Below are 70,583 nucleotides of genomic sequence, written 5' to 3'. Positions count from 1 at the left end.
GTCTCCTGAAACAGCAGCTGAAAGATGGGGACAAGGTCAGTGACTCCTGCCGGCAGGTTTATTGCTGAGGAGGGGTGAGAGCTCGTCTCCAGGCTTAGCTGTCAGTACTGGTGGGGATGCTCGCTGAGATGCTACAAGCGCACACAGAAGTGTGCCTGCATCTCCCCAGCTTGTGGGGTTCTGGTGGGGCAAGGGGAAGCAGCGTTTCATTGCAAGATGATGGGGGTGGTTTGGGATGGAGGGCTGGATAAGTGCTTACTCCCCTCCATCCTTCCATATGTTTGTGTTTTTCTCCACCCTCAGTGGCCGTTGTCAGGATCATGGTGGTAGGGACATGGAGGACCCATCAGAGAGGTGGGACACTGTGGCAATGGCAAGCAGCATCCTTTGCCTGCTTCAGGTCAATGTGGGCTCTGTGGGGTGGTGCAGTAGGTACAGCCTGATCTGTGACCTGCCCCTGTGGGTCTGTCCCCATCCCTCTTCCTTTGCTTCCTTTCCCATTATGTCAAAGTAATCTCAGTCCTTCCTTCCTCCCCTGTGGGCATGTGTGGTGTCTGCAGCATGATGGCCACAGTGAATAATCTTACCAGCTTTTACGTGGAAGTGGGAATTGTGTCAGCCCTGCCAGGATGGGAGCTGGGGTGGTGGAGCCAGCACCAGCAAGCACCAGGATGGTGATTCAGAGGGTGGTGGTTGCTTGCACTAAGCCAGGGCTGATTCAGTGGTGCTGGGGGTGCTGCCCTGCTGCGGGCAGGGCATTTTTAGCCATTCCCTTTATGTTGGAAATAAAGGGGGTTATTTTTGTAATTGCATTCGGTTAAAGCAAACTGATTGTTTTACATTAGAGGGAGTGCAGATCCCCAGCCAGGCATCCAGAGCATCCTGCTGGGTAGCTCCCCTCACCAATGCTGCATCCCCGCTGAGCATCACCCAGGGATCCCTGAGGAGCCAGCACCGTGTGAGGCCTCAGGCAGAGCAAAGGTCTCGTCCTCACAGTGATGCTGTCACTGGCATGCACCCCCAGGTACCATCACATGCCCTCTGTTTGGCACAATGTGGGAATGCCCCCTGTGGAACCTTCCCTCCCTATCGCCCACAACCAGATATGGACATTCCATGATGGGGCCTCAGGGACAAATACCTTGTTTGCAATAAAATCCCTCTTCAAAGAGTTATCACAGCTCCCATGATAGGAAAAGAACTTGACTGCCTGTAACAGTTTTAAATCCATCACCGGGAGATTAAATTCTAAAGGGATTTTAGCTTTCAATATAAACAGCAGATTCTTAAGTACCTCTTCATTTTCTCTGGTTAGGAAAGACACAAGAAAGGCCTAAAATCCTCTGAAATCCCTTAGCATCATTGCAGCCTTGAGCAGAGACAGGCTAGGCACTGAGTAGTGGTCTTGCGCCTGTGGCAGAGCACTCCCTGGGGAGCTGGTTTGTGACTCCACTTGAGGCCCTGATGACAGGGCTGTGTTTCCTGACTAACTGCACCGGGAACAGGAGAACTGGAAGGTCCCCAGCTCGCTTGGGGCAAAGACACATCAGAAATACCAGAAATACTACGGCTGCATCAGGGAGCTGCCTGTCTGGAGCCAGGGAGAGGGGAAAGGTGTTGGGAAAAGCTGCTGGTGAGGAGGGTCTGGGGGTGCAGAGCTAGCACGGAGCATCCTGGGGGATTAGGGAGGTGTGGGGCAGCTGTTGCCTGGGTGGAAGGTGTGGGGTGCTGGGTGATCTGGCTGGAAGTTTCCCATGAGCCACACACACCCCAGACGAGGCTGGTATGACAACGGCTTGACGAGACACCAGCCCGCAGTCAAATTCCTGCTCGGGCTCTTTGTCTTCACCTGGGTGCGGACCCAAGTCGGAAACCAAGCCACCGGGCGTGTCGGCATCCCGCTGTCTGTGGGTGCCTTTCACTGCCCCACTTTCATCACTCCCACCCCCAGCTCCGCTCTCATGGCTGCGGTTGGTGGGTTGCTGGGCTCAACACCTCCCGCTGCAGCAGCTTTGGAGGAGGTGAGATGCCAGACATTCCCCCCCAGGCCAAGGTGAGCCCGCTTGTCTCACGTTGCCTGAGTCACCCCAGGCTCACACGCTGACACCCCCAGGACTGGCAGAAGTGAGGGCAGGGCTGGCACTGCCACCACTGCACCAGCACTGGCTTGTCCTGCCAACCGGGAAGTAGCAGATGTGGAATCGAGGGCTGCTGTGCTGTGCCTGGGCAATGGCAGAGGTTTCCTTCCTGGCCACCAGTTCTCTTGATTCCTTGCCTGGCTTCCCAAAAGTCTCCTTTTCGAATATGTTTGATTAAAAAAAAACACAACAGAACTTTGCAAGTTTTTTTTTTGTTGGTTTTGTTTGTTTCTTTTTTTCAAAACTGAGCACTAAAAATAGAATCACAGAATAGTTTGGGTTGGAAAGGACCTTAAGATCATCCAGTTCCAACCCCCTGCCATGGGCAGGGACACGTCACACTAAACCATCTCACCTAAGGCTTCATCCAACCTGGCCTTGAACACAGCCAGGGATGGAGCATTCACAACTTCCCTGGGCAACCCATTCCAGTGCCTCACCACCATCACAGGAAAGAACTTCTTCCTTATATCCAATCTAAACTTCCCCTGTTTAAGTTTTAACCCGTTACCCCTTGTCCTATCACCATAGTCCCTAATGAAGAGTCCCTCTCCAGTGTCCCTGTAGCCCCCTTCAGATACTGGAAGGCTGCTCCGAGGTCTCCACGCAGCCTTCTCTTCTCCAGGCTGAACAGCCCCAACTTCCTCAGCCTGTCTTCATACAGGAGGTGCTCCAGTCCCTGATCATCCTCGTGGCCTCCTCTGGACTTGTTCCAACAGTTCCATGTCCTTTTTATGTTGAGGACACCAGAACTGCACACAATGCTCCAGGTGAGGTCTCACAGGAGCAGAGTAGAGGGGCAGGATCACCTCCTTTGACCTGCTGGTCATGCTCCTTTTGATGCAGCCCAGGATACAGGCAGACCCATGGTGCTCATCTCACCCTGTATGGGCAAGACTCTCCCTGTCCATACCTTGGATGATCTAGCTGTCCTGTGGCAGCAGAAGCCAGAGTGGAGGCTTGAACTTTGGGGGACTTATGGTCTCTGGTGTCCTCCCTCATCTTTGCCTGCCAAAGCCACTGCTGCTGCCCTGCTGCATTATTGCATGCTAGAACTACCTGCAGTGCTGGGACTCATGGACAGCGAGGGGTTAATGGAAATGCTGCCTTGAAGGTGATTTCTCCTTTATTAAAAAAAAGCCAAACAAGCAATGTAGTTCTGTATGAAAATAACCCAACAAATGAAAGAGGAACCACCTGAATGCTAAAAGCTTGCTCTGAATTCCCTTTCTTTCCCCTTCCCAGAGTAGCTTGTTCTGCATTTTTGCCATGAACCCAGCCGCAGAGAAGAATTGTTGGATCATGTAAGATCCTGCACCAGTGGCTGGAGCCCAAGTCTGAGATGGCCCTGAGCAACGTTACCCCAGACACCTTGGCTTCCCAGGGCACAACCCAGACTGGACCCGCCTCAGTTTTGTAGCTGGAGCAGCCTGGAGCTCTCAGGGGGATGGAGGAGCTGGACCTCATTGCTTGTACTCCTTTGACCTCCTGGCTTTTGGGCAAGTGGACATGTCCATGGAGGCCAGTGAAAATGCTTCTCCTCGTGGAGAAGCTGAACTTAATGCAGCTGCAGCAGGGATTTGTGACTGGAGCCGGGTCCTTGGCCATCACAGTGGAGCCCTGTCCTCCCTCCAGTGTGTTCAGGCTGCTGTGTGAACCCACACGTTTGTTCCTTTGTGTGGCATCGGGGCAAAACATGGCCAAAGCAGCAATCCCAAGGCTGGAAGGAACAAAAATAGCAACTGGATATTATGGAAGCTGTTTGTAATCAGCCCGTGTGCTGGAGTTGATGCACATGAAACATATTTTGAGCAATTAGGAAGAGTGAACGAATTAGCAAAGAATCAGAGTCTGTTCATGAACAATTCACAAGCAGGAAGAAAGGAAAAAAAGGGCAAAATGCTTTGAATAAGTTGTTTGCTATAAATAGTTTGCCCAGTTTGAAGAGCTAGTGACAAACACAGTCAAGGGAAGGCAAGGATAATGCATCACGAAAAGTACTTTGTTCATTTATTTGACAAGTGTAGCTAAGTTTTAATTATTTATGATTATACTTCATAATGTGCTAGCGCATGTTCTGAAGAATAATTCAGTCTTAGTAATCTGAGACCTTGCTCCAGCACTGTCCGGGCTATTAAATCCCAGCGGCTCAGCAGGGAGCGGAGGACCTTCCATGCACGTGGAGCCTGGAGCGTGGGAATTAGCGAGGAGCTGATAAAGTCCCACTGTGTTTGTAACCCAGGTAAGGAACTGCATTATTTGAAAATACAGAATTGTGAACCTGACAATATGCCTTTAATCTTTGTCACTTCACATGCCAAATCCCAGAAGTGCTGAATTATTAAGTCTAAAGTTCCAAAATAAACTCTCACTCAGAAGATTATTTCCATATAATTTGAAATTTCCTGCTCTAATAACTCCTGCGCTCGGTCTGTCTCTTGCCCTAATCCTGTTTCGAAAGGCTGAGCCCAGCCCTGGGCCGGAGCAGAGCCCCTGGGGTGGGCTCACCTTCCCCTTCCCTCCCCAGATAAACCTCTATCCCCCAAACTGCTGACGGCTTAATTATTGCATGGGATAATTAGCACGAGGAACCAGACTGAGTCCTCTCCAAACTCATTTCACTGAGGAAATCAATCTGATCCCTCCCAAAGGGCTCCACTGCCAAACTTAATTCCAAATAATTTAAAGGAAAAGTTCTTTAATGTTTCAGAGGGGTAGATGCAATGAGATGGAGACCGGCCTGTGGCACTTTGCTGGTGCCACTGGCCGGATGCCTGCACACACCTGACTTGGGCAGCCCTGCACAGGGACCACACTCTCTATGGGCAGTGGGTGCTTGTACCAGTGTGAACACCTGGCTGTCCCTGCTTTGGTAACCCAAATCCCAGGCAGGGATGGCCCAAAGGCCATGGTGCTGTTGTGGGACCAAGGTGCCCCAGCTGGGGAGGTGCCAGTGGAGATTGGGAGCAGGAACGGGAGCGCTGATTGCAGGCAGGGAGCAGGCAGGAGGTGGGTGGGCGCAGGGAAGGACTGGACCCAGACAAAGATATTTTTTGTCATGAAAACTATGCCTTTGCTCCCTGGATTATATATATGTATGTTTTTCCCCCTGCAGTAACTGGAGAATAGAAATAAAATACGGAATTATTAACTCTAATTACCCCCAGAATTACTTCAATAACAGTGCAATTTCACAGACGGCTGCTGTGAAGACTATATGCAGGGATAAAAGGAGGGAGAGAATCCACTTCCACCACAGGAATGTTTGCAATTTATTATTTTCACATTAGCCCTTGCTTTTTTTTTTCAGTTTCCTCATCTTTTCCTTAGTGGTGGTCAAATTTCAAACAATCTGGAGCATCATCCTGATGTGTGGCTGCACCTCAGGAGTATCCTGATTCTTCTGAGCTGCAGAGCTGGCCTTGGAGATTGCACAGGACCCGGCTCACTTGAGAGCGGCAACAGTGGAGCATCAGGGGTGGAGCATCAGGGATGGAGCGGCAGAGATGCTCCTCAGCTGCATCCTTCCCCACTTGGCTGCCTGTCCATCCTGGCAGCCCTGGTGAGTCCAGGGCCTCCAGAGCCTCCCTGGTTTTTGCAGGCTAGCTGCAGCGCCTGTGAGGTGGAGGACACACTTAGAGCAGCATTCCTGAGCCTGACACTTCAGCTTTCCTGGGTTTCATTACAAATACAGAACCCAGCCTGTTTAATACCATTCTGTGTATATTATAAAGGAACTTGTGTTAAGGTTATATGGTAGTCCTCTCCTCCCTCCGGGCAGGTGTAGCTGATTTTATTTTTATTGGCTTTCTGTATTTGCATGGGCTCCGTGAAGTTTTCCAACAAGGGGAAAACTTCGGGAACTTGAAAAGATTTGATGTGAAACTGGGGAAAATGTCCCCTAATGCTTGTGGTCCAGCCTCAACGGCAATGCAAGGGCTGGATAACCCCTCCTCGCCCAGTTCAGGGTGCCCTGGCACAGCCTTTGCCAATGCCTTTGCCTACACCACTCACCAGCACGTCTCAGCTGGCACTTGAGGTGTCTGATCCCTGCCTGGGGGTTTGAAGCCCAGCCAAGCATGCTGTTAGGTACCAGAGTACAAAGCAATACTTGGCATCGCAGGGATGCTCGGGCCCCATTTGCACAGGCAGGTTAATCCAGAGCAATTTGTGCTCTGCTCTGCTGCTCTGTACCTGAACTGCAGCTCGGGGCCTCGTCCTGCAGCATTTCACAAGCACTAAATCAAAGGGGGCGGCTGGAAGGGGGATGGGGTTGGAAAGGGGAAGAGGGGGAAAAAACGCACTTTACACTGGAATGTGACCAGCCGGGGTAACTCAAACCAGAAGGCAGCCAGTGGCAAGAAGGCAGCTGGCAAGCGGCTCGGCGGGCTGGCATGGCCGTGGAACTGACCTGCCAAAACCTCTCAGTACTGGATGAAAGCTGAAAAGGAAACCCAGACCAAAAACTATGCTGCATTGCTCCCTTCTTTCTGCTCCAGGCCAGATTCCACCTGCATGCCCACCTCAAGCTGCTGAAGAGCTCTCTGGTGTCCTGGTGCTGTCTCAGTCCCTGCAGACTGGATGGTGATGGCAGTGCTGCTGCATCCAAAGCAGCTCATACTGCTCCTGCCATCTAATCATTGTGTGTCCCCCCACCTTGGGAACAGCCTGGCACTGGGCATCCTCTTCTCCTTTTCTCCCCTCCCTTCGGCCTGTTTTACCTCTTCAGCTCCCATTCTGGCCCCCAGCAGGTCCAAGGGCCTCCAGAATGAGCCATTGTGTCCCTGCCAGACACTGCACATGTGCAGGTGCCGGCAGCTCTGATGGCTCCATCCTTGGCTCCCTCCTCTGTGTGCTGCTGGTCCCAGCAATGAGAGGGAAGAAAGCCCTCCACGTGTGCTGTCCTAGCTGTGCTGTGCATTCCTCTTGCCAACAAGCACTTAAGTGGAGTACATCCAGCTTTCCCCAGGGAGCAGACGTTTCGGCAGGGATCAGCTATTTGAGTAGCTGGCTTTGAAATGGGAAGGGAAATCCCCAGACTCTGGCAGGCTGCTGCGGATGCTGTCAAAATGCTCTGAACTCTGCACTCCAGGGCTTTCATATAGTTTTCTTTTCTTTCCATGTTTTCCCCTTCATCTGCTGGTGAGCAGCCTCTGCTCCAGAGGACACAGCTGGCTCTGGGAACCCTTCTGCATTAAGAGGAAGGCTATTCAATTTCTATGAGAAGAGTAGTTCTCCCTCCCTGCCCATGTCTCCCCCTTTCCAAGCAGAAAAGTTCATTTACTCCACTGACTCCTGCTGTTTCCTTCCCAAAAGCTGGCTCAGTCCTGCCCTGTAGCACCCATTCCCACAGGTATTCCCAAAGCAGCTCCCAGCACCCCGGGGCTGCTTCCACAGCTTCGGCCACATTGCTGCCTCTGCAAGGGATGCTGCATGCTGCCTTCCCGCAAGCCCTGACGGCTTCACTCCATCATCCTTTTGCCACTAGGAAATAATTTTGCTTGATAATGCATTAAAGTGATTGTTATTTTAGCGATCGTGCTCATATTTCCTCCTCTTTGTTTTCCTGCCAGGCTTTAGGGGAAACTTACACAGATAAATCAGTGCTGCGAGCAGGTGTGGGAGATAGCTTTTCCCCTGCTGGGAGCTAGCTGGGTGCTTTGAAGCATGGATCACTGGCTCCAGCAACAGACGCGTGGAGGGACAGGCATTCCCTCTGCCCAGCAGCCACCTTGGTCACCCGGAGAGCTGTTTTCCTGCAGCTTTACCCCCCAACACGATGGCAAGCTTGTCTTCTGAGCTGCCACACCGTGTTCCACCACCACATCCAGCCTATGTGGGGCAGCGAATGGCACTGAGCTCCTGCTGTGGGGCTGGACAAGAGTCCTGTCTGCCTCTCTCTGGGGTCCACAGCAGGAATGGGTGCTCCTGTGGTGGGTGGGAGCAGTGGTGTGTGAGATGCTACATGGTCTGGATGGGAAAACACAGCTGGTTTGGGTGGCAGGCAGCCCTCCAGCCCGGGAAGGAGCCAGCCTGGGGACCACAGGGCAGGGGCCTGCACAAAGCACCCAGATGTGCCGGTGCTTCTCCATGGCCAAGCACTACTTGTCAGCCTGCTCAATGGGAGCTTTCAGTTCTTCCTTCCCCATCCCTGCTCGCCGTGCCCCGCAGCCAAGTCAGAGCCCTGCCTTTGTTCGTGTTTTTTAAAATAAATCATTTTTGGGGTGAATTCGATGTGAACAATGCCAGCGGTTCCGTGGCAGGACTATAAGGGCTCTGTTATTCACTGAATGCCAGCCGCAGGCGAAGCAGCTCCCTGGGATGCTGAGCACCCTGCCCTGCCCTGCCCCGGTGGTGGGGACAGGCTTGTCCCCTCCTGGGGGCTGCTGTCCCCTCCCCTGTGCTGCTGGGGGACCCTGGAAGTGCTCCCTGTGCCTGGGGCTCTGCTTTGCAGCAGCTCCTTCCAGCCAGCGCCTGACATTGCTGGGGCTTTACTGGGAAGGACTGGGGGAAGAGCTGGCACTGCAAGGCAGGGTGGAGGCAGGGAAGGGGCCTAGGAGTGGGGCCCATTCCCAAAACACAGATAGCTTTGATAATTAGCCAGGACTGTGAAGGGAAATGATGAAAGGTAGAAAGGATTTGTTTAAGCACGGTGTGTTTTATTGCCTTCCTCTCTCAAAGTCTCTCTTTAAAGTGGTTGGAAGATTTTTGCTGTTGTTTTGCCTCAGATGTCGAACTTTAATTACAGCCAATGCACCAAAATACCTGTAACATGAATAAATCATGTAAAAGATTTTCCCAGGGACTCCTGCTGTCCCTGAGCTCACCGCCAGACATGGGGTTCCTGGTGGGGACCCCAGCTCAGCCCTGTGGATGCCTGCACCCATAAGGCAGAGGTGAAGCCGGGCAGATCCTGGCAGTGAGGTGCTGCCTGTGGTGCTATTAGGGTGCCGTTGCCTGCAGGGTGCTGGGCTGTTAGCGAGGACCCGGGGGAAAACCTGCCCCCCTTTGCCAGCCCAGAAACGCCGCTGTGTGATGCTTCACCTTCCTTTGCCTCTCGGCTGTGCCCGGAGGCAGCAGCAAGACTGAACACAAACCATGTTTTGTGGAAGCCAGCGCTCTTCTTCCCAGCCTGCCGTCCCTGCTGGCTGCTGCGGCACAGGGCTGAGGGGACAAACCCCTCTGGCACAGGCAGCCCCCGGCCCGGTGCTCTCAGCACCCACCTGCACGCAGCTCATCCCCACCCACGGTTATTACAAGGGATCGTTACAGTCCACGTGTGCTAATTGCTGCAATAGCTCCGTTCCCGGGAGGAAATCCGAGCAACGGCTCATGGTTTGTTTCTCTTCCCCTCGCGGTCAGCGTGGATGAGGTTGAGCTTTCCGGGTCAGGGCCAAGGAGCCAGGGTAGCGATGATGCTCGCTGGGCTCAGGTTGTGTGCTCCCACCGTGGGTGGTGTCCCAGGGATGGCTTCTGTGTGCCAGGCTGCTGAGAGGATTCTCAGCTCACCCTGTCCCAGCTGGGACCCTGTGGTATGAGGGGGTCTGGAAAGGGGGTGCTGCAAACAGATGCAGGGTGGCAGGGCAGTGCCAGGTCTGCCATGGACGGGGTTATGTCCTCCCTTGGCACGATGCTGCCTCATGCCCCCTGCAGCCCTGACCGAGCTATTCTGCTGTTATTGATTGGTCTTCTGTATTTATTATTTATACTGCGCTCTAAGTGCTTAGGGGTTTTATAGGCAAATAAAGGCCCAAGGTGCAGTGCTCTCATAAATGACTCTGGTAGCTCCCAGAGCTTTCCAGGGCTGCCCCCCCTCAGCACTCACATTGGGGTGAGCACAGACAGGGCATGGGTGAGCCCAGCAGTGAGGGGACCATGGCTCAGCACTGCTCACTCAAAACAAGGGAGATGCTGTAGAAGGCTGGATAGGAAAGAGCCCAATTAAGATAAAATCACAGGGAACTGATTAATAATTAGTGGGTAATTAGTTATCTCTCTGCCATCTGGAGGGCTGAATGTGCTTGTGTGGCAAGAGGCTGTCTGGTGGGTGTCCCCCACCACCCGGGCTGCCCTGTGACATCCCTGCAACTCTCCTGCCCTACGCTGCACTCACCAGAGCTCACACCTCCTCTGGTATCTCCGCTTCAGGCACCTCTTGCTCTCCAGGTTGCAGGAAGAGGCATGTGGGCACATATTTGCTGCTTCTCATTTTCTGGGTTTATTCTGACAGGGAATAAATGCAGAGGAGGGAGAGCTCTTTCATGGACCCGTCCCTGGGGCAAGATGGCCTGAATTATCAAACAGCACATGTGCATTTTCTGCTTGAAGCTGGAAGAGACGAGCTCGGACTCTTCCCCAAAGAAGCGTTTGTCTGTGCTGGAGCCAGCACTTTGAATTTTTAGCTTCCTCTGTTTGAACCAGCAAGTTTATTTATTAGATGGGCTAACTGGGGAGGAAAGAAAAGATGCCAAAGCCAGAGCTTCCCGTTTGCTGCCCAGTGTTTGCAAGGGGTCTCAGCCCAGTGAATGCCCCTTGCCTGGGAGGTGGTGTGGCCAGGAGCAGCCATGCTGGTTCCTCTGCTGTTATGCCATGTCCTTTGAATGTGATCATTTCTACATGGCTGGCTCGTTATCCTGCCTGCACTCCAGAAATGCTGTCAGGCATGTGACTTGCCTGGCCCCAGCCCTTCCATCCCCTCTCCTGGTGCTGGGAGAGCATCCCATCTCCCTGCAGCCTCCTGAAAGTGCTTGGGGAGATGGGCTCACCTCTGATGTGGGCTGTGTTGTTTCCACACACATGAGCAATTGATGGCACGCCTGAGCGCACCCAGGCAGCAGGGAGGTGAGGTAGTGAGGAGAGAGCCTGATTTCCCTTAGAAGACTTCTCTGGAGGGGGTTTGTCTGACAAACATCACCAGTATAAAAAACGGAAAGCTTTCCATTTAGGAGGAGGAACAAAAGGGCTTTGAAGACACAATGAAGACAAACACGATCTGCAAGCATCCAGGGGGTTTGCGAGTTACAGGGTGCAGCCTGTATCCCATTCTCCATCAGTGGGGCTGGAGATGTGACCCATGAACAAGGGCACATGTGAGGATGGTGGGGCAGGAGGGGTCACCCTGGTGAGTGCCTCAAGAAGTCTGTCATCTCTCTGTCTGTCTTTCAGAGACTGGATACTGAGAGCATCATTTCATCCTTCCCCAGCCCTGGTAGGTGTTGCGGAGGTTTTGCTACGTGTGGCTCATCCTCCATGGGTGCCTTGCCTGCAGGGCAGGACTTGGTGTTGGCAGAACTGCATATTTCTGCAGCACTGGGGATCTCTGGCCCACCCTGCCCTGTTTCAAGCGACAGAGGCAATCCTGAATTGGAGCCAAGGGGCTTTCTTTGGCTCTCCCTGTGGCAAGAGCATGCTGGAGAACTTGAGGGCTTTTCAAGACCCTCCTGGGGCTTTGCTAATGAACCCCTCCCTGTGCCACATATTTCATCACAAACCCAGAATGAAACCACAGAAGTCCACGGAGAGGCATTTCTGCTGCTTCAGAGACAGCAAAAATGTTCACATGCAAATGTGCCTGGTTTCTGCTTCCATTTTGGAGCCCAAAGTAGCTTCGTGCCTCCTGTTTTCTGGTTAACAGAGCCCTGGGCAGAGGCTTGAAATCTGAAGATGTGTATTGTCTTTCTTCTGGGAAGAAAACTGAAGGAGAGCAGTGGACTTGTAATTTGGAGGAAATCAAAGCCATACCCAAAGGGAACTGTACCCAAAGGGTGAGCTGTGCTGTCTTACTATCAATCTCTGCATTATCTCTGCATCTCTCATTCTCTGGATCAGGCCCTGTGGACATCCCCAGAAGAGACACGGGATTTTCCACCACTACTGCCAGTCTGCCCACAACGAAGCACACGTTGGCCAGCTGAATTGTATATCCATGTCCTTGGAGATCTGGTGCCCCAGTTTGAGAGAGTGCCTTTCAGTGTAACTTAAGTGGCATAATGCAGCATGTCCTCAGGCAGCTAGAGCCTTCCCAGGTCCTCCTGCTGACAGATACTCTGGCAGATTCACGTCAGCCTTCCCAGCCTTCCCAGGCCCTTCGGTATCCTGTCACTGTGAATACATGGGATCCCTCTCTGAAACTTTTCATTTTGCAGTGTGCCACGGTACCCTGACTGACCCTGCCTGAGGTCCCCTTGCAATGTCTCTCACAAGGTGAGGGTGCCTAGAGGATGCTCAGGGAGTCACCTGCATCTTCTCCCATGCTTGTGCTAAAGGAGTAATGGAAACCTTACATCTTATTGAATGATGATTTAACATTCTGTATCAATTACTACTCCTCTCAGTTCCTCCTCCTTTACTCTCTGTCTAGTTGGTGTTTTGCTAATTATTCAGAACCTTTTTCCCCTACGCTGGAGATGGGACATTCTTTGAGATGAAGTTCAAGGATGTGAAGACACACACGGCAGTAGCTCCTGGATTCCAGAGGCAGAGCAAGGCAGCCGTTTCCTGTCACTTTCTGGTTCCTGGGCTCAGGAAGCTCAGCTCCTTGCTGCCCATTTGTCAGCCTCTGGCAAGGGGCTGAATGAAGGTCACAGAAGAGAAGAGGCAAAGGCTGGCTCTCGGTTCCAGGCTGAGAGGGAGCTGCAGCGCCAGCATCAGGATGATGATGGTGTTAACCTGCCTTTCCTTCATCCCCTGCCTTGATCAGCCACTTTCTGCTCTGCCTTTAATTTCTACCATTTGTAAAATCTGAGTCGTGCCAAAGTGGTTGTGAGACTTAATTCATATTTATTACTCCTCTTGAAGGAAAAAACCAGCTCCATGAATACTGAGTATTAGCAGCTTGGAGAGATGGATTGATGCCACCAGAAATCCCTTGGCCAGCGAGGATGGGGTTTGTGAATGCTGGGTTACATCCTGCTCTACCACTGCTCCAACTGGTCCAGAATGGCTGAATTTGGGTCCCCATGTTGATTTGCTTCTATTTTTTTGGCTATTACTTCACCCCTGACTAAGTTTTGCCCTCTGCAAACAGAGCAGGGCAGAGCCAAGAGCAGGTGGCAGGGCATCAGCTAAATCCGTCAAATAAATGGGAAATTTCCTGCTAGCACCGGTGAGCCTGGGTTGGAGCCAGGTTCCTCTGTTGATATTTTAATGACTATAAACGCAATTAAGGATGAGAGAGAGGAGCATTAAATTAAATAAAGTACCAAAAGCCTGAAGATTCTTAGCTGATGGGGTCATAACTGTCTCTTGGGTTTCCATAGGCAAGTGGCAGGTGTTGCTGGATTGCCTTCCACCCGTAGAGCTGTTGTCCTGTCCTTCTGCCTCTCTGCCACCTGCCGCAGTGTAGATTGACTAATCTTGACCTTGTGGCATACTTATTCTGAGTGCAGACATGCAGCACCAGGTAAGCCAAATCCTCCTGCATCCCACTCTGGAGGAGATGCTGTCTCGATGCTCTCCCTGCCAGTCTGGTGATGGGACATCGAGTAAGCAGCCACAGGCATCATCCCACAGCTTTGAAGCTCTAGTAGTTTGCTGGACAGGGCCTTAATAGTACATCTCCATCAGTCCCCAGTGGTGCTGCCAATGGCCAAACACACTTGGCTCCTGGGGGAGCTGAAGAGACAAGGACGTCCAGCAGGAGCTGTGATGGGCCAGCATTAGCATCGTGTAGGGAAATCACTTGTGGTCTTGAATGCTGTGGGATTGCCAGCTTGGCATTTGCCTATTCTGCCAGGGCTGGGAACACGGCCTTCAGGCACAGTGCTGTGGGCTTCCCACCTTCCCTTGCACCTTTTATGAACAGTCACTGTTCCTAGGGACTTTGGAGCTTTCCTTAGGGATTAAAAGTGGCCTTAAAATAATCATTAAAAATGGATCCAGGAGCATTGCACCAGCCAGGAGCACCAGTTGCTCCAGCCCTGGTTTTTCCTCACCTTCCCAATGCAGGCAGCTCTACCTTGGGCAGCAGAGCTGGGCTCCATCTCTGAGTTTTTGCATGGAAAACCCAGTGCACAGGGCAATAAATGCACCAGCTTGGTCCTGGATTATTTTTTGCCCATTTCAGAAGATTATAGCACAACTGATGGGTTTTCAGGCCAGAAGGGACCACTGTGACCAGCCAGGATGACCTCCTGCATTCCACAGCCCGCTGCCTTGGCAGAAAACTCATTGCTTATGCTCAAGATGAAACATATTTTTAAGAAAGATACTCGGTCTCCATTAAAAGACTTTGAGTGATGGAGATCCCACTCTGTCCCTGGGGATTCGTTCCAATGCTTAATTGCTCTGACTGCTAAAAATGTCCTTCTTATTTCTAATCTGGATTTGTCTTGTTTCGGCTTCCAACTAGGGATGTTGTAATGCCTTTTCCTGCTAGATTAAAGAGCCGTCTGCTATCAGAAATCTCTTCCCCATGCATATGCTTGTAGACCGTGAGCAAGCCACCTCTTGGTCTCCTCAATAAACCAAACAGCCGGAGCTTCTTCACTCTGTCACTGTAATGCATATTTTCCACTGCCTTGACTCACTCCCAGCTCTTTTTTGAACCCATTCCAAGTTCTCCTGCTCTGGTTGGAAGCACAGACGAGAGCACTGAAGGCAGCATCCTTGCAGCAGGCTCCCTGTGCCATGTGGCTGGGTAACAACGCTTCTCCCTCCTCCTTTGTGGATGCAGCCAAGGATGGCACTCATCTCCTGAGCCCGTGTGCCTGCTGCTTGGGCCGCACTGCTGCTCAGCATTGTCATCTACCAGGGTGCAGGGAGTGAGAGCCGAGCTCTGTCCTCTTGGGTGCAGGCTCTGGGGTGGTCCAGTACATGAACAGAACACGGCAGCTTGTCAGTGGGTGCTCGTGCACCTGATGGGTCTGCGGGACCTTTTCTGGGTCTACTGAGCAAAAGGTAGGGATGCTCGGGACAGAGCTACCACCAGCTCTGCTTGGGGCTTGCCTGCATGCAGAGCTGACCAAGAGGGGAAAAGGAGAGAGAGAACACAGCCACCCATGTCCACCCCTGTAACTCCCTCCTATCTCTGTTCTTTTTCACCTAATTTCTCAAGTTTAGTGCTGAAACGAGGCTGGATATCTAAGGGCTAAGCACAGCTTGGCAAGGTTTGGTAGGGATGGCTGTGGGAACAGTGAGGGGGAGTGGAAGGGCTGGCTGTTGTCTGGCTTGTCATTAAAAGTCAGTGTGGTGGGATTCACCCACTGGCTCATTAGTGCTGGGACTCTTGTAGCTGTTGGAGCTGAGAGAGTGGCTCCCTGTGAGATTAATCATCTGTGACCCATCCAGGCTGTGTTTTGGTCTCCTTTTCGAAGCCCATCCTCTTCCTGTTCCTTACCCACCGAGCAGGCTTGGCTCTAACACCGGCCAGAGGTCGGTATTTCTCTTCCCTTCAGAACAATGGAGCGCTGGGCTGCAGCAGCCGGCACAGAGCAGTGTGCTGATGGTTGCCAGCTGTGTTGCCTTAACATCTTCCCATTATCTCCATATTGCTGGCTAACACTATCTTGGGGGGAGCTTCGTCCTGACTTTGGCAGAGGAAGGAGCCTCCCTCCCAGCATGGAAATTTGGCCGGGTGCTGGATCTCTCTGCCCTAACATCTGCTGCCGGCTTGGCGGGGAGCGGAGCTGCATGCTGGTGCTGACATGGGGTGTGCAGGAACACACACAGCCGCACCACGCCGTGCCGAGCCATGCCAAGCCGTGCCATGCTGTGCTGCACACTGCCTCCCTGCACGGGCTGCGGGATCATGCAGCCCAGCCGGAGCCCTAAAGATGGGAGTCCCGAGATCCCCACAGCCCACCCCCAAATCCACCCCCAGCACCTGCCCATGCACACTCCACATGCATGCAACAACTCTTCTGCATTCCCACCACCCATCCATCTCTGCCCATCCCCTGCTGCGGGTACCGCTCATGTGCATACGTGTGTGAACACACATGTGCACACATGCACGCATTGCATTGGTCATGTGCGTAAACTGCTGCAGAGCAGAATTGGTCTCTGGGCCCATGAACTGCTCTACATCAAAGAGGGAACAGCCAGAGCCTTGGATAAATGCAAACAAAACCTCTTTTTGAAGCCCTTGGTGGTTACGGGTGCATGTATTTCCTCCTGTTACTTTCTCATGACGTGCTCCACCATGTGCAGAGTGGGACCAGACTGAGAAAAGCAGAATTATGCCAAGAAAAGCCTTTTCTGCTTGATGCAAAAATTCCCTCCGCTTGGAATGCAGAGGGGCTGAATCTGCACACAAATAACTCTATGGTCTTTGCTAAGGGGAAGGCTGTTCACCTGGGACATCCCCCTCGTCTTGTCTGGAACGACCCAGAGGTTTATATCAGCCCTGTGGCAGGAGTCTGCTTTAGTGAGGACTGGTGCTCTCTGCATGAAAGAACCAGAGCCTGGATCAGTGGAGGGAGGAATTAAACCCCTGAGCTGGTCCTGGCCAGTGAGCTGCAGCACAGGGTGGGATGCAGAGTGGCCAGAACAGCAGGTCCAGATAAACTGGCAGTGACTGGCCACAGACCCGTGGATGAGGATGGCCGGGTGCTGGGAAGCAGGGAGCTGCAGGGACAGGACCTATGGGCATCAACTGCACAGGACAGCTCATTGCTTTCCCTGCTGCAATGCACGGGGGGATTTCATCCGCTGAAAATGCAAGTTGCTGCACCTAGCTGCAACACTCCTAGGGCTTGAGATAACGCTTTGCAGGGATGCCACATGCTCTTTGCTCTGTGTTACAGAGTGGGACCAGGCTTGGTTTCCTGCCCTGTGCTGCCGGACCCAGCCTGCTCCCTGCTCGTGGTAGGGATGAGACAGCCTGAGCCTCTGGATATGGCACTTTTGCCATATCTGTGGGCTGTGGAGGAGCCGCGAAGCAGGAAGGAGCCAGAGGAGGCTGGGTGAAGGGGCCCTGCCAAAATCGAAGCACGAGAAGGAAAACGAGAGTCCCAAATAATTTGAGAACCTGAATGTCTCTTGCTGTTCAGGTTTTGTGAGCATCCTTAACGGAAACACATGTGAAATGCGCTCTCTGTGGATCTACCCGAGAAGCCTTTTCTGTTTTTGCTGCGTTAGCAAACTGCAGACGACTCTTTCTCTCCACCGTGAACTACTGAGCTGGGACCCTGGACTCTCTCCTCCATTTTCATTCAGAGCCTCTGCCAGCGTCATAAACCCAGTAAAACGTTATGGCACTTTGCACCCACTGGGAAACCAAATGCATTTTAATGTATATTTAATAGATTTCAGGTCTTTCTGTTATTAAATTTGCTTTTCATTTGCCCCCCCCTCCCCCTCTCTTTGGTGCATGAGACTCAATGGGAAATTTTAAGTGTATTAAACCAGCATCTCACAGAAACAAATCCAGATGGCCTGGTACAAATCAGGAAAAAAATCTGCATCAGAATCTATTAGAATCTCAGCCCAAATGCAATGCACATTTCACCAGGCAGAGTCCGCCCCGTTACTCAGCTCCTTGCTGCATGACAGCCAGGAAACATGTGCTTTCTTCTCTGGGCTTCTTGGGAAGGTGATGGATTTGACAGCTTGGAAGCTGCGGGCCAGATTCTGCTTTGTATGCACTAGTGGAAATAGGCACTGAAGGAGCTGGGGTCAGCTGGGGTGTTCTGGTTTCCCTTGCTCTGACTTAGAGCTGAACTTGACCCTCAGAGGAGAGGAAGGGACAGTGAAAACCTTCTGGTCCCACAGTGTGATGCTCCAGAGACTCTTCTTGCCTCCAGATCTGGAGCAGAACAAACCTGCCTGGGTGAAGTCCTAACTGTTCCCTCCAGCCTGCACCAGCAGACTCCATTCCTGCTGGTCTTCCACGACCAGTGCTTGGTGCAGGGACTCAGATCCTGGAATGCTGCTTTTGGGACTGCAGAAACAGCTCAAATGAGAGGCAGGAGAGTCAACAGCTTTGGCAGGGGTTCCTCTCCCTGCTGCCTCCCAGTAATGCACCATAGAATCATAAAATCATGGAATCACAGGTTTGGATTGGAAATGACCTTCAAAGGTCATCTAGCCCAACCACCATGCAACAAGCAGGGACATCTTCAACTAGATCAAGTTGCTCAGAGCCCTGTCCAGCCTGACCTTGAACATTTCCCAGAATGGGACATCTACCACTGCTTTGGGCAACTCGTAGTTGGTGGCAATCACCATCCTGCCTGGGGCTCTGCTGACAGCAGTTCTCAGCAGGTCACCCCAGCCATCCCCCCTGGGGCATGTGGGGTGAGGGGATGCATTGCAAGGAAGAACAGCCCAGATTACCAGGTGAAAATAAAGTGCTTTCCTTTCTTCTGAGTGAATGCCAGCAGCTGGTGGGTCACAGAGGGAGGAGGGAGCAGAGGGAAGGGCCTGGTGAAGTGGGCACAGTTATTCATTTTTATCTGCATTGACATTTGTGAAGTGCTCCTCAGTGGAATTTCCCCCCAGCCTCCGTGCCCGTTCCTGCAGTGTGCTCAGCTAGACTCCCTGCACGCCCCTGCTCTGTTTGCCTTCAGTTAATATTCAAGCAAACAGAATGAGTTACAAGGAGGAATGTCCATGGAAACAGTGAATTTCAAGGCACTCTTGTAAAATATTCATAGAAAGCAAATTTTGAATTAATACAGAATGTGTGCACTGAAGACCTAGTGCTAAGAGACATCTACTCAGGGAACGGAAATAATCCCATATGACCTATATGGCTAATAAAGCAGCTTGACTTTTGAATTCTTGCAGTAAACTGCCTGTGAACAAGACACAGGCCAAGAATTATTTGCAGAAATTATTCATTAAAGGCCTAATCCAAAACCCAGCTAAGTCAGTGGAAAGATCCCCCTATGTTAGGCCCCAAATAATTTCGGATAATGAATACATTTGAGAAAACAGTGATCCTTTCCCAGATAATTCAACAACCAGAAAAAAGAAGCAAACTTCACCGAGCAAAGTTATGGGCTGTAAATAACCGCCTGAGCTGCTCCCGCCCCCACTGCATCTGCTCCTCCCCAGCCGAAGGAGATGTGTCGGGTGCTGTAGGATGCACAGCATCCCTTTCACCACAGCTGCGGCTCTCATGGCAATGGGGATCAGCATGAGACACCTCCTGCAGGGACAATAGAAACCTGGCCTTGTGCACTCCCTTCCACAGTGTCCCACGAGGCTCCTGGAAAGGCGGGTCATGGAAATAGAGAGGATAAGGCCAAATCTGACATGCTTGCTGTGCTGAGGACCCAGTGCTAAGAGTAAACCAGGCTGAAGAGACAGTTATTTGCTGTGCCTTCTCCAAGTATCTAATTGCAAAATACCCTGGGAGAGTCAGTAGGCAGCAAAATATATTATTACTGTTATTGTTATTATTGCTATTTGTACCATAATGTGGCAGTAATTCCATCAACGGATCTTGGTGACACCATAAAACAGAAGAGCAAAGCTTGAAATTGCCTGAGGCCGTCAGTGCCTGAATGACACAATTAATACCTGTATATTTTTATTGCCACATCTAATACTATACATTAAGCCCCACAAATCTTGCCATATTATTAAATGCTGCTTTTTATTCTGCTTTGGTTTTGTTTGCATTTGTTTGCCTCTCAGGAAAACGGATGGATGATGGCAGTGGCTGGGGGAGTTTGCTTCGCCTCTGAAAATTACATCCCATCTCTGGTGTGACGGAGTGGAATCCACCTGGAAGATGAAGGGAATTGTTCCTAAACGCCCTTGTCCTAGTGGGATGGATTCAGGGCCAGGCAGGAACCCTGAACTCGCAGAGATGGGGAACCGGAGGCATGGGAACCGCAGCACCACAGGGACCGGCAGGGGAAATAGCTTAAAAAAACTCACCCGAAACAACACTGTGCTATATTTGTAAGCTATCTGTATAAAACATATCTGCATTGAATATCAGTGTAATGGGAAGCCAGTGTCAGGGAGTGTGACCCCAAGTCCATCTGGATGCAATTCTAGCCTAACATCTGAAAATCAAATACATATTTTTGAAGCCTATCAGACAAAAAGGGCTCTTTTTTTTTTGCTTCTTCCCCAGCGTGTGCATGTCTGTGATGTGAGTGCACGTTAATGGGGTTATTGTCACCATGGTGTGACACCACTGTTTGCAGAGACCAAGCTGCCTTCCCCTGCCTGGGTCAGCCTCGGCGAGGGCTGGGGTCCCGCTGCTTCCCCAGCCGTTGATTCACTAATGGGTTCACAATCAGGGCAAGGCACCCCTCAGGCTCTTCTTGGGACCCAGGACTGGGGAAAGTTTCCTTTATTTTACTTGAGGTCATGGGTATGCAGCGAGAGTGGAAATTCAAGTTCGGAGACTCCCTTGTGCTCAGTATAGCTTGGAAAATTTGGATGAAGAAAGCTATTCCAGTGTGCAGGGTTGGCAAGTCCTTCCCGGCTCCTCTTCCAGCTCTGCCCCCAGGTTTTATGGGATTTCATGTATTTGAATGTTCACAGAAATACAGTTTCCTTGCTTGCTGTGCAGAGCGCCTGACTCAGAGGAGAGCCGGGAGGAGCGAGGCGAATGGTACCAACAGCGGGAAATGTCTGGAGCTGGGGAAAGGCTGAGCTGGTGCGTGTGAGCATCCACGCCGTGCTGCGCTCCGCCAACCCGGGCACAGCGCAGGCACCACGTGGCTGATGGCAGGCGGCCAATCCAAACGCCATGGTACATGAACTACAAGTAAACACAGCTTGAGTTTCACATGTCAAATATGCTCAACAAACTGCTGGCGGATAATCTACAGGCCAAGAAACCAGACATAAAAAGTAGATGATGAATCAGTTGCAATGATGAATAAATTAGGGGCTGTAACAGTTTGCCCATAGGCGGCTCAGGACGAGGAGGAAAAACCCAGCACGCACAAGACTTGCTGCCAGTTATTTGCCCAGAGCTCACTTTTCCTCCTGGCAAAACCTCTCCCTCGTGGCCCTGAGGGCTGGGGCAGGCTGTATGCTTCCTCTTCAGGGCTTTGGATGAGAGAAAAAGAGCAGTTTGTGCCCAAGTGGTGTCGAGTCAGCAGCTGCACAGTAGGACCCACTGCACCCCATGCAGAGCACCCCAGGGGGCTGCCCACCTGTGCAGCATTACTGTGAATGATGCTGCTCTCACAACTTCCCCACCCCTTTTCTTGGCTGATCTCATTTTATCCTGACGCAAGTTGGGGTGATAGTTTGCTGTGGCTACTGCTGGGGGGATACCTGTCCAGGGGTTGGCAGGGAGGAAGACAGAGGATGCACCCAATGCTCTCCCACCCAACTCTATCCCACCCGATGCTCTCCCACACTGGGGTGATGTTTCCAGCCCCCATTAATTTAATCGGCCAGAGCTGTACATGGCAGCTGGAAAGCAAAGCTCCCATCTTCCAAACTCAAACAGGAAGATTCATTAACCGTAAAAATATACAGAGCCCCAGCCCTTCAAAAGCCTGCAATTTATTTTACTCAAGGCAGCCAAACTTTATATAATCTGAGATGAATGCAGGGATCAGGGAGCAGGCGAGGAGGAAGGGGGCCGGGAGCGAGCGCAGGGGACGGCAGTGGGGACAAGGTGGAAGGGGAGGAGGAAAGAGTCTATTAATGAAAGGACAGGCATCGGGGGAGCCGGGAAGAAGGGGGCTTTCCAGGAGGACGGCTAACGTGGGGGCAACACTGAATGATTGATGAACAGGCGAGCCGAGCAATCAACATGCCACTTTATCCAGCCAACAAACCTGGAGCCGTTGGTATTTATACAGGCCCCAGCGTGATTATTATTGTAAGGGAGATTTCTCTAATCAAAACTCCAAAATTACACACAGGCCTTTCTGATTAATATTCCATGATAACAGCAATGGGGCACATCTGGCAACGGAGCTACAGTTTTTGTACTCCCAGTGTGCATTTATTTGCTTGATGGAAGAATAAAAAACACCTCCTCCAGTGCTGCTGGTGGCAGGTTCCCGTCCTAGGACACTTGCCATGCTGGCTGCACCATGTTGTATCTAAAGTGATGCCTGGTTGGCACAATCCTTCTGCTCCAGGGCCCCGAGTAACAGTGCTGGTGGTGGTGCCAGCAGCCCTGCCTGTGCAACCACACTGCCTGCATGCAGGCGTTCTGGCTTCGGGAAGCTCCTGTTGAGCCCCTTGCCGTCCACGCTTCTCCCCTTATCCCTGCTGCGACGTGACTGATGTTAATGTGATATCTTTGGGAAACCAGGGTGGAAACAGTCTAACCTCATATTATAAAACACAACAAATAGGTGCAAGGCAGCAGGGCAAGGAAATTTCGTCTCGATTTTCTGTGCTGTGAGCTCTGCTCCCCAGCGTCACGGCACTTCAGGGATTCATGGGCCGCTGATAACCTTTGCTTTGTGTTACACCGCTCTTCAGGGATGATTCCTGCTATCCAACGGATCTGGGGCTGGCTTCTGCCCCTTCATGGATAAGAAGGTGAGGCCCTGCTTGTGTACCTCTGGGATCCTCTTCCTCATTACGGCTGGTGGGATGTTAGGCTTGATTTGGACAGGATGAGATCCACCAAGAGGAACTGGTAACCAACTCCCATATATCGCAGGTGGTGAGAGGTGCATTCATTTTTCAGAGATATTTGTTAAACAGCCTGGGCTGGAGAAAGGTGATGCCCTTCCTTGTGCTGCTGTGTGAGGAGGGTGCTTTGGACTGGGAAGTGCAAGTGCTCTGCTGAGCTACTGAAAACAGCTTAAATAACAACTGGTGCTTATGCAAATCCTCCCCATCCTGCACGCCTTGCGCCCTTATGTTGGAGCAGCTCTGGGCAGGTCCTGGCAGGAAACCTGCCCATACGTGGCACTGGACCACAGGGGAGGGTGCATCAAAGCAGAGATGCTCTTTTTATACCCCTAAGAGAAGCAGACAGGAGAGGAGTCTTGTTTTTTTCCAAATAGAGGGATAAACTGGCTTCTTTATTTTCTGAACAGTAGGCAGTGTGGATGCACGAGCAGAACTGGAAATGCCTGTGGGGGAGAGTACACTCATGGGAATCTGGTGTAATGGGAATCTCACAGATTTCTAGCTCAACTGGGAAGCTTAAATGGGCTTAGGAGAAGCTTTGGATAAAAACTGCTGTATTTGGATGCTTTAACTGAACATCCAAAGACTCACTTGACACAGGGCTGTCTTGCTCACCAGCCAGCAATGGTGGTCCAGGGTGGAGGACTATAAAAGTACCTTTTCTGCCCAGAAACACACCTCTTTCTTGTTTCTTGTGGCATTGTATCTGCAGGCACTGACCTGCTGTTGCTGGCTGCTGGCATCCTCACAAAGACATGAGCCTGCTGCGTGAGACCATCCTGCCCTACCTGGCTTTTCCAGGCGGTGCTTGGACATAGTAAAACATGACCCTTCATCAACCTTCTCCTGGCCTTCATGTACCCACTGTCTGGTTCATTGGTCAGTGAGGGCTGCTTTGATGGATGTGGGAAAAGTTCCAAGTCTTGTGTGGAGCAAGGAGGGATGGTGATGTCTCCCTCCAGATGAGAGCTGGAGGACTTGAGGAGGATGGGGTGCAAGTGGGTGTCTGCTCAAGGCAGCCAGGTTGGGATTAAAATCTGTGGGACAAAAGGAAGAGGAGGGGCATGCAGTTGGAAATTGAGAGTTACTTCATGGGCATAAAGGGCAAGTGATGGTGCTTTTGGGTGCTCACTGGCCTCTGCATCCTGAGCCCATGCGGTCTGTGGTTGTTCACCCCTTCTGCTGTCCCCCTCCTGGAAAGCTGCACAGGGGTAGCACAGAGGAGAGCAGCACTGAGGCTGGGATGCTGCTGCGCAGGGCATGCTGAGGGCTGGAAGGCTGGGCTGGAGAGGTCTGTCCTGTCTCTGATTTCTACGTTGCTGCCAAGTTTCATTCCTTTCCAAGCCGAGTTACCTGGAGCTGATCTGCAGCCAACATGCAGGTTATGCATTATCAGAGATTTATGAGGCATGATTTATGGGGCCGGTTGCTGTGCTGGTGTTATATACCCTGACTGAGGAGTCCAATTTTATGCATAAACTCTATTCTTGGATCACTGTGTCTCCAGAAATAGCAGCTAAAAAAAAAAAATGTGCTTTCTAGTCACCCTCTGCTCCCAGGGCTGGGGAGCAGAACAGGGTCTGGGTTGGTGCTATCTCATGGGCTTCGGTGCCAGGGTGGAACGGTGGAACTCCCGAGTAGCCTCACCAGTGGGGTTGGCCCTGCTGTCCAGACATTGAGCCCAATCCCCAGATCCTCCCTTCCCAAACAAAAGACCCCTCTGGCTGCAGTGGTTTGGGATGCTGCAAGGCTGGTGCAGCTGGCACCAAGGAGGAGGTGGCAGTGGCCGTAGTGGGTGGCTCATCCCCAGATCCCATCACCTGCTGCTCCCGGCAGCTGCCCTTGAGAAGAAAGCAGAATCCCCATGGGCAGCACAGGGGGAGAAGCCCAAGGACTTCTCTATTCCCTGACAGACACAGACCATCTGTCCCCTCCATCCTTGACATTCCAGCAGAGCTGTTCAGCCATTCTCTGGCTGTGACCCGTTGGCAGTTTTGCTTGTCCTGCAGTCCATTAGGAAACGTGCCATGGCCTGGGGACACAGCTGCTCCTCGTGCCAGAGCCTGGCCTGGCCGGAGTGTGCGCTCGGGTGGGATGCAGTACCCCACACCTGTTTGCACTCGATGGGTGACATGGGGGCGAGGGACGGCTGCTTTCATCCCGCAGACAGGGTCGTGCTCGCAGCTCTGCTCCAGAGAGACCCAGGGTCAGGGCTGGAGGGGCATTGCCACCTGGCTCCCATTAGGAGGGCTCCTTTCTCCGGAAGAGGGCTGTGTCATGCCTGCACTCATGCCAATTATCCCTCTAGGTCTCTATTAGCCTGCACAAAACAATCCCTCCCAATACCTCTCTCTGACAGCCCAGCAGACACATCCTTGCTGGGGTGATTTCCACACGTGCAGGACGTCGGCCGCTCTCTCCGGGTTCTGGATACAGCAAATGGATGCTTTTGCCCTCCCCTTCCTCTGCTTGGGCCCGTCAGTCTCATTTTAATTTTCTTCCTTTTCTCCTGGGGTGAGACGTGGCTCCCCGATGAGGCTGGCTGCACCGCAGGCATGCCAGGAGCTGCAGGGGGACAGCCAGAACCATAAAGCTGATGGTCCAGAGCCCTCCAAAATTAAGGCAAAAGGGTGGTCCTGAGTATAACGAGATAGTCCCTTGCTCTCTGCAGCATCCTGGCTCAAGGGGAGTGATGTGCTCCCAGAGGTGCCATCTCCAAGGCCCCCATTATGGTATTTAGAGCAGAAAAGCAGCTCCCAGGCTTCAAGGTATTTCTCCAGCTGCTCTTGGGCTGCTCCACCATCAGCTCTCTGCTGCCGGGGAACAAATCAAGTAACAAACCACTGAGGTTTGCTGCATGGCTGCCCTCCCCACTGCTCCCCAGGTAAGCGTTGCTGAAATAGGATTTGGTCCACATCCCTGGAAACCCCTCTGAGGAGGATGTGGGGTTTTTGGCACGTTAACTCCTTCATGCACGAGAGAGGGTGAAACCCCACCACAGCCACATCAAGCCCCAGGCTTTGCTGAGGGCCTTGGCCAGAGCATTGCTGTTGTGGGAAAGAGATGATGGCTTTTGGGGGATGGAGGGAGACACAGTTTTTCCTCAGGGGGAGAGGAAGGATGTGAGGAAAACCTTCCTGTGGGGACCTGGCAGTGCTGTGCGGAGTGGAGATGCCCCAGAAACCACCAGCTTCTCCCCACTGAGTGATACCCAGGGCTTCATGCAGAGCTGATGCTTGGTATGCACTGGACTCTGCCCCAGCACTGCCCTGGTCTGCTCATGCCAGGCTCACCAAAGCCACCAAACCTCTTCTGCACTTCTCTGCTCTCACCCCGTTGCGGGAGCCATTGTTTAACAGCAGAAAATACCAGATCAGATCCCTTAAGCCAGCGGATTGAATCTGTGAATAAATTGCCTCTCACAAAGAGGGGGTTTGGACATGCCTGTGCGTGTGGCTCGCTGCATGTGGGTTTTGCTGGTTTGGCATGATGGGCTGGTGCTGGAGCTGCACATCAGTCCAAGCAGGGAGTACCTATGGCAGTGCAACCACTGTGTCTAGGGACCATGGAAGTGCAGGGAAGCAGAGACCTCACCTGCTGATGGGTATGGAGGTGGGAAAGTGGTGTGAGAGCAGAGATGGGTGCTCAGGGCTCCCCAGGGTGCAGCGGGATGGCTTCCCTCCAACCATCCCTTCATCCCCTCCCAGAGCATCCCTCCTCTGGGCTTGGGAAAGGGCAGCTTCCTAATGGCTTGTGTTTAGCCCAGACAGCCAGGACTTGCCTTTACACCAAGATAGAGGTTATTTGAGGCTGCTGTCTTGTTCATCAGATCCTCATGTTCCCCAAATCAGAATAAAACCAGCTTGTTACACATTATGAGAAAACCCCTCTGTGGATGAAGCTATGATACCCGGTGTGGAGTACCCTGTGTAAGGCTGAAACCCCAGCTATTAGCCCAGGCACATCTGAACTGAGCTCAGGCTTTGGATGCTGAACTATGGAGGGATGCCCATGGGGCACCAGGTCTCATGCTGCTGCCCACTGTGCCTGCCATGTGGCCACGCTCTCCCCAGTGTCCCCAGGGTGGTGCTCACTCCTGCCCAGCTTCTCATGTAAGGGCTAGGCTATGGCAGGAGGTTGCTGGGATCCACTGGGGTCCTGTCCATGCAGCCCATAGCGGAAAAGCCATCATGCTCTGGTGCAGCCACCCACCGCGGGGTGCAGGGGTATGGGACCCCAGGGCAGCCAGGTCCCCAGACTGGAGAGACTGGAAATGGGGAAGATTCACAGCACAGAGACTGAGACTATAAAGGGAGCTGAGGAAACTCATAAGGAGGTGTAAATTGGAACAATATGGGCTGTGTCCTGTCCTGATTTGGCTTCGGGGAATTAAGAGCTAATCTTTTGCCTAAGACTGGGATTGTTGGAGTTGTGCATGCAGCACACAAGGGAGTTTGTGATCTCTGAGTAAAGCCAGCGAGGGCCAATGCAGGAGATGCAGGACTGATACTTTAGATGATTATTTTTACATTTGGTCTTTCTGTGGTTATCGAGGTGTACGTTTAAAGTAAAAGCCTCCTTCTGCAGGTTTGCTTTTTTAATAAAGGATCCCTGTGTGCGCTCAACAGAGAGAAACAGGTAACAAATTGGTGACAGTGGGTTGGAAATCGGTGGCAGCAGGTTGTAAACTGGAGGCATCTAGGAGGGCTTGTATGCCAGTAATAAAAGCAATTCCCACCCATAAATGGGGGACTGGATGTGGATGGAGGCAGCTGGGCAGGGAAAAGAGCAGTGGTTGATGCTCTGATCTCCTACCCTTGACCTAAAGTGGGGCTTTGGCTCCTGGGAGAGAGGTTTGCCTCCCTGCCTACATTCCTCCTTTGCATGGAGATGTGAAATGAAAGTAAACATGTATGTGCGCTTACATCAATGTATACACACAAAGACATTAAGAAACTCCAAACCTCACTGAAAACTTGGCATTGCAATGATATAACACAACAATGCAACATGGACTCCATCCACATGAATGTTTTTCAAGGAAATACATTTTCATAGGGGTTTCATTTGCCTTTTCTCCTAAATTTCTGTTCCTGCTCCCATGAATGGTTCCATTTCTGGGGCCTGGCCTTCCCTGCCCCTTGTGCTGTCCCTACACTGTGCCCTGGCAGGAGGCTGCCTGCTGCATTGCAGCCCCCCAGCCAGCCCCTCTCCTCTCCTGTCAAGTTTCCTCACTATCTAGGTCAAAGATTAGCAAAAGCAGTAAAAAAAAAAAAGAGAAAGCAAAAGCCAGTGTCGCTCCTTTCATGCGGACATTATTTGCTGCTTGCAACAGAAAGCACATCCCCCCTGCACTTCAGTCTCCAGCCTTCCCCACCTCCTGCACGCACTGGTCTGAGCAGGAGGAGGATGAGAAAGAGAAGGAGAAGGAGGAGGAGAAGGAGAAGACGAAAGAGGAGGATTGCATGTCTATGGAGGGATCAGCATGGCCAGCCTGGCGGCAGGACTGTCTGCAATGCTCCCACCACCGTAACACCCATGGGTGCTCTGGGGAGGGGGGCAAGCCTGGCCTCCCCGGCACAGCCTGCAAGCCCCACTGGGTTATATGCGCATGGAAGAGCCCTCCCAGGACATCAAATCTTTCCCCTGCAAGGCACCAAGTTCCGTGTGCTCCTGACCCCTGGTCCAGGGGATGCATGAGATCAGTGTCCTTGGGCTGTGCTGGTTGTGGGGGGGGGCTGACATGCAGGAGCAACTCGAGTGATGCCAGGCGAAGGCAGCATGGCCGTGCCTGCCAGCCCAGATTGTTTCAGCCCAGCGACCGCACAAGTGGCTCCGCTAAAGCTGCAAGTTGATCTCATGGAAGGAAATTGAATTGTCGTTGGGGCTGGGTTTTATCTGGGCTTTGGGCTCCGCTGCCTGGCTCGGCCTATTAGCGTTTGCTCGTTGGATTACAGACACAGCTTGGGGTGAGAGGTCAGGTTTAAATCATGCCTCTTTCCTTTCTCATCACAAAGCGTGTCGCTGAGGGGCTGGAGATGTGCGGGAGGAGTGGGGCGTGGAATGGGGGATGCCGGGTGGGATAGGGTGAGGGGGGGGCTGCCAAAGGGGAGCCACAGCAAGGGCAGCAAAACATTGCTGAGCATCCTAGGTCATGGTTGCTCATGCATGTTTTGTGGCCAGAAGGAACCCAGGAGGTGCAGAGGGTCACTGCAGATCCAAAGGTCTTTGCCACGATGTCCCCATCCAAACTGCCCTGATGGTCAGAGGAAGACAAGGAGGGTCAGCTTCCACTGCTGGAGGACTGGGGTTTTACTGTTACCTCTGACCCAAAAGAATGGGGCTGGATGGGGGGACCCACAGGTCCCCGTATGGCTCAGGTCATGACAGTGGGTGTTGGAGCAGCCCCTCCTTGGCAGGGTGGGGGGCCCAGGGTCATTCTGGTCATGGGCAGCTTCAGGGGTGCCACAGCAATGCTGTGTGGTGGCACAGCACTGCTGACACTGAACATGCTGGCACTGTGAGACGGCCTTTGGAATTTTCACTGATACGAGTGCTTTCTCTTATGCTCAATTAGTGGTGTCTGGACCATGGAATCACAGAATCATAGAATGGTTTGGGTTGGAAAGGACCCCAAGATCATCCAGTTCCAACCCCCTGCCGTGGGCAGGGACACCTCACACTAACCCATGTCACCAAGGGCTCTCTCCAACCTGGCCTTGAACACTGCCCTGGATACAGAATCTTCCACTTCTTTGGGCATCCTGTGCCAGTGCCTCACCATCCTCACAGTAAAGAATTCCTTCCTTTCAATTTGTGTTTTTCCCCCAGTCACAAGCATGGGTGAACTACCACTTTTACTCTAAAAACTAAAAAGGGAAAGACAGTGCCCAAAGTGATTTTTCTCCTATAATCACAGGACTCCAGGAGCTGGAGATTTAAAGAAATACATCAACATAGCAAGAAGGTGCCCACTGGGGGCGTTAAGCTGCCTGAACTGAGGAACGTGGGGACCCTCTTGGGAAGCTGTGAGGACTGGGGCTGGCCTGCAGCAGAGGACAGCCTGTTGAGAAGGGCTTGTTAGTGCCGGTGGAGCCCGGCTGCCCCCTTCCTGCACACCCCCCCCCCCCCCCCCCACCGCAGTGCCCCTGGGTTAAGATTCTTTAATGACCTTAATCACCAGCTCATTTACAGCAGTCACTTTCCCCACCACTGCCCTCCCCCAGCATGGGAATAACATCTGCTGCCCCACATTGCCCCTATAAACCGCTCCTATTTCACATCACAAAAAGTATACAGGGCATTAAACTAGGTATGTTTTATAGGGGAACCGTCAAGCATCTTAAATCCAGGCTCTGACCTACTTAAAAGTTGTCCTAATGAGGGGAGGCGTGTGTGTGTGTGTGTGTGTGTGTGTGCTGAGTTCACATCTCCACTTCCATGTGTCACCCTGGTGCTAAGGAATGAAAATGGGAATTATTTACAGAAGGGAGCAGTCACACTGTGGTAGATGATGAGGCAAGAGAGCGGTGCTGCAGGGCTGCGTGCCCCAGGGCAGGCACGGCACTGTCCTGTGGGGATGAGACCCAACAAGGATGCAGAAGGGGGTCTCACCCAGCCTTAGAAGCAGCCCCAAAGGGGGAGCTGCAGCCATCCTGCTCCCGGCCTCCTGTGCAGCCGGGATGTGCTGTGCAGGGAGCCAAGCACTGGCTTACAGGGGCTCCTTGTGACAAATGCCCCCTGGACGCTGAGAGAGGAGGATGCCCTGTCTGTGGGTGTCAGGCTGCTCCCCTTGCAGTGCCGGTTGTATTGCCCTGCCCTCCTCTGCTGTGGCCATCTGCAGCCTGTGAGCTCTTAAACACCGGATATTTATGAAGTGCCTGTAACTCCTCTGATGGCTGGCAGTACTGCCAGCAGAAACACCCCTCCCTTCTTTCCCTTCCTTCCCTTCCCCGTGCACTCCCGGCGCCCTGCCAGCGCAGGAGAAGAGAAATGAGGTTTCGCCACTGTAATTCAAACCAGCCTTGAGAGTGAAAGGGATCGTGGTGAGGAGGAGGATGCTCCATGCACCCCGAGCCCAGTCCTCAGCCCTGGCTCATGCTCAGGGGTAAAAACTGCTCCCTGCAGAGCAGCCTGCTGAGCTGGTGGGTCTCTGATGGGGGAAAGCCTCGTTAGGGTGAAGGGAGGCACAGAGTCACCTCTATCCCACCCCAGACGTGTCCTCAGCCAGCCTGCACCTCAGGGAGCACCCTGAGACTGGGTCCCTGATCGGTGCCAGGGGGCTTTGCGCATCTTTGCTCCCATGGGGAGTTCAGTGCATGCCACTGGCCTTGTCTCCGTCTCCAGCACAGCTCTGACCGCCCTGTGCTGCCCCAGCCCCTGGCCCTGTGTCTTGTCGTGCGATGGGCAGGATGAGCAAATGCTGACACAACACCACTAATTCCCACAACATGTGCCTGCAGCCCACAACAAGTCGGGAGACGGAGCAGGGGTAGGTCACCACGTCTTCCTGGGTGCAGGGGGAGGGAAGGGCTCCCTTATGCCCCTGGGGTGCTGATTCACCCTTCTTGGGACCATGCGCCTGGTTGTGCCATGAGTCATGGAGACAAGGAGAAGGCACCCACCCCGGCACGTGGGAGCAGGGACCCAGCCCGGATGGGGTCCCAGCATCCCATGGCACCTACTGTGGCTACACTGGGCATCCCCTGGGTGGGACGGGGCACCAGCGCTGTGCCTCGCTGCAGAGCCTACAGAGAGGAAAAGCAGTTTAGGCTGCGGCCTCCTTGTCAGGACCTGGGATCTGCTGTGGAGGGTGTGGGGAATTAAAATATTCCTGAGGCCAAATCCTGTTTCCGTGTAGCTGCTGTGTATCAGGCAGGGAAGAGCGGCACCCAGGCAGGGAAGAGCGGCACCCAGCCCTGGATCCTGGGGAGTGCAGCAGCCAGCAGAGCCCCTCTGCCTGTTCCTGACCACAGAGGTAAAGCTTTCAGCCAGGACATTTTGTTATCCTTGGCTGCTTTGCAGCTTGTCTGTGCTCACCCTTGGTTCCCGTTCCTAGAGGCATTTAGGACAAAATAACAAGGCAAAAAAAAAGAGCTGGAGGAAAGCAGAGAGCTTCACCCCCCGGGGAAAGACCAAACCCAAGTGCCTCTCCTCAGTCCTATTCCTGGCCACAGCTCCACAGGGCAGCAGCTCCCCCATCAGAGGGTTTGCTGACAGCTTTCTATCCAAGCTAGAAGCCTATCTCAGCCCTTAGACAACCAGAACCCGGATTTCTTCCCCCTTGCCTCCCTTTGCTGCTGATTTTTCCTATTTCTTTCCCACCATCTGCCCCCGCCTGTGTCCAGGGATGCACTGCGGGTGCACCACGGCCGGGATGCAGCCCTGCAGCATCCTGCATCCTCACCAGCTGCCGATTCCTCCCCTTGCCCTCGGCCCTGCACGGTGGGACACCGGGGCTGCAGACATCAAAGGGGCTGTTTTTATGGGGGGATTGAGTGTTGGGGGCTAGTGCCCAGGGTATCTGCTGCTTTCCACTCCCTCCACAAGGCGCTTAGTCCCTAATTAAATTGTACACAGCATTCCTTCCCCGTCACACCTCATAAAAAGGAGGAACCCATAGAAAACGGGCTATGTTATTCCGAGGATAATGATCATGGCACGGTGCAGTGAGGGCTGCAGCTCCAGTTGGAGAGCACAGACCCTGCCAGGGAAAGTGTGACCCGGGTGGGGGGTGTGTGCTTGTTTCTGTGTCAGTCACTTTGTGTTGGCATACGTGCAAATAAGTAGTAATCCACCGTAATGAGAGAGAAAGAAAAGAGCAGATTTGCAAACATGCCCTGGTGGCCAGGGGACGTGTGATGGAGGTGTGAGGCTGCATGGGCAGGCTGCTCGTGGTGTCACGCAGGGCTGGGCTCTGCAAAGACTTTGCTGCTGAAGGCTGCATGGGCAGGGAGAGCCCATTGCTGTGGTTTCTGGCCTGTCCACCCTCACTGCCAGAATCAAAGCCTGGAATAAGGCAATCCTCGGTACCACATGGGTGTTGGATATCCGGGATTCAAAGAAGGATACAAGGTAGGGATTCTAAAACTGATTCTGTAGAGTGAACCCAGATATGTAGACCTGAAATCTTCCATTTTGGAGGCTCAATTTACACCAGGAAAACCTGGAGTCCTCCTGCTCTCTGCAGACACACAGTATACGAGGGAGTTTGTCCAGAGCATCCCAGTCTGTCCCACTGCTCTCCCAGCTCCAGCAGAGCAGTGCAGCAGTAAAATGCATTACTTACCCAGCGTTGGGGTCTAGCAGGGTCTGAAGGGAACCAGGCAGGTGCTGTTGATCACTGTCCCTGCTGGCTTTGCTGTCAAACTGGAGTGGGTTTTTGGGATGGTCAGGTACTTGACTATGGTGAGATCTGGGTCCCTGCCTGGTGAGCGTGCCCCATCCTCTCCCAGTCCTGACGAGGATGCAGGGTCTCGCCAGGCAGGAGAAGCTCTCCCTGATGCTTGGTGCATGTCCCAGTGCAGGCAGGAGCTGGAGGGCTCCTCTCCTCCATCCTGATCTGCTGTCCCCCTTTAATGTGTTTTACACATGTGATGAATATCGAAGGAATTTGTTTTTTAAAGCCTGTTTTGATTGAAATCACACACAAACCGGCTCATGCTTGAGGCCTTCCTGTAAGTTATTATTTTTTTCATTTTGGGAGAAGATTATGTTTCTTAGGCAAACAGGAAAAACAACAGGGAAAAAAGGCGCTGTTTGTTTCTCTAGCTCAGCCTTGGAGCGGTTCCCCGTGGTGGAGGCGACAGTGCAGACAGCACCGTGGCATCAGAGGGTCCTGCCACTGTACAACGCGCTAGCTTGGGCTGACGCTGCTGTCACCTAAATACAGGTGCCCTTCGAGGGACACAGCAGAAGGAGCTTCCCCAACCAAACCGGGGTCTTTGGAGATACGAGTCCAACAAAGCCCATGTCTGTGTTCAGGTTTTAAATGGGTTTTTTTTACAGGCATTTTGGGTGTGATGTTACTTTTTTAGGGCCCTGTCCTTTGGCTTCCAATAGCCCACACGGCCACTGGCACAGCAGCACAGAGGAACCCATGGCATGAGTGCTGGTGATCTATGTGTGTGAGCACACCAGACCATGCAATCCACCCTTGTATCCTCTGTCCTCCCTTGCTCTGTGACACCTGGACCAACTGTCCTCCTCATAGCGAGGATGTGCCTTCAAGTCAGAACCCACAGCTCGCCCTGAAGTGTCTGCAAAGACCGTCCATGTAACTTTGGCATGCAGGCAAGCGGGATTGAGCCAGTGGGATACCATGGGAGGTATTTTCCTCTCTTCCTCCTCCTTTAGAGGAGGAGGAGGGGGTGGATGGAGCTGCCAGACGCCCTGCAGCAGGGTTTGGGGTGCAGACAGCAGCCTGCCTCCTAATGCGGCATGTGAAAGCGGCTGTGGGTTGGAGCAGGAGCCCCTCTTGGTGGGAACGAGGAGGCGTTTGCAGGTCATTTCAGCATGTTGTCCCAGTCAAATATTTGTCTAGTTAATAAATATATTGTTGTTTTTTTCAGTGAGGAAATGAGGAGACTGCAAAGGAAAATAATGAAAGGCCTTTCTTGTGCAGTCCTGCTCTGCAAGAACCTGGATCAGGCCCTCTGCCTTCTCCTTGGCCCTCATGCTATAAGAAACCCTGCTGCGGATTTCACAACGGCATGATTGACAAGATTAGAAATTATCTCCCCCTCTCTCTATATATAAGGTTACTGCCGCTCCAGGCACAGTGTGAAATTCCCCTTGCCGGAGCTCATTAAATGGGTCAATGGACGCGTTCCAGCTTCTCTGCAGTTCACAAAGGGCTGAGTCCTGGCCACCCCACCAAACTCTGTCCCAGGCTGTTGACGAGTAAGTGCTTCCATATGGCTCACCTCAGCATCTCCAGAAAGATAACAGAGAGCTAATGGCTTGCAGATTCCACGGATGCTCGTCGTCAAACGTGCAGAGGAACCGGGGGGCTTGGGGTTGCGTTCAATCACAGCTGATTGGGACAGAGGGGGCCAGCGCAATCCCTGCCAGCCTTATCCCCCACAGACTTTCCCCTTGGGCTGGGGGGCACCAGGAAAGGGCAGCACATTCACACAGCCATGTCGTGAACTGGGAGCAGAGGGAAGAGCCCAAGCCCATGCACCAGGGGCTGGTGAATGACGTGGTACCCTCAGACACACAGCTTTGAGCTTTCGTCACATCCTCACAGTCGCTGGGACAAGCAATGACAGGTATCAAACAGGCACAAGGCCTTTTTCTTGGACTGGGTGCACCCACGGGCCCTTCAGAAGCCTTCAGGCAAGAAAGCCACGGATGTGGTTTTGGTGATGTGAAGATGGGAAAAAATGCAGTGAAAGCATTTCTTCTGAGATATTTGCCCTTTTCCCCTTCTTCTTTCTTTTAATGGCACTTCAGTGAGGAGGTTGTTTCTCTGAATCATATTTACTGTGAGGAACAACTTATGAATTTCTCCCTGATGTCCATTCCTGCCTGCGAATCTGCCTGTAGACCACACACTCATCCTGAAACTCACTGGCTGGCTGAGGGCATCGCCTGGTGTTTCTCCACTCCCATAGCTGGGATGGCTCCTGTCACTTACCGGCACAGGGAGCACTTCAAATGCACCCAAACATGCCACTCAAAATGCTGCTTTTGAATATTTGAGTATAAAATTTATATTTAATGAACATGTGTGCTAGGGAAGTTTGAGCACTGGCATTATTCATGGGGAAGAGACACAATGGGGTCAAACACACAGGTGAATTGAAGTGGTCCCCACGTCAGATCAAGTACTCATGGGACGTGTTTTTCTCTGCTCAGGCTGCTCCATCACCTCCCAGCAGTGCTGCCACCCTGTCCGCCTGTACAGGGAGGCGTTTTGGGATGCTCTGAGATACAGCGTCCTGTGCTCGAAGAAGTTAGAAAATGCCCAGATTTTGGAAAGCAGGTTTGGAAAGTTGGGCTCTCCCATCACCCAACAGACAGCCAGGACAGCTCTCATGATGCCGAGGATGGAGGTGAAGTCTGAGGCTGAAGGACGAGGTATTTACCCCCAAGGAGAGTGCATGTGACAGAAGCAGGAATGCTCAGGGAGAATCGCCCTGCTCGTGGAGTGGTGATTGTACATACCACTGGAGGAGCTGTGACCTGTGTGGGTTATGGACTCCTAATTACCCAGCTCGACATTGTCACCATCCAATTAGGTCCCATCAGCCCAGGCTATTTGTGTAACTAGCGGCCAATTAAAGACTCTGCTCTCAGCTTCTGGGGGCAGCTTTCCTTGGGGTCCAGGAGTGTTGCATAGTGCCTGATGAGCTCTTGACACCACTCTGGGGGGGCTCTCTTCCCAGAACCGTGGTCCCCGCTCTTGTGTGAGGCCACAAGTGAGCTGCACGCACAGCTTCACCTCTCCAGGGCTGATCTGAGCTGGCACTGTTTCAGCAAACATCACTCTCCATTCCCTTTGCAAGGGATGGGGGCAAAGCACAGCTCTGGGGAAGCTCTCCTCACTCTGCACTTCTTTTCAGCTGCAAAACAGGGTAATTCTAGTGCAGGATGCTCGAGCATTTCCAGCACAGGTCTCTTTTGAAGGGAAGGTTCTCCCCTGGGACCACCTTCTCCCTCTAGAGCTGCCCCACACCACTGTGGGACCCCATCTTCCATGCAAGCCCCATGAAAGATGGGGCCTGGAGAAAGGGAACATGGTTCTGAGAGGGAAAAGGGGGGCTGCTTGCAGGTCCTGCTGCCTGCAGGCAGCTCAGCTTCAGGGCTCTGCTTTCTTCCCTCCCCTCCTTCAGTGAGAAGCTGGAAACCCCCCATCCCTGTCTGCCTTACACACTGAAGCTGAAATAAATGAAATTACCTTTAATTGTTCTCATTACTTTCCTTGGGAATGCTGGAGTGAAAGGCAGCATTTAGCTGTGAGCTACAGCAGGACTCTGCCCTTCCTCCTGCACCCCAGCCCGCTCGCTGCCAGGAGAAGCAGCCCCCCCGGCCCCTGTCACAAGGCACGACTCAGTGCTCCAGCGCCCTGGACACACACAGAGCCCCCTTCTCCACCCGTGGAGGATGAAAGGAGGGGACAGGAGGGGACGAAGCCAGACGGAGAAGGGGGGGCAGGCATCGGGGGAGACCTGAGAGCAACGGGGAGCAGGGGTCAGAGGCTGGGGCTCGCAGGGGTCAGGGCTGGCAGCCAGGCAGGGATGACCTGACCATTCCCAGACCACCTCTGGGCTCACGGGGGGCAGTGGGGCAGGGAGGGGACACTATTCCACCTTCCCGGCTGGTTGCAGCTCGGCATAGCCCAGGCAGGAGGGTGTCTGGGAACTTCCATTGCTCTGCATCCCCCTTTCACCACTTGTCTGCCCCATCCTGTGAGGTGCTGGGGGATGGATCCTGCGGCTCCTAGTGCCACACTGCCTGCAGCAGGACGATGCTTCCAGCCGGAGGGTGCTGCCTGAGCTCCCTACCCCAGCTACGCTGGAGGAGAGCTGCCAATTATTCTTCCCTGTTTAATGATTTCTGGACCTGCAGCTTCGTTACGTGCTGTCTGGCACCTTGCAGCAGGTGCTGGTTGGGATATTTATGTATACAGGTCAGGGAGGCTGGCTCTGGAGAGGCTTGTGAGGCTTCAGGCTGCTGTGCTTGTCCCCTCTCATGCCTGTCCAGGGATAAGCTGGGAGCACTGCCATGGGCACTGATGCTGGGTGCTCTTGCTGGCTCCTCAGAGCAGGCTTCACTCTGCTTCCTCTTTTCCCTTCTCTCCCCACCTCCTAGTCATGGAGAAGGAGGATTTTCCTCTTCCCAGCAGCAGGGATGGAAAGAAAATCCGTATCTCCTGAGCTGTGGAAGAAGGAGCACCCACCTTTGCTCATGCCTAGCAGAGAAGAAAGAGCAAATTAAACACCAGCCTTGTGGGACCTCCCAGCATTGATATTCCCTGGGCAACAGTAGAATTTGAAGGGGATTGGGGAAGGGGGGGGGGGGAAGTGGAAGGAGCCCAGTCCCAGATGGACAGTGGGCCATTCTTCTGGAGAAAGTCTTGTTACCCTCCAAGGTCAGCCATAAGTGACACTGAAACCACTGGTGCCTTTGGGAATGAGCACTGAGACACGTTCACTGTCAAATGGAATCTATTAAAAGGGATTAGATGCTTTTTTTCATCAATACCCCTGTGACACCATGATGGGTTGAAATTGCTGCAAAAACATCATTATTAAAAATGGGTCTATTAGTATTAGAATGGACAGAAGCTCCTCACTAATTTTAGCAGCAGCCACTGGAGCCAGTGCTGGAGGGGAAGCAGCAGAGGTGGCACCAGGAAGGGGCTGTGGGAAACACGGGTGAGGTGGGAGCAGAGCAGTGCTGCGGGCTGTGGCCCCCTCTGCAGTGCCACTGATCTCACCAGCACAGCCTCAGCACGGGAAACAAAGTGGTTGCTCAGAAATAGAGCAAACAAACACACCATCATCTTTGCTCCGAAGTGCATCCATCAGCGAGCAAGAGATGCTCTGGACACACACGTGCACACATGCGCCTTCCGAGATGATGATCTAGTTGACAGCTAGAAAGAGACAGCTCAAATATTTGGGGCCCATTACCTATAAAGGGGTTTTAGTGGAGGTTGCACTGATGGGTCCTGCCCATGCAGGGACTCCTGGACCATCTCACTGCTGTGCTACAGCCATCCACTGTGTGTGCCATGGGGTCCTGGAGACAGTGACTGAGCAGGGCAGCTCTGGCGGACACCAAGTCAGCCCCTGGCTGCTTCTGCATCACATCCCAGTGAGAGCTTGCACAGAGCCACTGCAGCTTCCCAAGGCTTTGCCTGAATGGGGACAGGATGTGCTGTCGCTGTTGGGTGATGGAACTCAGTGAACCCGCCCCACTGTCACAGGGACACGGTGTGCAGCCCCCATGAGGGACAGGGCAGCTCTGGGGGGATCGCTGAGCTCCCATGGTCCCTCAGAGGGATAGCAGCTTCTGCAGTTAGGGATAGTCCCTCTTTGGGGCCAGTTTGTTTCTTTATGAGCACTCAGGCTGATGAACAGAGCTGGCTGGAGCTGTTGACAGGTTGGGTTTTCTACTAAGCAATGCAGTTTTATTAAAATCAAAGTGTTCCCAGGGAAGGAGCGGATTTTGACAAAGTTTTTGAGAGAAGTGCGTCTGAACAAATCACTTTAACTGTCCTGCTTTATTTTTCACAGAGGTAAAAATAACTCCTTGGATCTTTACATGATATAAATTCCATACAATACAATTAATCTAATATTTATAATATCGCATCATGCATTGACTTTGTCAACTGAAACATTTAGCTGTTGACAAAAGGATTCGAAAATTCTCTTTCATAATGCTACTGGCTCACTCAACAGTGCAGATCCCGAGCACAGGATTTCTCATGCGATGCAGATTTGCTTTTGGGACCACCTGAGTATGAAATGCAGCCCCAGGGACAGTGGCAGGTGGTTTGGAGGAGAGCTGGAGGGGTTCAGCCCCAGAGGGTCCAGCCAGGAGGGATGTAGGCAGGAGGTGCAGAGGATATGCTGCATGGCCCAGGGAAAGCTGGGCTCCCCGCACGGGCCCCCCAGCAGCCAGCCCTCTCAGTGATTGAACCTGAGTTTGTTTTCTCCTGGCCCTTCCCAGCCTGCTGCAAAGCACCAGATGGTATCTGATATCCAGCTCTAAATGTTAGCTTTGATAATCAGCTACATACTATTATTATAATTAAGCCTCATTTGTGTGCAGGCTTTCCTTCTTTATTCTCTCCCCTCCCTCTTTTTCCTTCTTCCCTTTCACTCTCCCTTTGCCTTTCCCTTTCCCATCTTCTTTCCCTTCCCCTCTCCCTCTTTCCCTTTCCCCTTCTTTCCTCCTTTCTTACCATGGGACCCTGACCCTGACACAGGACGAGGTGATGATCAGGGCTGTCCCTAATGAGGCTGCAGAGGCAGGTCCAGCCCCTGCAGACAGTGGCTGTCCAAGGGATGAATCCACTCTTCCCAGCCTGGCTGAGACTCCAGTTCCTCCAGATGTTCCCATACAGCTTCCATTTGAGGAGCAGTGGGGGTGTCACCTGGTCCCCGAGCACCCTGCTCCTCCATCAGGAGCCGTGGCTGGTGGGGAGGAGGATGCTGGTTCAGGGGTGCCCAGCCGGCTCAGGGTGCAGGGTCCCTCCCCGCAGAAGCGCTCCAGGTTGTACCAAATTCATCCCCAGCTCTTGGAGATGAATTGCAGAGAGCCCTCGTGGTGAAGAAAGCCAGGGCCTCCCGCTGCCGGGGTTGCCTGTGAGCAGCGCTTGGATGGGGCTGATTCCTCCTAATTGGGCTGATTCCGGTAATTTGCGCCCGGCCATTTTGGAGCGTTGTTTGTTTGCATTTCCCCCAGCTCCCTCATTTGGTGCACTAATTAGGTAATTTCCCACATAACTTGGCTGCCTCCCCCTGCTCCTGCTCCCCGTGAGGACTGTCCGGCAGCACCCATTCTGTGTCCCTGGGGGGGCTGGGGTTGATGTCCCATTCCCAGCTGCTGGATGGGAATGCAGCCCCCATGCAGCCAGTGGCCATGGTGCTTTTCACCTGGGCAGTGGGATTCAGTTTGGAAAGCTCAAGGAGCCATCAGTAATGCTGTATTTGAAGGGAGGGGTGGAAGGATTTTCCACAGTCTGTGCTTGCTACTCCCACCTCTCTGCTTATCCAAGCCTTGAGCTTCCAAAGACAAACCCTCCCCGGGACTTTCCCTCCTTATCGCCCTGCCTGGGATGATGCTCTCACAGCTCTGTTGTTAACAGGACAGGAAAACCTCCTTCTGGAATCTAAGCTGTGCTTTGAGCTCAGGCTTCTGATGGCTCAAAGCTTCTGGCAAGAGCCATCCTGCTTCCTCAAGCCCCATCCACCTTCCTGATGGGCACAGCTCTCAGCACCGGTGGAAAGGACCCACTTCCGCTCAAGTACCACCTCTGACACATCCATTGGAGATGGACAAGAAAGACAGCCCCACTGCAATCCCTCACCCAGGGCTGGCTGTTTTATTTGCAACCCCAGAATACCCCCAGAAAGCCCACAGCCCCATGCATGGGATGCCTGTACCCAGCAGCATCTCCTGCTGGCTGCGGATGCCCGGTGCCTGCCTGGCAGAGTGATGTGGTGGTCGTGTGTATGGAGCTCATGGACTGGCATCAGAAGGGCCGGCACACCAGCATACCTCCGGGCACAGCCACCTCGTAAAACAGGCTTTTTAATTAACCATAGGAATAAAGCCGTGGACAGTCCGTAACCATGGTGACGCAGAGCCAATCCCAAAGGATCCCCAGCCAGCTGGAATATTTGCTGGATGGCAAAGCTTCAGACCAACGTTTAATGGTGTTCGACTCTATTCGGGGAAACAATTACATGCTCCATTTTCAATGTAGTCAGCTGAACAATAGATTAAATGAAGCAATTTAGACAGAGGCTTCTCTGCCGCTGCCTGGCCCATGGGGCTGCTCCTCTGCAGGGCTGGACCACTTCCTTTGGAGAGCAGCTGTGGGGAAATGCTGGTGCTGCCCATGGTGAGAGCTGGTCTGGTGTGGTGGGGAGAGGTCCTTGCAATGATGGTGGCCCTAGTGCATTCCTCCTGGGCTTCCCTGTTTGGCCTTGGCCCACCCTACTCTCATCTCTCTGGCCATACCACTGTTGGACGGTTGTAACAACAACAAAAGCCACCATAGCTGCCTGCTTAACTTTGCAGAGCTGGAGCATGAGGTCTCCTTTGCTGATTTTCTCCCAGCTCACTGTCTCAGCTTCTGCAGACTGCTCTCTCCCTATGCTGGTGAGGCCACACAGCCAGTGCTGGCACAGCTGATGCTTTGCTCCCTTCCCTACCCTGCTGCCTGCTATTGCCCTTCCTCCTCCATGGCACACGTGTCTCTGTTTCTCACCTCCCTTTTCTCAGAGCTCGCTTCCTCAGCTCTGTGACCTCCTTTCTTGTTCAGGAATAGCCTGTTCCCGTGCTGGTGTGTCATCACCATTGCACAGAAACCACCTCATGGAAAGGAGACACGCTGCTTAGAGAAATGCCTTTTAAGGCATGCTGGGATTTAATTAATTGCTGCCTTTATTTTACTAGTATAAAAAAATGCAGGTCTTTTAAATATTTTCTAAGATGACATCAGTGTCTTCAGTTTAGTTTGGATTTGATTATTGTTATTATTTTAGCTATTCAAAGAATGTGAGGAGTAATGGAGGTTAGTGGCTCCTTCCCTGCCACCACGCCTTGCTTAGGCTTGTTTTTCCTTTTCCCTGACCTTAGCACATCCACTGGCATGACAACCAGCTCCAACTTTCTATGTTATGTCCTTTTTCTGCAAGTAATTGGCTTACTCCCTTGGTGGTTCATTTTATCAAGCCCAATCTGATACTCTCGGCAGCCTTCTTCCTCTGCCATGTGCTGCAAGGCTCATTAGTCCTCCCCTCTTCCTCAGCTTGCTGCTCCATTGCAGCCACTTCACCTTCAGTTTTATAACCATGGATAAGTCTTACAGTTTAATGGACAAGCCTGCTCTTGCACAATTACTCCATGAAAACACTTCTTGGATTCAGGATTGGTGTTTGCCTGGCACTTGAAAAGCAGAGGGGCTTTTTTGGGTGCCCATCTCAAGACCTTTTAAAGCCATCTGTCAGGAGAAAGAGCATACAAAATTGATTGCTTTCTAAGTGCCATCAGGTTGGGCTCACAAAATCACTGGCTGTTCTTGAAAACGTAGTCTGTTATTCTTCTGCCAGTGACTCAACTAAGACTAAGCTCTAATGGAAGAGTTATTAGGTAGGGTTACTCAAACTAGGGTTACTCAACTAGATATTTATCCCCATGAGAAGAGCTCTTCCTCCTCACTCACTCTTTTCTGCCTCTTGTCAAAGCGAACTCAAGGGCTTATTTCAGGTTTCAGCGTGTACCATCTTGAAGAGAAAGGTTTGTCTCTAGGGCAGGAGGAATCCATCCAACATCCACCTCGTCATCTTCCTCCTCTGACTCTTCCCTTTCTTCACCTGACTGTGGACCTCTGGCACCACCACACTCCCATGCCTTGCAAAGGTCCTAAAAAAGAAAGCAAAAATCAGTGATTCCTGAAGTTTTACAAACTGCTGCTGCTCCATGGCCTGAGCTATGCCTGGGGAGGAGACGGAGGAGGGACCTCCAGCCCTCAGCAAACCCTATTTCTGGCGAACCCCTAAGTGCAACCACGCCAAAAATGAGTTTGGTCTTTCTTTCCATTCACGGAGTTCAGAAGTAGAAGACAAAGGAGAAAAAAAGAGGGAAGAGCCAGGCTGTTCTTGAGAACAAACTGTTTGTTGGTATTTTCCATGAGGCATCAGCAGTTCCTTAAAGAGGACAAAACCAGAGGGACTTTACAGAGAAATCCTTGTAGGGGCTCTGGTGGTATAATTAGTTTCTATATTTGACTGATGTAAAAGTTTAAGTCTCCTGTATTTTTTTAATATGACATCAATGTCTTCGGCTTTGTTTTGATTGTCCTCAACTACCAGGTTATTTTTGGGTGGGTTTTTTTCTAACTATTAAAAAAAAAAAAAAAAGCAGAATATTTACTCAGGGCATAAAAGTCCCCCCGAATTCTGATGTCTTTGGCAGAGAATTGGCAGTCCCATTTGTTTTGCATGTGATAAATACTCCTGCTGCCATGTTAGTCTCACCACAAATTCAACGATTGTTTAATTTTCAGCTCAATTTTTAAAAACCAAAATGTTCTGAGCCGTGTTAATGTTATATTAGTTTTTTAAACCAGCAAGGCAAACTGGCTTGTAACATAAATATTTTACCAACCATTTATAAATATCGTGGCTGCTAAAAAAACAGCAGAGTTGGTCAAAAAGCCTTGGAGGCTTCGTGCTCGGTGCAAGTGGTGCAGGCAGAAGCGTGATCCAATAGGGTGGGGGGAGCTGGAGCAGGAGATGGTGATGGCAGCTCAGACCCACTGGAAGGTTTTCAGATCTGGAGGAGTTTTGCTCCTGTTTCTCCCCAGTTGATCTGTTTTTTGGAGCTGAATGTGGGGGAAACTGTGTTGCAGCTGCTCCCAACTGTGGGGAAATCTGCTCTCGGCTTGCTCCCATCCTGATCCTGCCAGGCCATGGGCTGGATCATGCAGACACTGCTGGGATGGGCATGTTGCCTGGCACAGGAGACAGACACACCACATCTCATTTCTGCAGGGGCTGGTCCTCTGACCCCAGCCTGGGGACTGGACAAATTCTTCTCTTGTTGATGCTGGATTTCTTCTTGGTTGGACCAGCAGCGCTGACAGCCCTCAGGGTAGTGGCAGCCCCCAGCGCCGTGCTCAGCCCTGGACCTTCCAGTATGGCCACTGATGGGCCGGAGGGGATGCAAATGAACTGGGAATCTTGCACAAAATCAGATTCCTGATCTCTGTGTAGTTTTAAGACCAGTGTTTCCATCAGGAAAACCTACAGGTGACCAGGGCTTACTCTGCCCCTGGTGGGAACCTGAAGGGCTGGAGTCAGGAGAAAACCCAGGGAGGAACCTGACTTCATAAAATTCACTTTCGAACAAGTGAAAACAGCGTTAAACAAACATGTAGCCTTTTGTAAGGGGGGATAATCCCTCCATTCAGATGTTAACATTAAGGAGTTATAACAAGGCTTCAGCTCTTTTCAGAGCAGGAACAGTAATTCCTTAAGTACATTTTGGGAAGGTTTCCAAAGGGTTCAGAAGTGACAGTAATAAAATTGGACAGGTACCTTTGAGAGCAAGCTCAGGATGTGACAGCCACTAGCCCACGCAGACCTGGCCATGCAACCATCCTGGGCACCAGTGATGGGCTTCTCTTGCTGCAGGAGCAGAGCAAGGGAGAGATGCCCCAGGGAGGAAGAATAATAATAGCAGTGGGATGGAATGGAATGGGATGGGTTAGGATGGGATACCTCTTCTCCAGCAGGCTGAGTTCTGGGTGGGCCTGTGGAGACCGTGGGAAGTCTGTGGTGGTGACTGTGGCATGTGTGGTGGTGACAGAAGCACAACAGAGGGAGTGGGACAGAGCCTCTGGAGTTTGACTAGCTGAATCAAAGAAGCCAAATCCCTGGCCCTGGCCCTCTGGCTGCTTTTCTTGAGCTGGAAGCCAAGCTGGCAATTTGCTCCCTTCTGAAGTGACAAGAGAGAGGCAGAGCTGTTTCCTCTTCATGTTGGGTGATTTTGTGGAGGTTTGCATGTTTTTGAGCTCACTTCAGCTGGGAGTCAGCCTGCAAGAGATCCCCATCTTTCTGGGAACACATGAGAAAAGCAAACACAAGAAAATCTCCCTTTGCCCTATAGGCAGCAGGCTGGTTTTGTCCAGCACCAGTGTGGGCTACACACAGGCAATTGGGGATCAGTTTTGCTACAGGGTGCTGAGGGAATCACAACATCCTGTGCTCCCACTGCTCTGCCCGTCTGCCTGCTTGTGGGCCTGCCTGCCAGTTCACCCAAATTCTATCCCCATGCTCCAAGTTTAGGCATTTTGTTGGATGTGTCACTCCCCAGGCTTGTCAGTGCAATGTCTTTGCCGTTACTGGGTTCCCACAGACAACCCTCAGCAGCCCAAAATAGAAGAAAACGCAGTAGCCAGCCTGATTCCTGACAATGGGCTGCGGTGGAGCATCACCAGGAGGAAGATGTCAGCCGATGACGGGAAGCGCTAGGAAATACCACGAGTGTGGTCGAGAAGGGACAGTATCCAGGCATCCCGGGATGTAAACACCAAACACACACAGGGTTGCCAGAGGAGATGGGATGAAATGAAATACGCAGGCTCGGTGCCAGGTTCCCGGTGGCACAGGGTGTTTGGGTTTAACAGAGTGTCTCAAGGATCCAGGGGATGCTTGGAAGGCTTGGGGTGGGGGAGCTGAGAAAAGTGCTTCAGGCACCCAGAACCCCCAGTCTTGCCGGGGGGGTCTCCACTGGTCCCACCAACCTAAATGGTGAATGCTGGGGGCGCGGATCCCTGGGAAGCTTCCTGCCAACATGCTGACAGCTCTCCAGGCTCCCTCTGAAACATGGCAGCCAGGGCAGGAGCAGGATTTTTGCTTTCTGACAATAGCTGAGTGCGGGCCAGCCCACGGCCCCTGAGGCGTTCTTCCACCCCGCTGTCCTCCAGACATGCTGGGACAATGGGACATGAATCCAAGCCTGGATGTTTCCTCTCTGACTCCCTTCTCCCCTCCCATCCCCCTGGCCTGTCTTGTCTGCATCCGATGCTCCATGAGTATTAATAGAGTTGCAACGTCTGACGTCTCAAAGGAATCCCCTGTTGAGTAAAAGGCTGCTCTGGGAGTTGGCAGTGGGGCTGGCACATCCCATCCCTTACACAGCACTAGAGTGCTCCTGAGCTCCTTGGGTCGCTCCTGGCACAGGACCTCGGCTGCACAGTGCTCCTGAATTTAAACCTAAATTATAGGGGGTACAGGGGTGCACCGCATACGTGCATTTAAGCATTTAATGAGGTTTTAAGTCAGCTATTTTTACAACTTTAATGCACTTAGCACTAATTTGAGGAAGTTTAATGCAAAACACATAAATGTTGGATGGGAGACAGCTGAGGTGTTTTACAACCTCTGGGAATTACACGAAGTATGTGGGGCTCATTTCGACTTCTGATATCACTCAGCACAAAATTACCTTTGCCTGGCCGGGTGCCATGGAGCTGTGGGCTGCGGCTGGCAGGGGTGATGTATTACAGTGTCACTCTCAGAGCGGTGACCATGGCCATATATAAACCCAAGACCCAGGCAAGGGCTCAAAGCCTTGTTAATACCTTCCCTAATCTGGCAGGATCAGATTTACCTGATGCACTCGGAGCAGCTCCGACTCACACCCTCTGGTTTGTGTGGTTGCCTTATTACGTGTTGTGGGGAAAGTGGAGACATCTTTGGTGCAAAGAAAACACCCCGCAGCGCCGGGTGGCTGGAACAGGGGAACCCACTGCGAAAACTGAGTAGGATGTGATGGACCAGGGACCAGCTGAGCCAGCACCATGTCTCTGCCTATCCCTTTACATCTCTTCCATCTCTACAAGTCCATTCTTCTTCATCTCATGGTCTGAAGGATGGACATGGCAGTTTTCACTGCTCTGTCCTCTGTACAGTGGTGTGTCTCCTATGGCACGAGGGATTGCTTCACTGTCAAAGCCAAAATGAGCCATAGTTAGGCTAATGTTAAGAAAAACTGGTTGGGTCTTGAGCATGCTGTGCCCGAAGCAAACAGGGACACCAAGAAGCACAAACCCATGGGGCCGAAAGTCATCTGAAATCCTGGGGACAGAAGAACAGCCCCACCGCTGACCGTGTCCTTAGGAGGAGTTTTGACGGGGTGTTTAAAAATTGCTGGCTCTTTTGCTGAAAGGATTTGGCTGTGGGTTTGAGCTCAGCCTCACTCATTGGTTTCTGAGATCCTCTTTGAAATTGTCACAGCTTGAACACCCAGAGAGACTGCACGGTAAAGCCAGTAGGAAAAGAGATGGCTTGAAAAAAGCTCTGATAGTAAATGATGGATGCCTGGGGATGGATGCTGAGATGAGACTGGACCAGATCATGTCCTGAGAGCAGGCGGGTTCCCCAGCACGGGGCTGGAACACTACGGGCAGGTCTTGCAGCAGCAGCTCATGTCTTGGATGCTTCTCTGTTCTAGAGAAGGAGACGACCTTCATCCTGTCCTTCAGGGAGGAGGGATCACCAGCTCCCATGTGTCCCCTACACGGTAGCAGCACAGCTCCTGCGTTCTGGTGGGCTGTGAAAACACCCCGCATGGCTTGCCCTGAGCATGAGCAATAATCCGGATAAGTACTATGTATAATGAAATGAGAAATTATACTCCCCGAAATTGGTTTCTCTGTTAGTCCTTTAATTTAGCAAAGGAGCCATTTGTCCCCAGGATGAGCAGACTTTCCCTCTCCAGCTAATCCCAAGGAAGCTGTTATGGCTGTGGGAAGTTTTGTGTGCTCTTCCCTTCCCAGATTCACTCATTATGAGTCAGAAAATCTCATCTTTTCCAACCTTGGCCTTCAGGTAACTCCCTTGAATGGTGTCTACCAGGCAGGCACCAAACATTAGCTAATCAGGTCATGTCCATGAGGTCTGTAGTGCTACTTCCAGGACTCAGAGGATGAGCTAAGAGCCAAAGGTATTAAATGCCTAACCTAAGGCCAGCAGCAAAGCCAGCTGGGCCACCAGATCCCAATCCTGTGCTTACTCCAGGAAGGCATGGCAGCTCTCACTGCAAAGGCTGGGGTAGCTCCAACCATGAAGCAGCTTCAGCCACAACGTGAGATGGGCCCAGGAGCAGCCAGTGACTGCCCAGGCTCTCCATAAGCCAGTGATTGAGGCTGGACCAGCCACAGAGGGACTGAGCTGGGAGTGCAGGAGGAGGCAAGGCTGGGAGTAAGGCACCGGGGTCTGACAATTGATGAGGGGGCAATGCTGGGAATGGGAAGGAGCAAACGTATCTGAAGCAGTGAAGGAATGTCCTGTGGGCAGGAGCCTCCTGCCCCAAGTGGGACCTGGGCTGGTGGCTCTTCCGACAGGGCTAGAGGGAACCCGAGCAGCACAAGTGACTATGAGGAACAGGTGTGGGCTCTGGCACTGGGTGCTCAGCGTGGGCTGCTGTGGCTGAGCTGGGCAGAGCTGAATTAACACCAGTGTGGCTGCAGACACCTCATTGCACCCTCCCACACTGCACGGATGCTGGTGCGATGGGTAGGCATGGCTGGATCCTCAGGAGTTCTGTGCTATAGCCACCAGCTTGTCAGGGAAAGGGAGATGGGATGGGTTGTCACGGCATGGGTTAGGTAGCCAACATCTCTGTCTCTGTGAGCTGCCACAGAAGGTGCCGGTCGGATCTCTGGGTATATGTGCTGCTCCTGCCATTGCAACAAGGTATTCCCACCTTTCCTTTTGCTCCAAGTAGAACCTGCTACTTTATCATAACAGGCCAAGAGCCATATCAGAACCACATCTCTGGCTTAGCAGTCATGATCTGTTGTCCCCATACAGCCTGGTTAATCTAGTTATCCTATAACCAAACTGCTTATCTATTCCTGGAGTGCAGCCAGGGAGTTCTGCTTCCTCAGCACACATCCCCAGGCAAGAGACGGGCTGTAGACTGTGCAGTGACCCCAGCAGCACAACTTGTCTGAGCTATCCTGGCACTGATTCTTATCAAGACACATCTCAGACACTCGTCCAAGCAGGGCAACTTCCCTGTTCCCGGGCAGCCCTGCCAAATTCCACCAAAGCAGCCAACCTCACTGTGCACAGTGCGCTGCTGCTCACCACGACTGCTGTTTGAGCTTCCACCCTTGTCCCTCAGCTCCAGAGGGTGTCCTGGCACATCCTGGCTTCTTCCCTGCAGGCAGCACTGGCTCCCTCTCCCACTGCAAGGAAAGGCATGCAGGGTGCTGCCCATGTCTTGTGCCTGGTACCTCGGACAAACTCTGGTGCTTTGGACACTGGTTATGCAGACCAGTGTAAGAGCCACTTCTGTTCAGAGAAGATTTGAAGCCTATTGCGCTAGGGCTACATTCTCCCTGTGGAATTCCCTTGCAGACCTCGTAATCCCTCCTTTAATTTTTCGCTTTTCCTTCCTTCATCTCTTTTAATTACTTTAAAAACCACCCCAAAATGAAATTACATCAAACAAATTCATGCTCCCAGGGGATCCCATAGAAGCCACCCAGCTGCAGGAAATTCGGAAGGAATATAGACCACGTCTCTGAGATGCTCCAGGGCCTTTGGCAGGAGGTGTCCATGAATCTTTGCATCCCTCTTCCATTTCCTTTACCTCTGGAGCATCTCATTTAAGTTCCTGGGCTGGGGAGGAGGGAGCTGAGCTGAGGGTGCTTCCCGGTTGGCTGCAGCACAGACATGAGGAGGTCAGTCTGAGGAAGATCCTCTGCTTCCTGAGAGCTGGGGAAAGGAGAATAAGATGGGACTCCCTTCTCAGGACGTGAGCTGGCATCATGGCAGACATGCTTTGCCCTGTGCACAAACACATCCCCCTGGGACCACGCTCATACGAGGCCACGCGCACACTGTGATGTTTCCAGCACCTGCCTTGGCACCTCAGAAGCAAACACCTCTCTTTCCCAGGAGCTGGCAAAGCTTTTTTGTTGGAGGGGAAGCAGTTAATGCCGAGCCTTGCCCTTCCTGCTCTGCTTCTGGCTGTGACTCACAGCTGCAGCAAGAGGCAGCAGGACAGGCTGCCAGGGCGAAGCCAGGGCGCCCAGGGGCTGGATGGACCTGCTGCACAGAGCAGGCACACACATGCATGCCCGTGCCGAGCCAGCCTGAGTACGTGTCCGCAGACAGGAATCAAACAGAAATAAAGTTCAATGCAATACACCCCCGTGCACACAGACCGGCACCGGGAGCCCTGCAGCATCCCCAGTGCTGGTCCCTTGTCTCCCTCCCCACTGTGTCTGCTCCTGGGCTGTCAGGGTGATCAGTGCTCTCTGTCTCATGTCAGCAAGTGGCAGCTTCCCCCTTGTCGCTTGCTCTCTTTCAGAGAGGCACCCATCAGTCACTGTCCCCTGGGAGTGGAGGGAACTACATGGACCCCATCGTGTCATGCTCCTGCTCCAGCACTGAGGCTCGTCCCTGCTCCTTCCAGCTTGGTTGGGCTCCCTGCCATGGCCAGCACCATCCTGGCAGCCAGTAAAGGGACTTGGTGTGAAAGAAGGCCTGTAAAACCCGAAGGGACCTCTGCAAGGGAAGGGCTGATGGGCAGGGCTGGTGGTGGGACACAGAGCTGGGACCCCCAGGCAGCCAAGACATGTTGTTCTGCTCTGGGAGGTGGATGCATCCTGCCCCCACCCTGCCTCTGTCCCCTTGGATGTGTAACCCCGAAGGTAGAGAGCTCCCCAGCCTGCCCCAGCAGCTGAAGAGAGCAATGACCTATGTGTGGGGATGCATGCTGTGGGGCTGCACATGGTCTGTGCACGCTGTGGGGCTGGAGTGCCTGCAGCAGGGTCCCTCCCCTGACAGGTCTCCCCTTAGGAAGCCCACCCTGGCAGAGGACAGGCAGGGGTCTGCCATGCAGACATGCACCTTGACAATCTCTTTGACAAGTACAAAGAGCCACATAGATAAATACCCCCCTGGGGACCACAGTGGATGTCAGACATCTCTTTTTCACTGTGGCTGTGCTGAATGTTTAAGCAGGCATCCCCCAGGGCCAGAGAGGCTGCTGGCTTGCCCCCTGGCACCACAGACCCCAGATCTGCAGGTTTTAGTGGGGCAGAGTGAAGCCAGTAAAGGCAGTGCAATGGGCTTGGCTTGGATGCCAGAGGCAAGAGGCCTGGGGACAGCCCACTCTTCCATCTTGCTCTCAGCCCTGCTTTGCTCCAGTCTTCCCATGCCACCTGCATGTGAATGAAGGGAAAATAGGACATCAATTACTCTGGTCAGAAAAAGAAATGGTTTTTGAGATGGGCTGGGAGGGCCCCTTGGTGCCAGTCAGGCACACCTCCAACAGCCGGTTAGTGCAGGAGAGCAAATTGCTAATTGAAAGGGTCCAAAGTTACAGCCCTGCTCACTGCTGCTCTGAGCTGCTTGCAGGGAAATGAGCGAGTGCCTGACTGCTGTGGCTGGAGGGGAAAGGCCACCCCATTGCCTCTGCAGGCCATCAAATTGCTTCCACCGCAGCGGGTCACAGTCCCCCTGGGACCCAACGCCAGGATGTGGAAAGCCCCTACCTGCTTGGCAGGAATCACTGCCGTGGCACAGCAGCACATCCCATCTGAGAGCAGGGGTCAAAGCCAGCCCGAGGGGGACAGGGCAGTCCCAGGAGCAGACACAGAGCAATAAATGTAGGATGTGGCACTGCAAACCCCGACCCACATGTTGCTCAAACATGCATCAGGCCACAAGTCCTTCCTCAGCATCCCCACATCATGTTGGGCTGAAGATGAGGTCCACAGCAAAGCTGAATCCAGAAAGCCCTGGCACCTCTTTGCTCATTCCCTGGGAGAAGTTGTTCAAATCCTGAGATTTCCCCTGAACATCAAATTTTAAAAAGTGTCATCAAATCATTTATTTGATGTAAGGAATTACCTTACAAAAATTCCTCTTGCAAAGTCTGGAACTGTTTTTTGAAGCAGTCAGAGCATTTCTGTTTTGATTTTGAAGTTTCAACTAACAGGGAAAGGCTAAAAATGAAACCAAATTCCTGGACCTTGTAGTATGTTTTCATAATTATTCACAAAACACATTGATGAAATATATGTTTCCACGAAGTCATTCCCACATGTGGAATCAGCGTTTCCTGACAACAGTTTTCCATCGGAAAGTTTTTGGTCACCTCTCAAAAATGCCTGTGCTTCCCAGAGGCGAACATGCCCACGCTGCCCATGCTCATCCCCCATGCCCGGGCAGCACCCACCATCCTCATGGGGTGCAGCCCCCGGTGCTGCTCTCATCCCAGCTCGGTGCAGAGGGCTGGGATGGGCACCTCATGTGCAAGTCCGGCCTCCTCGGGCCATGTTTGCACAGGCTGGGGCAGGAGCCTGGCTGCTCTGCTCTGTGGGCAGCAGCCAAGGCTGGCTGAAGGCAGGATGTCAGAAGGGATGAGCTCTCCTTGCTCCAGGAGGGCACCATCAGGCAGATGCTCATCACCTCCCCGCAGAGTGCCCTGTCCAACCGGGATGCCTCAGAGCTGGAGGCAGCAGGCAGCAATGGGACTTCCACCGCTTCATTAGCTCAGCAGGCACTGGGAGCCTCATTCCTTACTGGTCTTTTGGACAGGAGAAAGGATCAGCTTGATGTTAGCCAAGGACACAGGCTGACCACGCTCTCCAGAGACGTGGGTGGGTGGCTGTGCCCTACACCAGGGCTGGCCCTCACCTTGCTTCTCAGATGATAAGATTGGAGGCAGCTTCACATACAGCTCAGAAGTGGTGTGGGTCCATCGTGCGCCTCTTCCAAGCATCACATCCAGGCAGAGGGAGCTGCTCTGTGATGTGCCCCAGATGCATTACATTCCTCCTCAGCAGCCAGCGAAGGGCTGTGGCTACCATAGCCAGGCAGCATGTTTGAGTTTTTTGCTTTCACGGGATGGGAAAAGGATGTGAGTTAATGTAGGGTTGCAGGGTATCTCCATAGCTATTTCCAGCAGAGCTGTGCCAAACGCAACTCTTGAGTTAACAAGAGCTCTTGTTAACTTCTTGGATACAAAGCACACTAAAGCCCACAGTGGCATTTCCAAGAGGCAGACTGAGACTGGGCCCTGTAAGCCCTTCTCTGAAAGGGCTTTTTTCTGGGACTGGGAAGGATGACCTTGTAATTAAGTGGCTGCATGTCTCTGAGACATTTTGGGAGGGGAGTGTGTGCTACTTGGGAGAAGCTTCATCCAGAGCTGTTCACCTCTGCCTGGTCTGCACCAGACCCTCTGCAGCCCCTAGAGAACCAGCACTGGGAAATAGTCCCCCCTCCAGCCCACTCCCCTCCAGTCTCTGTTGGGGTGAGTTCAGTGTTTCCTGGAACAGATGCGCCAACATTTCCTTTCCATTTAGAGACTTCTCAGCCTCTTTACCTGGGCCATTACCGTACTGGGTTTGGGATGGCTTTTGAAATTACATGCTCCAATAGAGGGATGCAGCAGTGAAAGCCAAAGGTTTGGCTCGCTGTGCTGGGTTCAGGCTGCTTTGGGGACCTGGAGGGAACTTGGGTGACCCTGATGGGTGAGCTGAGTGGAGCAGAACATGTAACAAGAGATGGATGTGTTCCATGCAAGCCTCCGCTGAGGCGCTTGGGAAGGAAGCTTCTGATGCAGTGGTGGACCTGGTGTGGATGTCCAGTGTCCTGTGCTCCACTCTGGGCCCAGTCCTGCAGACACCCCAAAGCCCCATGACAGCTTCCTGGGCCACTGTCAGCACTGACAGCGGCTGAAGGTTTGGCAGCACTGGCACAGGGAGTCAGGGCATCTCACCTCTGGTGATTAATTATCCCCTGAGCCTGCTGACTCCTTCACCTCCAGCCATAATTCAAAGGCTCTTAGAAAATCTGTGTTTTTCTTCTCCCTGTACCTTTTAATTAGTTACACATGTCCCCAGGACTATTTTTTTGTGGTGCACTTAGAAAATTAAAAGAAAATGGTGATCAGACTTCCTCATTACCTGCTGCTCTTGGTTCTGAGCTGCTGCTGGGTGTTTGTCCCCTTGGCCCCAGGGAGACAGGGGGCCTGTGAGGATACCCTACCCAGCAATGCCTCTACAGAGCAGTTTGCTCTGGAAGGAGAGAACCTTGATTTCTGCCCTTGCTGCTGGAGCTGTGTGTCCTCTGAAAGGCTCAGAGAGACGAGAGGGGCTCTCCAGCACAAACCGCAGTTTCTGGAGGGCTGGTGTGGTGCTTGATGGCTGCCTGCACCCTGGTTCCTGTACCCCAGTGCCTGCATTTCACTGCCTGCACCCCATCCCACTGCCCGCACCCCATTGCCTGCACCTCTCTGCCCACATCCCACTGCCCGCACAGCGTTGCCAGGGCGACGGCAGGTAAAGCTGCCCGAGGAGCATTTGCACAACCTTCCCCATCCGCACCGTGCCTTTGGAAAGAAAAGGAGGAAAAAAAAACACCTAAACCCAAACTAGAACAAAGACAGAAGCCATCTGATCCTATCCTGTTTGTGTGGACAGCACCAGCATTTTCTCCTGTTGCTGTACACAGCAGCAGGATCTGACCCTGCTCCCAATGCAAATGAGGGGTTTGGTCTCCCCTGTGTAAGTCCTTATGGATTCAGTGGGTTTTCCAAGGTTGGAAAATATAACGTCCCTTCTCAGCCCAAATTGACCCTGGGTGAGTTGCAAATTCAGCCTTCACCTCTGCTGCATCTGTATCTGCCTTCAGTGCGCAGTCCATCACCTGCAAGGCAGACTGGGGATGTGCATGGTGGCAGGGGGGCTGCAGGACTCAGCCCCCACCCCACTGCAGCATGCGGCCATGATGGTCCTCACTGGCTTCTCCTGGCACTCCTGTTTCCACATGCTCCATTGGAAATTCCTCCTGCCTTGGTCTTCCTCCCAGGTCTCCAGAAGGGACTGGGTGCTCCCACCATCTCCAGTCACACCATATCCCTTGGGACCAGCTGTGGTTTGCATTCCCTGAGGAAGGCAAATACCTGCTGGCAGCCATGCTGGCTACCCCATCAGCCCCAAATCACCCTCATTCTGCAGAAACCAGGCGATGGAGACCCTCTACTGCGAGGGCCCATGGCTGCTCCCCTGATCCTGGCCAGTGCATTTGGACCCAGTCCAGGCTCTGCTTGTTCAGGGTATGCTGTTCTTTGCCAATGCTCAGAACAATTCAGTTTCCATCCAAAACCAGAAGACAAAATACAAACACAGGGGAAAGTGCAGACTGCCTCGCAGCCCAGCACTGTTGCGGGTGCCACGAATTCATCTAAAGCAAAATCTGTTTGGAGCTTTCCTTGCAGATCACAGATGCAGGAATTCAGCCTGTTGGGATGAGGGGTTTTCATAGTCTCTGCAGGGAAATATTCACTTTAAAGGAGTTGGATTAAAGACCCCCAGCTCGAGTCTGTCACTCCCCACTGCCACCAACATGACCAGCCTGTGCCAAGTGCACGCTGCATGCTGCTGCTGGCATGTGGCACGGGGGACAATGGGGCAAGTGGCCAGCCTGCTGCATGGCCCCCATTGTACACCACACTCGGCAGCAACCTCTGCAATGTGCTGGTGCTTGCAGGCTGTGCCAGGCCTTCCCCATACCCACAGCCCTGGGGTGATGGGACCCCACTGCCCAGTGCTAGGCACACTGCACCACTGCTGTAACCCTCACCAGCTCCCAGCCTGGTGATGGGTGGTGGTGGGTGATGTTTCAGAGATACAGCTCATGGCTATATCTGCTGCATTGAGGCACTCCCAAAGCTGTGCCTGCTTGGGCACCCCGCCTGGAAAGCCACAGAGGGATGAGCCTGTCCTGGTTTCAGCTGGAATAGAGTTAATTTTTCTCCTAGTAGCTGGTAGAGTGCTATGGTTTGACTTTAGTCTGAGAACAATGCTGATAACACACTGATGTTTTAGTTGTTGCTAAGTAGCACTTACACTGATCAAAGACTTTTCATTCTCTAACACCCATGAAAAGGGGCACAAAGAGCCAGGAGGAAGCAAAGACAGGACACCTGGCCCAAACTAGCCAAAAGTGTATTTCATGCCACAGCACACCATGGCCAGTATAGAAACTGGGGGGAGTTACCCAGAAGGGCAGATAGCTGCTCAGGTCAGGTAGGGTGTCGATCAGCAGGTGCTGAGCAGTTGCTTCGTTCATCACTATCAGTTATTGTTTTGTTTCCTTTTCCCTTTGGTTTTATATTCTCTTCCCTTGTTATTTCCCTTATCATCATCATCATCATTATTATTATTATTTTATTATATTACATTGTACTTTAGTTATTAAACTGTTCTTATCTCAACCCACGGGTTTTACATTCCTTTGATTTTCCTCCCCATCCTGCACGGGGAGGGGGATAGAAGGGGGTGAGTGTGGTACTGACTTACTGGCTGGGTTAAACCACAACAGAGCCCTGCCATGCCCCCGGCCCAGTGAGCTCAGGGAAAGGCTGGCTGCAGGAAACCATTCCTTGTTGAATCCCACCAGCCCCACGTGCTGCCAAGCTCCAGTGGAGCAAGGCTGGGTGCTCTCCATAAAACCACTCCACACCCCTCACCAGCCTGCAGCTGGAGAGAGGAAAGAAAAGGAGGAGGGAGAGAAAGGCCCCCATGAAATGGAGATTTATGGTCACCGGTGACAAGTGCAGAAGACTTGCAGAGACCTCCAGGTTTTATGAGCAATGGTTTAGAGTTGACTGGCTGCTTAAATAAGTCTCTGCTAATCCCCAGCACACTGCATCCAGCTCAAATTGGAAAAGAAAAAGGTTTAGGGGGAAGACAGGGGGAAAATGGGAGCATAAAACATATTTTACATCATGTCAGAGGAATATGTAGTTTATAACTATATTATGTTAAACAAACACTACAGGCAGTCAGAAAAGGGGGGGGGGGGGAAATGATGAAGCAGAAGAGCTTCGCTTTGAGCAGCAAAGGTGGGTTTTAATCCAGTGCACACAGCTGAGAGCAGCGTTTCTGCTCCTCTCCGGGGAGGTGCTGGCACCAGGACCACCACATCCAGCCATGCCAGGAGAGGGGACAGCCGATGTCACCATATCTGTGGCAAGGCGACACAGAAGTGATCTACAGAGCCACAGGATCACCTTCATTTTTACCTTCCTGTATGACTCTGCCCTTCTCACCCAGCAAAGGAATCAGGGCTTGCTGGAGCCAGACCTTTCCTTGCTGGGCTATGTGTGTCTGCCCCAGCCCCTCCTGCACTCTCACAAGTGAGGACATGGGACACAGCACCCCGGGGGACCCCGGACATCTACCATGCAGCCCCAAGCAAGCGCAGGCAGGTCGTTGTGCTGGAGTACATGGTCCCCTCAGGAACAGCCTGCAGCATCCCCACAACAACAACCCACTCAACTGCTCCCACCTCACCTGCCCTGGGAGGAGATTTAAACCCTCCCCAGCCCAGCTGGAGCACAAGGCTTGGCAGCAGCAACAAAAGGTTGCCTTCAGGAAGCTGGGTTTCCTGGAGAAAGGAGCTTCCTTCTTCATCCTCTTCTCCATTAGCATTGCTGAAGTGAAGGTAGGACATGTTTAGGGTCCTGGTGAGAAGAGCAGCAGCTCTGGCAGGGTAGTGAGCAGCCGCAGGTAAGGCTGTGCCTTCCAAGGGATGTTGGAGCTTGGGGTGAATCAGCTTCATCGGGAAAACTTCCTCTCCCAGGGCTGCTCTGCCCTGTCCTCTCCAGGTGCTTGCTGCTTTGGTGCCATCACCCCCTTTCTGGTGGCACTGCATGGAGCACAATTATGATGCTCTTCCCTCACTGTCTCTAGCAGTGAGCAGCCAGCTGCTTCCATCCACATTGACCTTTCTCTTCCCTTCCCTTCTCTTCTGACCTTTCTCTTCCCTTCAGCCACCAACCAGCCCTGAGGCCACCATGAACAGGCAAACCAAGGAGTGACCAGCCCTGAGGCCATCTCTGATGGGCAGAGGGAGGAGTGGGATGCAGGAGGACCAGGGCCGCGCACTGTCCTGCCGATGTTCTGCCCCAGTATGGCACAAGGGATGCAATTTCGCCATCCCACCACTCAGCCCAGATGCAGAGCAGCAGGAGGGGGGGAGGTCAGATGAGTCAGTGCCCCTGCAGACAGACCTGTGTTGTGCCGGGATGGCTTCCTGTCTTGAGAAATGCTTGCTTTCATTCACCAAGGTCTCTTGTACAGCAGCTGGAGGCTACCAGGAAATTTATTAGACTTGTAAAACTTCAGGGCTCAAATCTAATTGTCTCCTTCTCCCCCACATCCCTTAAGGGAAACTCTTTGATTTAAGCCCCGATTCCAAACTGAGCCAGCGAGTCAGCACTTGGTGCTCAAAGTCAAATGAGCAATTTATGCGAGGGCCAAAGGATAATTACAGCCCCCATTGTTCAGAGGTCAGGAACCTGGGGAGCAGCTCCTGTCCTCATAGAGGTGTACCCATTGCTTGAGAATACAGGCCCATCTCACCCAATTGGGACTGGGACATAGCTTAGGAGATCCCAATTCACCATGGCAGCAGCCAAGGACAGAAATGTGGTGCTTATTCTTCAGCACAGGCATCACCTTGAAGGTGAAGAAAAAGTCCATCTTTTTCTTCAGTGGGCTCTGCTTGCATGGCTGTGAGCCCTAGAATTTGCAGAGGATCACAGAAACTACCATAATGGGATTGAAGTTGTGTTAATCTCTTAAAGACTTCCAGCTGAGCAGGGTTTTGCTCAGCCATACAAAGCAGAACCTGCTGGGTGAGAAATGGAGAAGTGGCCAAGTACTGGATGGGAAGAGAAGGTGGCTCAGAAGCTAAGGGGCTGAAGGCTTGTGTCAGACAAATAAGCCAGCTACTGACAGAATGAGAGGGTAAAAGTGAGAAATCTCACGGGCTGTGATAAAGACAGTTTAATAGGTAAAGCAAAAGCTGTGCATGCAAGCAAGGCAAACCAAGGAATTCATTCACCACTTCCCATTGCGGGCAGGTGTTCAGCCATCCCCAAGAAAATAGGGGTCCATCACACATAACAGTGACTTGTGAAGACAAGTGTTGTCACTCAAATGTCCTTCTTCCCTCCTTCCCCAGCTTTATATGCTGAGCATGATGCCATCTGGTATAGAATATCCCTTTGGTCAGTTGGGGTCAGCTGTCCCATCTGTGTTCCTTCCCAACATCTTGTGTACCCCCAGCCTACTCGCTGGTGGGGTGAGAGGCAGAAAAGGCCTTGACACTGTGTAAGAATTGCTCAGCAATAACAAACATCCCTGTGTGGTCAACACTGCTCCCAGCACAAATCCAAAACATCACCCCATACCAGCCAGTATGAAGAACATTAACTATCCAAGGCAAACCCAGCACAGCTTGTGTCCTTTCTGCAAGGACAGCAGGAGGTCAGGACCTGCAGGTGGGCTGAGGACATTTCCTTTGCAGAAAATTAATGATTTTGGAAGAGAGCTCTTCCTGGGACTGATGCTCTTCCCATCGTGATGGAGGAGCTTCAAGGGTTGGCTGGGGGGGCAGAGAGAGGATGAGCTGCTGCTAGGATATCTCATGGGTTATAGGGGCAGAGGACAGGACTCGATAGGCAGGCTGTAATGCCAGTGCTCTGTGTCACTGGCCCATCACCAGCTCTATCAGCTGTGACCACTGGGGCTTTGTTGCCTAAAGCAGCTTCATTACAGCAAATTATAAACTCGAGTAGATTTTTCAGCTCTGCCTGTGGCCTGCCTGGCACTAGCAAACATGCTTCCCTCAGCAGTCTCTTTCTTCCCCCTTTTATTCTCTGTTTAAAGATGAACTTTTCTTTCCTGTTCAACAATCAAACTTTGCATGAGCAGCACTGGCCATGGCTGAGCTGCCAGGCTCAGCATGTTCCTTCCATGCACGCTGCGGGGTTCTTCACCCATCCCTGTCCCAGCCTGTGAGTGCTCAGTCCCAGGGAGGGTAGGGAGCGATGCTACAGGGGTGCTTCAGGGCAAATGCCAGCCCTGTAGAGCATCCAGCCTTCTCCCCCCTGGGTCTCACACGCACTGGGTGCTTGCTCTGTAGCATATTGGCATGCCCACGGCAACGGCTGTGCTCAAGGAGAGGCTGGAGGATGGTTGCCAAATGGGGATGTTGAGTGTGGAGGCCTGGGGAATGGGGCTGCTGCTCCTGATGGCTCTGAGCTTGCCAGACCAAGGAAGGATCCCATGTGGTATGCACATCCAAAACCCAAACTTGCAACCTTCCCCGACTTCTGGCTTCCTGATACTCGCAAGCTGCTCACAGGCAATTTGGAAATAAGAAAGGAAGTTTAAATTCGCTCACCAGAAATAGCTTATTTCTGGGGTTGTGAGTTGTCTGGGAGCTGCTCAAAATTTTGTCATTTGCAGTTGGGAGAAGGAAAAATAACAGAAATAAAAGAGAAATTAGAAAAAGCAAAATCCAGCGAGGGCAGAAAGCAGAAGCCTGGCTGGAGCCCAGAGCCATGTATTAGAGCAGGTGCCCAGGAGATGCTCTGAGCCATCCAATGCACTTCTGAGCTGTGGTCCCCAAGCATCGTGCCATGGAGGGGGGTGACAAGCTCTTACCATGGCCATCCACCACAGTGCACTCTGCTGTGCCTCTCATTAACAGAAATAAATGGATACAGTGCAGAGAGGGGATCAGGGTAGATTTATGGGGAGGGATTAAAAGAACTAAATATACATAGTTCGGTAGAGAGACATTTAAAGGAAAGGGCATGTGTGGATAGGGAGGGAATGAAAAGTATAATAACAGGCTATAAATATTTGAAGGTGTAGGCACCAAGAAGCAGATTGATTTATTCGTGGCAATGTAAATGGGATGCAGCTAAGGGAGAAGAAGAGACACGAAGGGGAGAAGCTCTAGACCATTCCCTGCAGAAGGAGTAAGGACCCCATTGCCTGGGCTCGCTAATCAGAGACGGTACAGAATAGGCAAGGGAACACTTGCTGCCCAGGGTTTGGCCCAAGCAGCATGCAGTGCTCTGCTTCTCTGCTGTTATGGCTGCAGACATTGCCTGCAGAGGTGGCCTGGGCCCTGTGGACCCTATCAAACTCAACACCGTGAGATTATTCCATTTTGTTTCTTCCCTAACGGAGCTCAGACAACGCCTGCACTGCTCCTCCTCCTCCTTCCCCCTGCCTCTCGTGGTGCCAAGCTGTTCATGTGTAAGGAGAACATCTCGGGCAGGACGCAGGCTCCAAGTCCTGCCCAGTTTCGCAGTGGCCCCCCTCCTCCTTATCCCCCCACGGTGTCACGTTCTCCCGCCTGAGCATGCCACACTGGGTGGCAGAGCCTGGCTGGCATCGCTGCCGCCGCGCTCAGCGCGAACGCGACAGATGGGAGTGAGGAAGGCTCACTCTGCCTGTGCCAGGGTGAAAATGGCTCAGCTGCAAATGAATATTTCCAGAAACCTCTTCTTCCTTGGTTTATAATTATGAGCAGATTTTCTTGTGGATAAAAGGGAGGCTGGTTTCAAAAAAGAAATGACCCTGTGTGGGAAGAACTGATTCTTCTTGGAAAAAATATGGTGCCTTGAGCATGGTTAACTCTTCTGCTTCCTCCAGGCAGGAACAGATTCACCGCATACAGATTCCTGACCGCCAGGTCCAAGCCTGAGGCTTGGCACCGGCCACCTCCCAGTGCAGGAACTGGAGTCTGTTTTAAAACAACAAGTTCCTCTTTGCAGGCTGTGCGTGTAGGGGACTGCAATCCTTCAGTGAAGCTCCTCTTCGGAGGCTCCTGGAGCAGGCAGGACTCCACGCACAAAGGTCTCTGGCATCATGACCAGGAGGCACTGGTGGGAGTTGTGAGACTGTGGCATTGCCTGTCTGTCACTGGCCATGGATGGCCCTGCTCCACACAAGGGACAAAACTGCCCCCCATGGCTAATGGTGATGCCTGCTGTGGCTATTGGATGGGGAATTTCTGCTGCAGAGACCACTACGAATTGGATTTGGTGTATTTAAACCCAAACTGTTGTTCTCTGGAGGGCTGCTGGGGCTGCTTGCTGCTGCCCCACGGGTGAGCACTATGCTCCATCCCAAGGGTGGGTGCCTCTGCCCAGGGAGAGCCGCTCTTGCCTCTGGAGATGAGCCAAGGGATGTCTGTAGCCGCATCCCATCGCATCCCTGTGCATCACTGTTGTGCATTACCACTTTAGCAGCGTACGAGTCAGGAGGTCTGGCAGACAGGATTCCCTTCCCTGTACTGAAATTATCTTTGATATGTCAGAAATTACAAGGAAAATTTGTGAACAGACGTGAAAGGCAAAGGGGTCCTTGGAAGTTTTCCCCAGCGTGAGAGAAGCTCTTGAAGTTTATTCATATAACAGCCATCTTATTAAAGAGCTTCTCAGAGAACTTTGAACAGCTTTCTATATGGAAACAAATCTGCCTCTATAGCAGCAGTTTTCTGTGTTTCTTTTGATAACGATAATGATCTTACATTTCTGTACAGCCTTTCATCTTGCCGGATCTTAATGAGCTTTACAGACAAATGTGCAAGCTCTACGCAAAGATCAATTCGCCCAACAATGCCAGGCAGCGGCTGCTGGGGTGGATGTGGCAGGTGTCTGTGCAGCCCGCTGCAAGAGCAGGGATGGGAGAGATCAGGTTTTGTTGTGATTTTTCGTTATTTATTGAAAATGCAGGCAGCATTTTAGAGAAGGCGGAATTTGGCAGGCTAGGATTTGGCTGGGACAACAAAGTTGTCTCTCTGTCTTTCCTTTTGGAGCTGTTCCTGCCCTCAATACATATTTCACCCTTCTCCATGCCAGGGAAGGGATTGCTTCCCAGTGGCTGAAACTCCTGCCTGGCGTGGAGGCGGACAGCTTCAGCTCTCCGCTAAATGTTTAATGTGTTTTATGGGAAGGGTGAGGATGCCAAGAAGAGAGCGCCATGCCAGGACAGCTGATGGCCTGAGACCGTGGTGCTCAGCTGAGCAGAGAGGCTCGGATGGAGGCACCGCATCCGTCACAGCTGCCCGTGGGTGTGCTTCCCGCTTGTTCTCACTATTTCTTGCCAATGCCCCAAACGATGCCGTGGGTCCCTAATCCGCAGCCTCTGTCCTAGCAGGGTATTTCTAGCAACTGTTGTGTTCAAGGGTAGAAGCATCACCTTGAAAGCAAGGCTCTGCGTCCCTGGAGTCTCATGTGTTCCCAATCCATCAGGCCAAATTTAGCATTGCCATGAGGAGCAACAGTCCCCAAGCAGAGCACATCCTCATCCATCTAGGGCAACATTTTTTTCCTCTCCACAGCAACAAGTTGAGGAATCAACCTTAAGTGCAGAGAAAAAGGCAGGATTTGGGAGCATCCTAAATGCCCCAGGTTTCATTTCTGAGCCAATATCCTGACTAAATATCACAGGCCAAGGAGAAAACTGCTGCTGCTATTGCTCAGATGTCCCCAGAGCCTTCTGCCTCCTGTGGACCTGCCTGCCTCCTGCTATGTCCCATTGATAGGTCTGGCCTTCTCCTCCTGTTTAAGCATCTTTCACTAGGAAATTTGCTATTGCCCTCCCCATGCAGCTCCCCTGCACCACACAGGGCAGTGTCTGTGTGGCACAGCCACTGTACCTCCTGGGATGTGCCAACTCAGTCAGGTTGTGCCCCTTCTTTTGGTCCTTTGGTTCACAAATTCTTTCAACCCTTTGGGGTTTCTGTAGAAGCAAATTCCTTTTCTCTTCTCTGTTTCTTCCACTCAGGCTGACCCCTCCTGAGGGCCCTTTTATCCTCCTGTATCTCCGTTTCCACCTCTTTTTGGCTGTGGTTGGGTTAACCCTTCATTTTCTGTTTGCAGTTCACAGAAATTGTGCTGGCTCAGAATGTTTTATTTTAAAAGCAAACCCCCCATACTCTGGTTGCTACCTCAGAGAAATAACTGATGTTAAATAGTGCCATGCCTCTGCTGGGAGAGCTGCTGCAGGGAGCCCACGGGAGGTGGACAAGGGATGTCCCAGCTCAGATGTTTTGCTTTCTTGTTCAATCCTGAGGGTTCAGCTCACTGTGAAGCAGATGAATGGTTCTGAGTTTAGAAACAGAGCAAGATATGTGTTGTGTATGGTGGCAACACCTCAAAGCAGTGGGAGGCCAGAGGTGCCCTGGAAGTTCTTCAGCACTGCTGCTCAAGATGAGTCCTGCTTCCCCGTCCAAGCTTTGGCAATGTGGAGCTGGGCACAATGTGGAGGTATCACAGCTGCGGGTGCATGGCTTCCTTGCTCCCACCTGCACCTCACCTGCTGGCTGGCACAGCATCATGTGTCTCCTCTGCCTCTCCTCTCCCCTCCCCGGGACAGTGATGCTGGCACTGCACCATTTCCCATATTTATGGCAGTAAAGCTGTAATCTCCCTCGATCCTCAGAAACCTCCAGGAGAGATTGATGGAAACACAGGTCAGCCATTAGTGACCGCTGCATAAATCACCCTTATTAGCCAAGCTCCCTTGGCAAGGCGTGCTGATATATGGACCCGCGAAGTCTGTGAAGCATTAAGGAATCATGACTGCATACCTGGGGCAGCTGAGGATCCCTGCTGCATGAACAGCTTATCTGGACAAGGGCAGGCTGGATTCTCCTTCTGGCCCTTCTTTTTGTTGTCTGCAAGTTTTTATCCCTGCCCCAAACCACTTGGTATTTTTTAATCAGTCCCAGACTGTGCTTTGGGCTGGCTACTGAGATGATGAACAGCAGCAAAGGGAAACCCACCTGGGGCAGTGGCTCCCAAAGAGAGGAAGTGCCCTGAGCCTGAGCAGACATCCCTCTGAAGAGGTAAAGGTGTCAGAGTAACCTGTCATGGGAGCATTTCCCAGTGCAGGAGCTGTGGGCAGTCTCTGCCTTTCAGTCCTGTCTGCTCATCTGGAAACCTTAAACAGCAAATAGTACCAAACCCTGGTGTACCTGGTCATGTGTACAGGCTGCTGCCATCCCATGGTTTGATTTGAGACCGAGTACGTGCAGGTCTTGCTGTGTGAGGGAGGTTGAGGCTGAGACTCAACGTAGCATGTGGATGATGGTGAAGGGCTTTTTGTCACTGCAGCAGTCCTGCTACCTGGTGTGTGCGAGGGCTTGAATGCAGCGGGCAGAGTCCACCTTTGGATGAAAGCAGTGAGGGAAGGGCTGTGGAGATGGCATGTGGAAGAGGATGCTTTGTGGCCAATGAGGACAGAAAAGCCTGTGGGGAGATGAGCTAAATGCTCTCTGTGGACATTTGCCCTAATAGAAATTCATCAGTCAATGCTGATCAGCAGTAAAGGGCATGGACACTGCTCTCCTGACTGCTTATTTATGGTGGGAAAGCTGGAGTGGTTATCCCGAGAGTGTCTGTGGATTTGGGAAACATTCAGTCCAAGACTGTCAGATTCACATGGCTATTTGTATGGCATTTGGTGCGACTGCTACGGTCAGAGGCACCATGGCCATAGAGCTTCTGTGGATTCCCTGTGTTTGCAGTCACTGACTCACTCTGAATAATGGGCAATGGTATAGAACCAGTCTGTAGATAACTTAGGCACAGCCAAGAGCCTTATATTCACAGGGTGATCTGTCGGCTGCACTAAACATACATATCTGGGAGAGTATGTGTAGCAGTTTCAGTTGTGATGCCTTACTCAGGCAAATCTCCTGTGGAGCTCGTGGGGAGCTGGGGCTGGCTGAGGCAGTGTGGTGCTGTGTGTGATGCTGGTCTCAGGATGAGCAAGGCTGGCTCCCATGCACACATGGGCATGCTCTGGTCATGTTCACTTTCTGCTCATTTGCATGGAGATGATGGATGCTGCTACATTTGTGTTTCAAGCACTGTGGGGAAAGCTGAAATCTTGCAAAAGCTGTTTTTCTCTGAGCATTAAAAAAAAAAAAAGAAAAAAAAAAAGAAAAAAAATCAGGAGAAAAGCTAACAAAAAAGGCAAACAAAACCAGATTGGGGAATGTTTTTATTCATGTCAACTTTCATAAAGCTCTTCTCTCCTCCTGTTCTTCCACCCACCCAACTCGAGTTCTGGCCCCTGCTGAGCATCCCTCATGGGGAGAATTGTCTGTAGGAAGATGGGGTGCAACTGGGGTGTATCTGATTACAGCAAAGGGCTTATTAGAGAGTGTGCAGCTGAGGAGTGAATCTTTCTTTCCTCTTCAGCTACAGCACAAGGCCTTCTGTGCCAGCACTGGGTTAAATGTCCAATTAGTCTCTCACACTTCGCAGTTAATCGCTGTTGTTTGTTGCTGAGTGAGAGCCGGTGGGATCCATTAACTCCTCTTCCTCCTTGTCTGGCCAGCTGGCTTGGGCCAGCTCCAGGTATGCTTTTTGGGGTCTGCCACCATGGAGAAATCTGGCCGTTTTCCTCTTGGGAAGTGGTGTGCTGCGTTCACTGCTTCTAAGCTGATCCATCACCTCGTTTTTTCGCTGGAGAGGGAGGCACAAAGGGAACCATTGGGACAGAGTTACAAAAGCCTCATCACGTTTCACAACACAGCAACTCGCAGGCAAACATGTAAAGCTTTATATAGAAATATAATTAATAATCTAGTAAAAAGCTGCCTCCAGCTAATGCCGTAATGCAAAACAAGGCTCAAGGGGAAAGAGGCTTTACAAGTGTGGGTCTGAGTTCACGGCTTGCCCTGTACAATGAAGCGCTGCTTGTGTGATGACTGTTCCATAACTAACCACAGCAGCTCACGGGGTTGCTGGATGGGTGCAGGGGAGTTCCCCCATGACCCCACAGCTCTGGGCAGGAGAAGGGCTCATCTCCCTGACCCTGGAAGAGTCATGGTGTGGAAAGTGTGCTGCTGGCACCCCTGTGGGACACATGCCATGTCCCGGTCAGTCAGCACCATGCCTCCTAGGCAGCTTGCCGAGCAGGAGCAGAGCAGTCCTGCCCAGCAGGTCTATGCAGACAGGATGGTGTGGTGCATGGTAGGAAAAAAACCCTGAGTGGAGCAATCCTGGCTGGAAACACCACTGTGTGCTGCATGCTTCCTCCTTCACTGTGGGGTGATGCTTCTACAGGGGTGGCAGAGAGGTGGGGCTGGACCGCAGTGCTAGCTGCCTGCTCACCCAGGGCTGGAGGGAGGAGCAGACCACTGGAGACAAGCAGTGTCCCCTGGGGAGCAGAAAGACCATGGCGAGGGAGGTGGTGTGGGTGCAGTGGCTAAGGGGCAGATCTGGGCCAGGACATGGGGGAGCTCTGGCAGCAGCAGCCCATGCTGAGCAGAAGCAGGGAGGGCTGGTGGAGCCTGTGTAATGAGGGGTGAGCTGGGAGATAACCTGCTGAGCTGTCCAGGATGAACTCTGCTTTCAGGTTAGTCCAGAATCAGACCCAAGGCAAGAGGACAGAGGTAAGGGAAGCCTCGGATGTGCACAACTGCTTACTGCAGTGTTTGGCATTGGGTGTCGAGCGTGTGCCTCCTGCTCCAGCCAGCCGTTCCCTGGGATGTGGGAAGGAGCTGAACCCAGCTTCCCCCACCTCTTCATCACCGAGTATAAAAAAGCAGCATCCATCACCTCTTGCAACTTTCTTGGGAGGGGAAAAAAGCAAGTGCCAGGGCATTTTGTCAGGTCCTCATCCTCGCTGGCATGGGAGCAGTGCTGTTACTCACATACCCCAAAGGGAGCAGATTGGTAAACTGAGGTTAGGCTGAATTTAGCCAAAAGACTTAGACCTCTGAAAGTGGAGAAGCCTCCCTTCTGCCTTGGGCTTCACGGTGTCTGCATCATGCACTAGAGGTGGCACAAAGGCACATGAGCATTGACTGCCCCAGATGTGCTCGCAGCACACACATTTATAATGCACCTCTTCCCCCTGCCACTGTACTTGCGGTACCCCCAGGTGAAAGGTGGTTTTTGTCTAAGATGGTTAATGCACCCTCCCACCTCTCCAGCAGCCAGGTGAATATTTTACCATTCCCTGTTTATGGGCACAGAGGGGCACTTGGCCTGCAGTGAGTCAATGTCAAAGCAAGGGTTGTAGGAGCCAGCCCATCCTCTCCTCCGCAGCCAGCAGCATCTATTTCTCTCCAAGCAACATCTACCCTGTGTGAGACCAGTGTTATAAAGAACAAATAAAATGCTGTGCAAGGCAAAGGAAATGGCATCATTTAAAAATAGGCAGAAGGTTAGCAGGCACAGGGAGGGTAAGGCATGTGTGAATAGATGGTAGGAGAGCTAATAGATGAGACCCGAAGGGCTGCAGCATGTAAGGCAGTACCAGCAAAATCATCCAAGTGCCTAAGTCAGAGGAAAACCTGTCTTCTCACCTTAACTAAAGCCTGTCCCAGGCAGGTGCCCAGGATGCAGATGGGCTCCACATCTCCATGCTCCTGAGGGACTGGTTGGTTGATTGATTGATTTCTGCAGCACCATTGTGAAGCCCTGCACACCGATTCATCACAAGCAATTATCTGGGAGTGCTGTGCAGCTCTGAGCGACAGCCCGGCTGGCTCCCTTCAGACTGCTCCGATCCTTCCCTGTACGTCCCTGGCTGGGTGAGGCGGATCACAGGGAGCACTTGGAGATACTCCCAGGGCTTCGAGTCTCCTGGGGCGAGGGAGCAGAATTGAGGGATTTTTCCACCGTTTAGGAGCGTTTGCTCTGCCAGCCCTGCAGGCATGGCCTGGGGCATGTTGCCTATCCAAATTAGGCCACTGTCAGGTTTGTCGGCTGAGGTTTCATTTAATTGTCTTCATCATGCTCTCTCACAGCAGCCTTGTGTGGATGTTCAGCCCAGGATGCAAAACATCTGGGTAGACCATCGTGATCCCTGGCTGAGCTCTTAACACTGATTTCCATGAATATTCAGGCGTGTGAGATGCATCGAGGATGCTGTTGCAGTCAAGGATCATGGACTCTTGACTCAAACCTTAGCTCTGCTTCCCTGGTAAACAAGCCCTTGGCTACCTTGGACAAATAATTTCCCTTCACCTCAGCCTCCAGGTGAATAACTGGGAAGATGGGTGAGCAGAGAACTTGCTGCTCTGCACAACTGGGTGCGTAGAACCCCAGTTCAGGGTTTGTCAGGGATAATAGCATTGCTTTTCTCTGGCAGTTGCTGGCTCACTTTGCTTGGACCAAGCTTACCTTTCTCCATCTTTGCTATTCCATCTGTGAAATATAGGAAACAAGCTGGTTTCCAAAAGAGTTGTTGTGATAGAAGTAAGGATCTCAAAAATGGGTTCTTAGGGTCTCTCTGTGTGTGTCAGGACTGCTTGTCAGAAATATTTTGTCACGGCCACACTTACAAAGATGAGTTTTCTGAGATGGGATTGACACATGTGCATGAAGCTGGAGGTGGGCAACGTTGGGAAAAAGGATCATTCAGCAAGGAAAAAACGGTAGTAAGAAGGAGTTTAGTTAAGTTTTCATGAATGGCATTTATTCCCCAATGTGATTCGAAAGGGCAGCATCCAGACATCAGTGTGGAGCTTGGCTGGAGCAGGCTGTCCATAACGAGACCCCCTGAAAGCTGGGGCTGCCTTCACCATGGCAGGGGGTGATTTCAGCCTGACCCCCTTGCCCAGGCAGGGGCCATGACCACTCCCCTCTCCTGCTGACTCTCTGCTCTGAGAGCCTTGGTTTGCGGCCACAGGCTTGGCGAGAAGGGAGACCTGGAGGCAGGGAAGGTCCTCAGTGGTGATTGATGCGTTCTGCTCTCCAGCTTGGCCTTCTGTTCCATTGCAGCCTGGCCAGCCCTGGTTTCCCACCTCACTCCTGCTCCCAGTGCATGGGAACAGCTGGATGGAACCAAATTTTCACTTGCCTTTGAAGAGCCAGCGGGTCCTGTAGCCAGCAAAAACATTTACTGAAAAAATAGTAATAGATCCTTTTCCCTTTCATCAGGGTGAGGAAGGCAGCTCTGATGTTGACGTTTCTTACCCAAGATTCAGGAATTGCTGTCTTTAAAAATCAGAGCCGGGTGTGTTTGCAAACTGGACGGGCATCTGACACCCATCAGGCCCTTGGAAGCAGCCCAGGGCTTGCAAGGAAGGCCTTTGGCTTCGCTGGCTGTGGTGGGCTTTGGATGGTTATTTCTCTGAAACCAATGCTTCTGTTTAGTGGTTTTCCCTTAATATGAGATTTTCCTGCTGCAAGAATGTCATCACTGGGGAATTACTGCTGGGCCTCGTCTTTGCATCTTTCAAAACTTGTCTTCAGAGGCTGTTTCCATGAGCTCCTGAGTTCAGCCTCTCCAGGGCAGCTGCAGCAGCTGGGTCCTTCCTGAGCCTGAGATTCACCTGGCTGAGAATGTGCCGCGGCACGCGCAGGATCTTCCTTGGCTCCTGGCTGAAAACCAACCTCCACCAAAGCCTGCCTGGGCTCCTCTTTGCCTCCTCCACAGGCGCTGGTCCTTGCTGGCTCCTGGGACCCTCCTGCAGCCAGGCTGGGGTGGCACCAGGGCTCGTTGGGTGTGGGAGTGACGGGGAGAGACATTCACACACATGTCCCCAAACCCACCAGAGCTGCTGCTTCAGGGCAAAACCAGAACATCTCATCCCACCAGTGCCCTCTTTCCTCTGGGGGCTCTGTGGTACTCAATGACACGCTCTTCATCCCCAGCCTTAAGAAGAGATTCCTACACCTCACCTCTACCACACCATTTGCCTTGTCCATGCACAGATGTACACACACTCTGGGTTTCTTTTAGATGAAGTTACACGTTATGCCCATTGCTATTCCTGCTAAGCGAGATTCTTGTCTCCAGTCTTAAACCACCCCATTCCCCTTCCTGCTGGGCTCAGGGTCAGCCAAGCCCTGGGGCAGGAG

At 52.3% G+C, this 70,583-nt stretch overlaps 2 long non-coding RNA genes across 3 annotated transcripts; both read left to right on the top strand.

Moving 5' to 3' along the window:
• Positions 1 to 14,888: 14,888 nt before the first annotated feature.
• On the top strand, positions 14,889 to 20,129 carry LOC134174757 (uncharacterized). Its single transcript, XR_009968764.1, has 2 exons — positions 14,889 to 15,035; positions 19,722 to 20,129. It is a non-coding gene; the product is annotated as an uncharacterized LOC134174757 (long non-coding RNA).
• A 37,181-nt stretch (positions 20,130 to 57,310) lies between these two features.
• Positions 57,311 to 65,100, top strand: LOC134174737 (uncharacterized). Of its 2 annotated transcripts, none has more exons than XR_009968758.1 (2): positions 57,311 to 57,388; positions 63,636 to 65,100. It is a non-coding gene; the product is annotated as an uncharacterized LOC134174737 (long non-coding RNA). The 2 variants fall into 2 exon arrangements; XR_009968757.1 differs by lacking the exon at positions 63,636 to 65,100 and adding an exon at positions 61,402 to 62,196.
• The last annotated feature ends 5,483 nt before the right edge of the window (positions 65,101 to 70,583 follow it).

This window comes from Pezoporus occidentalis, unplaced genomic scaffold (genome assembly GCF_034315485.1).
Source record: "Pezoporus occidentalis ecotype Australia unplaced genomic scaffold, CSIRO_AGI_Poc_V1 ctg63, whole genome shotgun sequence".
NCBI classification, from domain to species: domain Eukaryota; kingdom Metazoa; phylum Chordata; class Aves; order Psittaciformes; family Psittacidae; genus Pezoporus; species Pezoporus occidentalis.
Note: the sequence above shows the minus strand (reverse complement) of the source record. Positions and strands in the feature narration are given on the sequence as shown.